We start from the raw sequence: 72,089 nt of genomic DNA, 5'->3' as shown, positions 1-72,089 counted from the left end.
ATCAACAAGGAATAAGGGAGTATGAGCAATCAAGTGAAATGAACTATTTTCCAGAGCCACAAAATGACTCATACTGTGATGGCATGTACACAAATGATGGCTGGGAAGGGAAATGCAATGATTCACATTCTAATTATTTAAGGACTTATCACTTGATTGTGCTGCCAGAGCATACTTGGAAGATTGTTCCCCGTGGCCACAAAATGATCCACACTCTGAGGAATTCTACAATTCTTCAAGTTATGATTGGGAAGATCAAAACCAGAGAGCATTCAATGTGTCATACTCCACTTATCAAGAGCCATCATCACTTGAGCAAACCTTCAATTCACTCATACAAAATTTCCCAACCTCACCTCCCAGTTCCTCATTTGAAGATTGTTCATCACTTGATTATGCCTCAACACAAAGTCTCCTCCAAGATTGGTGGACGAAATTGTGATCACATCAATGTAGTATTCTTTGTTGTTGTATGGAATCATTATTATGGAACTTATGTGTGGACACAACTCCGTTCAACTAACCAGCAAGTGTACTGGGTCGTCCAAGTAATACCTTACGTGAGTAAGGGTCGATCCCACAGAGATTGTTGGTATGAAGCAAGCTATGGTCATCTTGTAAATCCCAGTCAGGAGGATAAAATTATGGAATTTAGAAAATCAAATATGATTAATAAAAAATAAACAGAAAATAAAATAGGATAGAGATACTTATGTAAATTAATAGTGGGAATTTCAGATAAGTGTATGGAGATGCTGTGCTCCTCTTGAATCTCTACTTTCCTATTACATTCATCCAATCCTTCTTACTCCTTTCCATGGCAAGCTGTATGTAGGGCATCACCGTTGTCAGTGGCTACATCCCATCCTCTCAGTGAAAACGTTCCTATGCTCTGTCACAGCACGGCTAATCAGTTGTTGGTTCTCGATCATGTTGGAATAGGATCCATTGATCCTTTTGCGCTTGTCATCACGCCCAGCAATCGCGAGTTTGAAGCTCGTCACAGTCATTCAATCCCAGAATCCTACTCGGAATACCACAGACAAGGTTTAGACTTTCCGGATCCTCATGAATGCCGCCATCTATCTAGCTTATACCACGAAGATTCTGTTGGGGAATCTAAGAGATATGCGCCCGGCCTAAGGTAGAACGGAAGTGGTTGTCAATCACGCGCGTTCATAGGTGAGAATGATGATAAGTGTCACGGATCATCACATTCATCAAGTTGAAGTGCAACGTATATCTTGGAATAAGAATAAAAGAGAATTGAATAGAAAGAAATAGTAATTGTATTGAAACTTGAGGTACAGCAGAGCTCCACACCCTTAATCTATGGTGTGCAGAAACTCCACCGTTGAAAATACATAAGTGAAAGGTTCAGGCATGGCCGAATGGCCAGTCCCCATGATCTGAGAACTAATCGTCCCCAAGATGTCTAATACACTAGTAAAAAGTTCTATTTATAATAAACTAGCTCCTAGGGTTTACATGAGTAAGTAATTGATGCATAAATCCACTTTCGGGGCCCACTTGGTGTATGTTTGGGCTGAGCTTGATCTATCCACGAGCTGAGGCTTTTCTTGGAGTTGAACTCCAAGTTATGACGTGTTTTGGGCGTTCAACTCCGGATCATGACGTTTTTCTGGCGTTTAACTCCAGACAGCAGCATGTACTTGGCGTTCAACGCCAAGTTACGTCGTCAATTTCCGAATAAAGTATGGACTATTATATATTGCTGGAAAGCTCTGGATGTCTACTTTCCAAAGCCGTTGAGAGCGCGCCATTTGGAGTTCTGTAGCTCCAGAAAATCCATTTCGAGTGCAGGGAGGTCAGATTCCAACAGCATCAGCAGTCCTTTTGTCAGCCTTTTTCAGAGTTTTGCTCAAGTCCCTCAATTTCAGCCAGAAATTACCTGAAATCACAGAAAAATACACAAACTCATAGTAAAGTCCAGAAATGTGAATTTAACATAAAAACTAATGAAAACATCCCTAAAAGTAGCTTGAACTTACTAAAAACTACCTAAAAACAATACCAAAAAGCGTATAAATTATCCGCTCATCACAACACCAAACTTAAATTGTTGCTTGTCCCCAAGCAACTGAAAATCAAATAGAATAAAAAGAAGAGAATATACTATAAATTCCAGAATATCAATGAATATTAATTATAATTAGATGAGCGGGACTTGTAGCTTTTTGCTTCTGAACAGTTTTGGCATCTCACTTTTTCCTTTGAAGTTCTGAATGATTGGCTTCTCTAGGAACTTAGAATTTTGGATAGTGTTATTGACTTTCCTAGTTAAGCATGTTGATTCTTGAACACAGCTACTTATGAGTCTTGGCCGTGGCCCTAAGCACTTTGTTTTCCAGTATTACCACCGGATACATAAATGCCACAGACACATAACTGGGTGAACCTTTTCAGATTGTGACTCAGCTTTGCTAGAGTCCCCAGTTAGTGGTGTCCAGAGCTCTTGAGCACACTCTTTTTGCTTTGGATCACGACTTTAACCATTCAGTCTCAAGCTTTTCACTTGGACCTTCATGACACAAGCACATGGTTAGGGACAGCTTAATTTAGCCGCTTAGGCCTGGATTTTATTTCCTTGGGCCCTCCTATCCATTGATGCTCAAAGCTTTGGATCCTTTTTACCCTTGCCTTTTGGTTTTAAGGGCTATTGGCTTTTTCTGCTTGCTTTTTCTTTTTCTTTCTATTTTTTTCGCCATTATTATTATTTATTTATTTATTTATTTATTGCAAGCTTTTGTTTTTCACTGCTTTTTCTTGCTTCAAGAATCAATTTTATGATTTTTCAGATCATCAATAACATTTCTCCTTGTTCATCATTCTTTCAAGAGCCAACAATTTTAACATTCATAAACAACAAGATCAAAAGACATATGCACTGTTCAAGCATTCATTCAGAAAACAAAAGTATTGTCACCACATCAATATAATTAAACTAAATTCAAGGATAAATTCGAAATTCATGTACTTCTTGTTCTTTTGAATTAAAACATTTTTTTTTATTTAAGAGAGGTGAAGGATTTATAGATTTTATTCATAGCTTTAAGACATAGTTACTACATACTAATGATCATGAAGTAGAGACACAAAACATAAATAGACATATAACATAAAAAACCGAAAAACAAAGAAATAAGAACAAGGAATGAGTCCACCTTAGTGGCGTCTTCTTCTTGAAGGACCAATGATGTTCTTAAGCTCTTCTATGTCCCTTCCTTGCCTTTGTTGCTCCTCCCTCATTGCTTTTTGATCTTCTCTTATTTCATGGAGAATGATGGAGTGCTTTTGTCCTTATTCCTGCTCATATGAAAGAGAAGAAAACAAGAAAAGAAAGAGGAATCCTCTATGTCATAGTATAGAGATTCCTTTATGTTAGTAGAAGAAGAAAGGGGAGGAGAGTGAAGAAGAATGGGTTCGGATATTTAGATGAAAAGAGGTGAAGAGAAGTGTTAGTAAATAATTAAATAAATAGAAGAGGGGAAGGGATAGTGAATTTCGAAAATAATTTTTTTTTTTTTAAAAAAAAGGAGTTAGTAATTTCGAAAATTGGATAAGAAATAAGATTAAATTTAAATTAAAAATAATTAAATTAATAAAAAAAGAATTTTGAAAAAGGATGAGATATTTTCGAAATTGGAGAGGGAGAAGTAGTTAGTTGGTTTTGAAAAAGATAAGAAGCAAACAAAAAGTTAGTTAGTTGATTGAAAAAGATTTGAAATTTTAATTTTAAAAAGATAAGAAGATAAGAAGATAGATAAGATATTTTTTGAAATCAAATTTTTGAAAAAGATAAAATTTTGAAAAAGATAAGATAAAAAGATAAGATTTTTAAGAAAAAGATATTTTGAAAAAGATTTAATTTTTAAAATGACTTAACTAACAAGAAACTACAAGATAAGATTCTAGAATTTAAAGATTGAACCTTTCTTCTCAAGAAAGTAACAAACTTCAAAATTTTGAACCAATCACATTAATTGTTAGCTAATTTTCGAAAATTAGATATAAAATATAAGAAAAAGATTTTTGAAAAATAATTTTTAAAATTTTCGAAAAATAGAAAAAAAATGAAAAAGATATGATTTTTGAAAAAGATTTTGAAAAGATAAGATTTTTAAAATTAAAATTTTGACTTGACTTGTAAGAAACAACTAATTTTTAAAATTTTTTGACCAAGTCAACCCAAAATTTCGAAAATTTGGAGAAAATTAAGGAAAAGATATTTTTTTGAATTTTTTTGAATTTTTAATGATGAGAGAGAAAAACATAAAAATGACCCAAAACATGAAAATTTTGGATCAAAACACATGATGCATGCAAGAATAATATGAATGTCAAGATGAACACCAAGAACACTTTGAAGATCATGATGAACATCAAGAATTCAAGAATATATTTTTGAAAAATTTTTTATGCAAAGAAAACATGCAAGACACCAAACTTAGAAATCTTTAATGCATGGACTCTAACAAACGAAAAATGCATATGAAAAACAACAAACAACACAAAATAAGAAAACATCAAGATCAAACAAGAAGACTTATCAAGAACAACTTGAAGATCATGAAGAACACTATGAATGCATGGAATTTTCGAAAAATGCAAGAAAAATTTTTAAAGCATGCAATTGACACCAAACTTAAAAATTGACTAAAGACTCAAACAAGAAACACAAAATATTTTTGGTTTTTTATGATTTTATGATTTTTTAGTATTTTTATTATTTTTTTTCGAAAATTATATTAAAAAAACGAAAATAATAAAAAAATATTTTTTGAAAGATTTTAGAAAACTTTTTGAAAAGAAAATTACCTAATCTGAGCAACAAGATGAACCGTCAGTTGTCCATACTCGAACAATCCCCGGCAACGGCGCCAAAAACTTGGTGGACGAAATTGTGATCACATCAATGTAGTATTCTTTGTTGTTGTATGGAATCATTATTATGGCACTTATGTGTGGACACAACTCCGTTCAACTAACCAGCAAGTGTACTGGGTCGTCCAAGTAATACCTTACGTGAGTAAGGGTCGATCCCACAGAGATTGTTGGTATGAAGCAAGCTATGGTCATCTTGTAAATCCCAGTCAGGAGGATAAAATTATGGAATTTAGAAAATCAAATATGATTAATAAAAAATAAACAGAAAATAAAATAGGATAGAGATACTTATGTAAATTAATAGTGGGAATTTCAGATAAGTGTATGGAGATGCTGTGCTCCTCTTGAATCTCTACTTTCCTATTACATTCATCCAATCCTTCTTACTCCTTTCCATGGCAAGCTGTATGTAGGGCATCACCGTTGTCAGTGGCTACATCCCATCCTCTCAGTGAAAACGTTCCTATGCTCTGTCACAGCACGGCTAATCAGCTGTTGGTTCTCGATCATGTTGGAATAGGATCCATTGATCCTTTTGCGCTTGTCATCACGCCCAGCAATCGCGAGTTTGAAGCTCGTCACAGTCATTCAATCCCAGAATCCTACTCGGAATACCACAGGCAAGGTTTAGACTTTCCGGATCCTCATAAATGCCGCCATCTATCTAGCTTATACCACGAAGATTCTGTTGGGGAATCTAAGAGATATGCGCCCGGCCTAAGGTAGAATGGAAGTGGTTGTCAATCACGCGCGTTCATAGGTGAGAATGATGATGAGTGTCACGGATCATCACATTCATCAAGTTGAAGTGCAACGTATATCTTGGAATAAGAATAAAAGAGAATTGAATAGAAAGAAATAGTAATTGTATTGAAACTTGAGGTACAGCAGAGCTCCACATCCTTAATCTATAGTGTGCAGAAACTCCACTGTTGAAAATACATAAGTGAAAGGTTCAGGCATGGCCGAATGGCCAGCCCCCATGATCTGAGAACTAATCGTCCCCAAGATGTCTAATACACTAGTAAAAAGTTCTATTTATAATAAACTAGCTCCTAGGGTTTACATGAGTAAGTAATTGATGCATAAATCCACTTTCGAGGCCCACTTGGTGTATGTTTGGGCTGAGCTTGATCTATCCACGAGCTGAGGCTTTTCTTGGAGTTGAACTCCAAGTTATGACGTGTTTTGGGCGTTCAACTCCGGATCATGACGTTTTTCTGGCGTTTAACTCCAGACAGCAGCATGTACTTGGCGTTCAACGCCAAGTTACATCGTCAATTTCCGAATAAAGTATGGACTATTATATATTGCTGGAAAGCTCTGGATGTCTACTTTCCAACGCCGTTAAGTGCGCGCCATTTGGAGTTCTGTAGCTCCAGAAAATCCATTTCGAGTGTAGGGAGGTCAGATTCCAACAGCATCAGCAGTCCTTTTGTCAGCCTTTTTCAGAGTTTTGCTCAAGTCCCTCAATTTCAGCCAGAAATTACCTGAAATCACAGAAAAATACACAAACTCATAGTAAAGTCCAGAAATGTGAATTTAACATAAAAACTAATGAAAACATCCCTAAAAGTAGCTTGAACTTACTAAAAACTACCTAAAAACAATGCCAAAAAGCGTATAAATTATCCGCTCATCAAAGATCCATACAATTCATTCTACCAACCACAAAACTTATTTCATAATCCACAAGATTCATCCCATACCACTCAAAACAACTTCACCACAGCACCCACATATCCAGAAACTCATTCTCAACCTTCATCTTTTGAGCTAATAGCTGAGGATCCCCTTCAAAAATCCAGAGAATTGTTGAAAAGACAAGAACAACTCATGGAGGAACAACAACAATCCTGGAGAGAAAAAGAAATCCTTCTTCAGAAGATGGATGAGCATTTGGAGAACATAGGAAAACACTCAGAACCACTAAGCAAGACGAATGAAGATCACTTAGTGGATGTGAAGGAGAAAGTAGAAGAGCAAGACGAGGAGGCTACTGTATCAAGTGAAACTCCAATAGAGAATGAGGTGGTGAAGGTATTTGAAAATGAAACTGCACTTGAGGAGACGAAGGAACATGAACATTCACAACCCTCACAAACTTCCCTTGAATCTGTGATCGAAAAATATGAAGAGGAGATGAAGAAATCTTGGGAAGAACAACAAACCTCCTCCATGAAAGTACTATTAAGTCAAATGTTGAATGTGAAGGAGAAAGTGGAAAAGCAAGAAAGTGAGTAGGACAATCAAGGAAGTCCAAACTCAAGTGAAGCAGAAAATCACATGAAAGAAGGGCTCATGGAACCACCAATTCAAGAGGCTCCTAATGAAGAAATCACTCTAATAATCACACAACCACCCATTTTTGAATTCAAGGAAGTGAAGGCAATTAACAAAAGCACCGAGAAGAGGATTGTGACCAAGATACCAAGGACAACATTCAAGAGGAGGTCATCCACAAGCAATCCAACCCCTGGACCACTAGCAAGCAAGCTCAATCAAGCCATGTACAAAAGGAGGCTTGTTGAGAGGAAACCAAGAAAAGGGACAATAGCTGAAACTTCTCCCCCCTTGAGGTCATTCCTCTTAACAAATTGGAAGAAAAGGAAGAAAGTGAAGAACAGGTAGACAGTAGGTACATGTCTTCTCCTTGCTTTGTTTAAATTCCAATAAATTGGCATATGGTTACATTCTAAGTTTGGTGTTGCCCTGCAACAATTTGTTTTCAATCTCTTGGGATGATTGCATCAATTCTACATGGAAGTGACACACTAAGATTCTAGGTTTGGTGTGCCACTTAATTATCTATGCAATTCATTAAGCAACACCACTTCTGCATAATCATAATGCCTTTGCAATGTTATTTTTCTTTTGGTTTGACACTTTATTATTCTGTTTACTTTAGTTATTTCTTTGTTTAATGCTTTCACTTATTTTGCTTCTTAACTGTTTTTGTTAATACATCACCAAGAGATCCTTATTCATGACAGATGCTTCACTTGGTGATTGTAGTAAACAAATGACAGTTTTATTTAGTTTTAGTTCAAATAAATTGACATATGATTGCATTCTAAGTTTGGTGTTGCTATGCAACAAAATTTGGTTCCAATCTTTATTAGATACTTGCATCAATTTCAAGTGAGAGTGTCACACTAAGTTTGGTGTGCCACTTATATCTTTATGCAATGTATCATGCACACCATCTTATTTTTGCAATCACAATGTCTTTGTTTCTCTGTACCTTGATAGTTACTCTTAATTTCGCTTGCTTAAGCACATGTATTACTAACATTTCATTGTGTAAGACATTCATGTTCCATCTTAGCCCCATAGCCATTGTTCTAATTGTTGCCTGAGAAGGAGTAAGCATTCTGAGCTGGTATGGGAAAGAGAAGAATGGGAGGAAAATGACAACAATAGAGAAGATGGACTACAAGGTTGTAAAGTTCCTTTTCCTCTCATTTGTTTCCAGCACTTTAAATTGCATGATTGTCTTTATCTTCTCTGTATGCATGTGTGGTATGAATAAGCATAGCCTGAGTTTTGATTTGCAACATGTTGCTGTGACATTATGACTACCAACTTGAGTTTTGTAAAGTCCAAAGCAGCAAAGTATCATGATCATAAACAAACAAGAAATTAAAGAAGAAATTAGCATGTGCATACAAGTTTTGGAAAGCTAGTATGATTAATTGTTGCTCAATTGCATTGGATTTTATTTAATTGAAGTTTTCATCTAAGACATTTTGTGAAATCTTTTGAAATCATGAAAACCTTGAAAAAAGCAAAAAAGGGCAGGAAAAGAAAAAGGGAAAGAATGAGAAAGCTGAAGGCTCTGAGTACCAATGGCAATTTATTTGTTAAGTACTTGTGGTATTTATGTATCAAGCCAAATGCTTGAAAACAAAACACTTAGAAGTCAAGGCTAGGCTCAAGTGCAAAAGCACTCCCTCAAAGCTTAAGGTTCTGAGCATCAATGATTAGAGAGTCTAAGAAAAGAAAAAAAATGAGCTTAATGAAGTCCTCTAATTCAAATGCTTGTGGTGCTTATGTATCAAGTGGTAATACTTGAAAACAAAGCATTTAGAAGTCGTAGCTTTGTTATCAACTCATGGGGCAAAGCACCCAAAAGGAGAAGCTAATAAGAAAATCAAAAGCTTGTTTCAAGGAAGAATTATAAGGAAAGGATTTCATAAATTGAGCTAGATAGAAGCATCAATCATTTACATTTCTTTTGTGATTGAAGCATGCATAGAAAACTAGCTAACCATGAACATTGAGTTGCTATTCTTCATACCTTGGATTGTCAATCTATATTGCATGATTCTTTTCTTGCTTGGGGACAAGCAAGGTTTAAGTTTGGTGTTGGGATGACAAGTCATCATATGCTTGTTTTTCAAGCTAATTTCACTTGTTTCATTAGTTTTTATGCACTTTCTTGCATCATAAGTAAGTGATTTGGAGTGGAATTACATGGTTTTTTTTTAATCAATCAACCACCCTTTAATTTAGACAAAATCATGAAGTTTAAGCTAAAATTAATTGATTTTAAATGAATTTTAAGCTTTATGAATTCTGTGATACTTTGATTGGTTATTTTGATTACTTGTAGGAGAAAAAACGGTTGAAAAAGGAATTTTGGGCACGCTTTTTGAAGAAAAAGCACGCTTTAGACCTTAGGCCATGCTTTGGCGCATCATGACCTAAGGAACCAAAAGCGTGGCGCATCATGAGCTAAGGAACCAAAAGCGTGGTGCATGCTCAAGGGAGCAAGAAAGCATAGTGCTCAGTTAACTTAGTTAACTGAATGCCAGTCTGAAGCATGCCCAAGGAAGCAAAGAGTGGTGCATCATCAACCAAGGAAGCACAAGGCACTAGTGCTAAGTTAACTTAGTTAACTGAGCGCCCAAGAGAAGGGAGAAAAGCATTGGCGCTCAGTTAACTTCTCCTACCTTTTTTGTGCCCCTTGGAGAAAGAAATCAAAGGGAATTGGCAAAAATGGGGGAGCCAAGTCTCAAACCTTGCACACAAGGCATGAGGGGCGCTACTCTTCACCAAAGGAAATTGCCAAAATGCAACCTCCAAGGATCGAACCAAGCACCTAATGGAACCAAGGGAAGGAGCACTCCACTTGGCCAAGGAAATCAGGCCCTGAATTGCTTCCAGCTAGGCTCGAACCAAGCACCTTGAGCTCACCAAGCAAGGCGCTACACTAAGGCAAGGGGCGCTCAGTTAAAACATTTCCTGCACGTGTGTTCCTCTGCATTTTACATTTGAGTTACTGTGATATGAATTTAATTTTCCTGCACTTTAATTTTCCTGTCACTTGTCCTCAAGATCTCTTTGATTGCTTGCTTCATTGCTTTCTTTAATTTCCAGCACCCAGCCCCCTATACTTCTCATGCAATTTACTTTTCTTGCAATTTAAGTTTCAGCTATTTTACTTTATTGCTATTTATGTTTCTGTCTTATTTACATTCTGTAATTTTAATTTCCCCGCAATTTTTAATTTCTGTTGCTCAATTTCACCCAATCACTCAATGTTAGCTTGACTAAACTAATCACTCACTAAAGTTGCTTGATCCATCAATCCATGTGGGATCGACCTCACTCTAAGTGAGTTATTACTACTTGATGCGATCCGGTACACTTGCCGGTGAGTTTGTGTGTTTGGAAATTCATTTTTTCCACAAAAAACACCATCAGGTACCTGCAAGAGACTCCGATGCCTAATTTAGCATGGGCTTTTAGCAGGTTTTTAGTAGGATCATAGTATGAGTTATACCTGGGTGTTCCAGTGTATTTATAATATTGTAGAGTGACCTTTTCTGGAGATAAGATAGTTATCTTATCTTTATCTTTGAGTAGAGTTATCTTATCTTTAAGGGAACCACCCTTATCTTTCTAGGCTTGGGCTGCCTTTGGACTTAGGTCGTGTTCCTCTGTTTGGGCCCTTTTTGGGCTCTCCTAGTGATTTGGCCGTTCTCTTTTGAGAAGAGGTTGGGTAACCTTTGACCTGAAGAGGTCGGTCGTCTTGCCTTCAGTTAGCTCGGGTCATACAGCTCGACCCAGGGCATGAACAATACGCATATACATAGTCCATTCTAACAGATAATTCTCCTCATTCCTTCACCAATAACATTCTCATTAACCATTATTAATCATCAACAATACTAACCATTCTCAACAACTATAATAATTCTCAACATTAATCGTAACTCATCATAATATCCCCTTTCTTCCCCCATAAGTTACCCCCTTCCCTAGCTTCCTCTCAATCACTAGGCATTCTACATTGATCTAAGATTTAAAGGATGAAATTAGGGGTTTATAAGAACGAAACAACATCTGTAAGGTTACAAGCTTGTTGGAAAAGTGAAATATTTGAAAACAAAAACTTTATAAAAGAACAGGGTCGTGTGCACGCACAGGGTTGTGCGTGCGCACACCCAGAAGTGTTTTCAGAAAGTGTGCATACGCACAGAAGGTAAAATTCCCAACATGTGCATACGCACAGAGCTTTGCGCACACACAGCTTGCAAAAACCTTAATGTTGTGTGCGTGCACAGGGCGTACTAGCGCTCCCAGCTGCGGCCACTTCCCTGTGTGTGCATACGCACAAATGTGTGCGTGCGCACAGGTCCAAAGATCCACAGGGTGTCCGTGCGCATAGGCCTGTGCATGCGCACATAAACCAGAAATGATCATATCTCCTTCCATAAAATTTCGATTTCAACCAAATTTAAACCATTTTAAAGCTTATAAAATTATCTTTCATTTGATATAAAATTCATCAAATTCCAAAAAAAATAGCTTGAGATATGATCCGTTGAAGTTCACTAAACTTTCATTTTTACCAATTTCATAAACCTCCAAGTTTCCAAAACATACACTTCCCAATTTCATTCAAATCAACTAAAACTCAACCATTCCAACATTACTCATTTTCGAACCTCATTCAAACCTAAGCCCATCAATTCTTCCATATTTAACCAAATTTCAATTCAATGATTCAATTCATAACCAACATTCCATATCACAATTTAAAATCAAGCATTCAAGTTCATCAATCACCATATATATACACATATCAAAATCACACTTCAAATCATGCTCACCCACAAGAGCCTCAATCTTACCTACATTTGAGCATATCAACCCATACTACTTATAACCTTACGTGCTCAGTAACAAATAGCAACATTCACAACCAATCCATTTTCCATAACTCATCATCATAAATGATTTACTTCAACAATAACACATTATTCATCAACCTATCCATATATATATTCATCATAACACATTATCAACATCGAATACCAACACAATCATCGTTTAACATAATCATAATTCATCAACCTATCCATATCAAGCCCAATCTCAACTTCAAATCAACCTTTCCATATACCAAGTATCATTATCATATAAAACTCACATACGTCATCAATCAAGAACTTCAATCATACCCTCCACAAACCAATAATCACATAATCATACAACAATTTCAACAACCAATCAACCATCATCACAAATTCAATTCCTATCCTATGGGTCACTAGCCTAAGTTTTCACACCACATTACATTTTAGATACAGGAAATCGAAATCATACCTTGGCCGATTCCCCGCTCAATCTGGAACACTTTTAATTTCACTTTTCTTCAAGTCCTGGGGCTCCGACACCACCAAGCTCAGATTTCCAGCCTCACAACTCCACTTCCAAGCTTCCAAAATCACCAACAAGCTTCAACAAGCATCAACATTCACATACACACTACCTAAACCACAATTACCACATCCAAACACAACAACTCAATACCCAAATGCCTAAATTCAGAAATTTCATTAGGGTTTGAGATCTCTTACTTTTACCCACTGATCCTTGAACAATACTTACAAGGAATCAAGTCTAATGGACCCCTAAAACATGAAAATCACCAAGGAATTGAGTTCCTCAAACCTTAAACCCGAAATTAATACACCAGCAGAAATGGAGCTAGGCAAACGCGATTTACTTACTGTTTTGTTTATATAAAATTGAAGAGCTCGACGCATGGCCGGAAACGGCTCGTCAGTCAGAGCTCCGGATAAAAAGTTATCAAGGTTTGAAGATGGAATGAGGGTTTGCTTCTTCTTCTCTTCCATGGCTGCCCAACAGTGTGTTTTACTTTTGTGGGGAGAAGGAGAGGGCTGAGCCCTCTTGTTTAATGAGGCTTAGCTAGGCTTTGGGCTCAACATGGGTCCGGTTGGTCCGATTTGGCCCGTTTGACCCAATCTTAAGCCGATTTTCTTAAAATTGATGCCAAAATTCTCGTTTTAAATTTCTCTATCACATTAAACCATATAAAACCTCATTTCTCATTTTCTAAAACATATTTTAATTTACGAGTTAATTAGTCATTAATTAACCGGATTTTACATGAGATGCAGCAGATACTGCCATTATCAATTCATATGAGACTTACTCATAGAAAATTTAATAAAGATTAACCTCAAAATCCTAGCAGAGCACTTTTTGAAAAACCCTAGCAACAGAGCACTTTTAGCATGACTACTGTCACATGAAAATGTTGTTTCCAAAACAACGGACCAATGCCTAGAGGTAGTATTATAAATGCTATATTCAAGGAGGTCTTCAATAATATTTTATGAGGTGATGTTTTATGATTTTATTTTTTCTCATGACATCGATACACTATGTAATCATTTATATGATGTGATGTAGATTATTCGTTTAATGTTAGGTAATTCATATTTGGGTATGATCGTGCCATCAGGTTACTATAAGTGATTATTTGATTCATTTATGTATAGCGCATAGATCTTTTCACTAGTATATTGTATGAGAAAATAATTAAAATATCCTATCTGAACTATGTTAATTACAGAGATTAGGAATATAGAGATTTTCTTTCTACAATAAAGCCAACACGCACTCAAAACTTTACATAGGATTTATATCTTCCGTAACCTTTATATTTATATTAAATTTATCGAGTAAGACATTTTACTCATCAAGATCTCATATAACTCGTCATGTATTTGTTTCTTATATTATTTTCTTTTTTATCTTTTGGAGTTTTGTTTATTTCCTTAATTCCTTTATAATTCTAGAAAATATTTCTTGGATAAACTATAAAAAATACACCTAATTTTTAAGATACTGATAAAAATAACTTTTACTTTTGATAATGACCAAATTATTCTCAAAATATTATAAAATACGACAAAAATAATAAAAAAAAATTAAAAACGACAAAAGTCTATACTAGACAAATTGTTTATCCATTTGATTCAAAATTTTATAAAAATATTTGGATAAATATTTCGAAAGTATATAAAAAAAATTGGATAAAAATTTGACCTTTAGAATTTTTTATTTTTTAAAAATATTCTTGTTCATTGAAGTCTTGAAATTTACCTGTTTATTCAGTTCCTTAGGTAGATAAACAAACCCATTCTGTTATTAACTGAATTAAACCGGATGGTGCTTGTTGCATATTTCTGATGCCACATTCAAATAGTTGTTGCTTGTTCTACAAGTTCTCTTTGGAATATTCTTGCAGGGATGTTTCTTTACCTAAGAAAAGAGTCCTATGTTACTCTTTTGCTCTTTCAAGAATGTCACAAGTTTCACTTTTATGTTCTATTTAGTTAAGCTAGTGCCATTACTACCATGCAGTACTAGTCTCAGGAATTATGTTAGCTCTCCCCATTTATCAATTTGGTGGAAGTATAGGCCATCATGTTGCAGACAATTGTGGATATGTTGTTGCTATTACAGTCATCGATAATTCTGTATCAGTTTGATTAGTCCAAATTGGAAGGTATTCAGCAAAGATAGAAAGAACCATGTGCTTGTGGAGCTATTTTCAAAAAGAAGCTTTTCCAATTGCATATAGTCCAAAGTAAGTTAGCTATGAATGATGATCCCTTATTTGCTTATAGTTCCTTTCCTTTAACTCGCATGAGCAATAGCAGAGGAGCTAAACAACACCGGCTTTGTCCAATGGCAGAGGAGCAATGCATTTTCAACTTTCTTGAGACATAATAAGTTACAAATTGGGCATACAGGTGAGTCTTAATTTCTTTTAATCCGAAATTCATGCATATATTGAATGGTTCTGGAAGATTGTGTGAACTACAATACATGCTATTTTGAATTAGGAGGATTATTTGACATTCACTTACAAGTTTATATGCTCCAAAACAATATATTCATGGGGACTAAAAACATGTTTAATCCGAAAATGACCCAAATTTGTTTCATCAAGTGCCGGGAGCCAGTGATCTCTCCCAAGCTACAAGTCCTTTTTTTCTGTCTTTACAATTCTCAGCCCTTTAGCTTGTTCAACAAAAATGCTATATATGCATACCAAAAATCAGCCATCAAATTAGTTACCATGTGTTTGTATGTAAATACATATGTAGTTTAACTTATTTTTAATGTATATTTGGTATTTCAATATATATTCTACATTGGTGGCTAAGTTTGGTATATACCTAATATAGTTGATTGTCCTACACCAAGTAGATCTGCTTATGGATTCTTTGAGATTGTTTATGCAAGCAGAGCAGAGTTCATATGATGAAACTAAACTCCTTGACATCCATTCCCCATCTTGCTCTTCTATTTGCTATCAGGGTAGTTTAGCGCAAATGTCCTTAACAAAAACACATTCAGGGAATCTCAAAATAGACATGGCATAGGAAACAGTGGATTGCAAGATCACTTTAATCAGCATCTATTTGCCTATGGAGTTAACAAATTTTTCTTTCAAATCCATGGCTAGAGTGACAACTTTGACTTTCCACTTACCATGTAATCCAAAATACTTCCCCAAGGAATCACATGGCTGAATGTTTTGCATTAAATTTGTGTTTGTAACCTTCCTTCCAAAGATGAGCCCAAAATTTGAAGTACATATTATGTGCCCGGTGGCTGCTAAGAATCTGTTTAAACCTACGTAACTTTCATATGCCTCTTTGCATGAAGTATAAGTGTGTTGAGCTCGGTAAGAGCTCGTTGAACAATTTGGACCCTTTTTTAATCCTTCTGACAGAGATAACAAAACATCATTGGACAGTTTGGGAGGATAGAGAGTCCATACTCGATAGTAAGGACAAAAGAGAAAAAAATATATATAGGGAATTAGGGATCATGTTACCGTCACATACGCAGTTTTAAAGTTGTTCTTTTCCCCGCACCAAAACTTCAATTTATTCGTATTCCATTCTGCGAAAAACATTTCTCGTATCATATCCCTTGACATTATACACTTAATAGTACACGTTTCATTTTATAGCACAGTATCTTCATATTATTGGGTATGGTTCAAGGCGTGTTATTTAACATGTGGATCTTATTGAAAATTTGGATAACATATGTACTTTTTTACTTTTGGTGGCATTTAACATGTGAACTTAATTTTCCCTAACCGAAAATGTCGAATATAACGCAGTCCACATATATTAATTTATCAGGTTCTTCGCTGTCTCACTCTCAGATCCATGAAAGGAAAAATGCTGACTCAATTCCAGATTAAAAATTCAGTTAGAATTATCACTCATTTTGTATTTTCCATAACTAGTACCTAGGCAAAAATTATTTATATTTTCTGTTCTAATAATTTAAATTTTCAAAAATAATTTATAAGAAATTAATAGTTAACTTATCCGCGTACTGTCAATAAATTATTGTTTGTTTAAAATAATTAGTACATGAAATTTAATTGTACAAATAATCTAAAATCTAAGAGAGATTGTCATGCCTCATGACTCACGGTGCCAAATGCAGAATGAGATTGGTAGCGTGTTTGCAATGCATGGCAGCTAACAGCTGCTTCCTTGGAATTTTTCATTTAAATAAATAACGAAAAAATAATTTATTCTAAAAAATCGCAAGACTGAGTTTTTTTTTTTAAATTTACCCAACTCTAAAAATTAGATGTATATTGCATTCTTTTTAATAAGAGAGTTCAATACAATAGGTAGAACAAGAACAACCACAAGCTAATAAAGAAAAAAAAAATCGTAAAAAAATTCATCAACTATTTTTAGCGTTATTCTTTTCTACAGTGTATTCTTAACTTTGTACTGCTAATTATGTACTCGTAAAAACATTTCCAACTACTCCAATCTTTTATTATTATTCTCCAACAACAACAACAACAGTGCTCTTTAGTTTTTTTTTGAAAATAATACGTTTTTTATTACTAAAAAAAATCCTATCATATATGTTTTTATATTATTTATATTTTAAGTGCATCCACATGACCACATCTAACATATGTATTTGGGTAGTTGATCCAAATGTCATCAAATATATTTTTTTTGGTGACTTAAAGGAAATAAACAAAAACTAAGAACGAGAAAAAAAAAAAACAAGAAACAGTTTAAGAAATGCAGTTCCGCTGAATACTACTCTCAAATTCTTTCCAAGGCAACGGAAGCTCCACTTGGGGAGAAAGGGTCCTCATTGCGGTCTTTGCCATGATGTCTGCTACTGTATTTGCATCTCTCAAGATCAACCGAAGATCAGCACGCCATTTCCAAGACATGATATCTCGAATTTTTAACACCAAAGGATCAATAAACCCAGAGCAATCTTGTAAATTATTGACAATAGTAAAAGCCTCCACACAATCTGTCTCACATATAATGTCTCTTTGTCCCGAGTCCCATGCTAAAAGAAAGCCTCTCCAAATAGCAAACAACTCTCCTTGCAAAATGCTATGACTCTCAATTGTTCCCAGACAGCCTCGTTGCCACCTTCCCTTCCAATATCTGCTAACACAAGCAAAACCAACTCGAGCACCACTGCCAGGATAGCTAGCATCACAATTAATCTTAAAGGTACCCACTGAGGGGGGAATCCAAGAGCCACTAATGGTTGAGGGGATAGACAGTCGTTGCAACTCAAAAATATTTCGGAGCTTCTTTTCCAAGGACAAAGCCATACCAATCACCTTGTCTGTGGTCCAATGGTCGTGAGGATGAAAGATCTCGTTATTCCTCAAACGCCAAATCCACCAGAGACCAGAAAAGAATCTAAAGGGGCGCTGTTTGCTATTATGTAAGAACCAACTCATCAAATCCACTGGTTGATCGGAGATCCCTAAAGCTTGCCAAACAAGTTGGGCTTTTGGACAATCCCGAATACAATGTAATACCGATTCCTGACCTGAGAAACATCGTTGACAGCTATCCGTGTGCGAAATGCCCCTCCTAAAACGAAATGCAGCAGTAGGAAGAGCCTCCTGAAGACATAGCCAGGCCAAAAATTTGTGCTTTTCCGGAACATGTTGACGCCAAAGCCAAAGCCAATTACCCCTATCCTCCCAACTAAACATCTTCTTACTGAGCCACAAATAACCACTATGAGCATCATAAACCTTTGAAACCGCACCAGTCCAACACCAACCGACCTCTGAATCAGCTTGAACATCTGGGTTGTAAGAGTTAATGTTGCTCTGCAGAGACTGATTCAGAGGAGAATAGATATTCTCAAGGTTCCACTGTCCAGATGACCAAAGGTCCAAGATCCTGAGATCCGAATCAGAAATGTGAACATAATCCATCTCCTGACACAGTCGCCCCTCTCTTCTCCATTTAGAAAACCAAAAGTTCTGTTCCAAATCCCCAATGCACCAAATAAAACTTTCCTTCAGGATATCCCAAGCTCGACATATACTCTTCCAAACATAAGATCCCCTTTCTCGAGACCGACTAAGACAATCATCCTTAGAAGAATGGTATTTCACCGTTAATAGTTGAACCCATAGCTTATCGGGATGGTGAAAAAGTTGCCAAACTAGTTTTCCAAAAAGAGCAATATTGGCAAAAAAAGGATCTCTAATTCCCAGACCTCCAAATTTCTTAGGGGTGACTAACACTTTCCAGTTAACTAGATTCAGGCCTCTACCATCAGCTTGACCCTTCCATAGAAAGGTTCGCATCATGGATTCTATCTTATTAGTTACCCCTTTAGGGAAGAGAGATACTTGTATACGATAAGTAGGAATCGCAGTCACTACCGAGTTGAGCAAACAGAGTCTACCTGCCTTATTAAGCAATCTCCCTTTCCAGCTGGCTAGCCTTCCCCGAATCTTGTCCAGAACATCATTGAAAGTTGCGCGTGTCACCCGAGAGAGATTAAGGTTCACCCCTAAATACTTGCCCAAGTTCTGGACAAATCTGATGGAGGAGACTCCAGTGAAAATCTCTTTTCTTGTTGCTGAAACATTCCTAGAGCATAGCGCTTTAGATTTCTCCACATTACCCTTCATCCCAGAGGCTCTGCAGAAATTTTCCAAAGCTACCATTACAGTTTGAACTTGCTGTTTTCTTGAATACTAAAATAAATAAAAAATTGATCTTAATATATTTTCATCATGAGAAGATTTGGGGTTGATAATGTGTTTGTTTGGGCGTTATTAAGTTGATAAAAATAATTTTTTTAACATATTTAAATTTTTAGTAGTAAAATAAAAATACTAAAAAAATAAAAAATATATTTTTTGACAAGTTATAATTAACATCATTTTTTAAAAATTTTTTTCTTTAAAAAAATATATTTTTCACCTAATAAATAAACAAAAAAATACTTTTATATGATTATACTCAAACATAATTAATAAATAAAAAAAATTTTTATATAAAATATCTAAATATAAAATTACTTTTATTTTTTATAAAAATTTAAAAAAAAAGAGAAATTAAAAAAAAATTAACTCACCAAAAAAAATCTTTTTACATGGTTATAAATGCTCATAACTCTAAGTTTTATGATATGATATTTAATGAAACAAGACTTGGTACTTAAAAACGGGCGGAAAGGTCAACAGATGAGTCTGTTGTGAGTAGATGCTTCGTCAGACCAAACAATGCAACTTTCTCAACTTGAAGATATGATTTGCACGTAAGGCTGACTCATGCACTTCAGTTTAAGATTATTTATTTAGGATAGGCAACTCCTCCAGCAATCACAAATTTCCTTTACAACCCTTTTTTGGGATTAAACCGAAATTCCATAAAATCATTCCTTTTCTTTGCCAGCACAGTAACAGCTCTAAGCCTCTAACCATAAATGGATAAATCTTGAAAATATGATAAGTATTTACTTGATACAATTAGACAAATAGACAAAAATTAAAAAAGAAAAAAGTGATTGTTTGATCTTTTATTAAATTTAGAATATAATTTTTTTTTTGGGGTTTGACAAAAGGCCAAGCTGGGATATTTATGTTAACATATAGAATAACGGATATAAATCATTAGGAATTTAAGAATTTAACTCCTCTTAGCACTGATTAATAAGTACTAGTGTGTAGTATCATTTTTTTTCTTGTACACTAATAATCATGTGAGAATTTTCAACAATATCGCTGCACATACATTTTTTATAATAGATATTATTTTGACATCAATTATTTTTAATAATTAATATATATTTTTATTTTTTAATTAAAAATATTTAAATATATAATTAACTGCTAATAATAATATTTTTATACGAGTGTTAAATATTTTGGTGCATGAATAGTGTTATTAAATTTTTTATTATTATTATTATTATTAGTGTAGAGGATATTCTAAGGAGAGTGGTGTAGGCGCGTAGGGATTATAGGATTACTTTATAATGCGAAAAATATTCAGGTCAACGTCAGCAGTTTAAGATTGTATTTGATTTGATTTGATTACAAGTTGCTAAAGATAGAAGTACGGTTTTAAATTTTTCAGTTGAGGACTCCGAGCTTCCAAATTCTCCGTCAAGGACATTTTGTTATTCTATATAAGCCCCCTTCTTCTCAACTTGTTGCCACACCCACATTTTATTTCGATTTTTTCTCGTTCCTTTCTTGTTTGCTTTATTTCTGTTATCTCTTGTGTGTTACGCTGCTTCTTTGCAATCCAAGATGACTATTCTCATTGAGCAACCTATCTTCGGTATGATATGATTGCGTTTCTCACTTATTTATTTATTTGATTTTGACTTTCCGGATTCATAGTATAGCACAAATGCTCCATATCAAAATCATGATTAGTATCACATTGTGGCATATTCTTCAGATTCACAATTTGACGTGAAGAATGTGGACTCTAACGAAACCAACGAGCTTGTGTTGGATGGTGGATTTTCAATGCCAAAGGAGGTGTCTCAGAATGGATTCGCAACCCCAGAAGTGAATTCATTTGGCCATTCCTTCAGGTTTCGGCTCTATTTTCTATTCTCAGGGCTACGTTTGTTTATAAAGACTTTGTTTATAAAGACAGGACACTAATAAGAATACAATTTATTTTTTTTTATTATTTTTGTTAATTTTTTATAATTATATTTTTTATTATTATATTTTCTATCTCAAATTTTTTGAATGAAAATAAATTAAATTTTTATAATTTATTTTAGTTTATCACCAAACAAAATATAAGAACACATAATTTTATATATCTGTCCTTTATATCTTGTTCTCAATGTCTTATCTTATCTTATTCTCATAAATAACTGCAACCCAGTCTTTTCTTGTGTCTTATGTTTATAATAATAACGCTAATGCGGCGAGCCAATGCGGATGATTTGGCAGGGATTATGATGCTGAAAGTGAAAGGCAAAAGGGTGTGGAGGAATTCTATAGATTGCAGCACATCAACCAGACATATGACTTTGTAAGCAAACTTCATATTTTCCCAAAAAAATGTGTTTATTCTGTCACATGAATGATCAATAATGACCAAGATTTCATTTGTTAAACGCTTTTGCAGGTGAAGAAAATGAGGGAGCACTACGGAAAATTGGACAAGGCTGAAATGGGTATATGGGAATGTTGTGAGTTGCTTAATGAAGTGGTAGACGAAAGCGATCCTGATTTAGATGAACCTCAAATTCAACATTTACTTCAATCTGCTGAAGCTATTAAAAAAGATTATCCTAATGAGGATTGGTTACATTTGACTGCTCTCATTCATGGTACATACACTTGGATATTCCTTTTGTGTAAGCTTGGTTAACAGGGCAATTAAAAATTTTGGCCGACTCATGCATATCCTTCTTTCCTCTATTATGGTCAAACCTACCTTGGATATCTTGGTCCCCATTATACATGAAAAACAAGACTGCTACTTTTGTTTAATGAGTGAAACTGCAGATTTTAGACAAATTTGGAATTAACAAATGGTTCTTTTGATTTATTTCAGATCTTGGAAAGATTCTTCTACTTCCTCAATTTGGTGAGCTTCCTCAATGGGCAGTTGTTGGTGAGAACTCTTCCTTAATTAGCTTAAACCTTGTATGAATATTTTTTCTTTTCTTCAATATTTCAACTGAATGATTATAAATACATTGTAGGAGATACATTTCCGGTTGGTTGTGCCTTCGATGAAGCAAACATTCACCACAAGGTAAACAATTTCTTTTCTTATAATATAAATTTCAACTGAACTCTTCCTTTACTTTTATTTTTTCCTCTTAAATTAATCGTTGATATAAATTTCTTTCTTCTTGCAGTATTTCAAGGAAAACCCTGATATCAAAAATCCTGCATATGGCACAAAGGATGGAATCTACACTAAAGAATGTGGACTCAATAACGTAATGATGTCATGGGGACACGATGATTATATGTATTTGGTGAGTCTTCATAGAATTCATGATTTATAATGTTTATGTATTAATTTGTTCTTTTCTTTATTAGGATTTTACTAAACAGTACATTTTTGAATATATAGGTTGCTAAGGAAAATGGCACTACTCTGCCTTCAGCAGGATTGTTCATTATTAGATATCACTCTTTCTATCGTAAGCAATTTTATTATGTGCTATATAAATATATATTATTGTTCTATCTAAATCTTGTGTTATAATAACTAGGTGTTCTTTGTTATGCAAATACAATAACCCTATATGATGTATATTATTGCAGCTTTACACAGAGAAGGTGCATATACACATCTCATGAATGATGACGATCGTGAGAACTTAAAATGGCTACATGTATTCAAGTAAGCTCTTGTCTAACTTAAATCTATATTTTCATAGTCACATCTTTGACCGCTACTTACATTACTCATAATTTTGTGCAGCAAATATGATCTGTATAGTAAGAGCAAAGTCTTAGTTGATGTAGAAAAAGTTAAGCCATACTATCAATCTCTTATTGCGAAGGTGAAAACAAATTTGAGTAATCTTTGTTGATTTATATCTATTTCTATTGTTTTAATATCTCTCCTTTTTTTTTTTGTTTAACAATTTTTGGATTCTTCTTTTGTTTTTAAAATGGCTTGCAGTATTTCCCAGCAAAGCTTAGATGGTGAAACTTCAATATGATGGATGGAAGCCAAGAGGGAATTGAGTTGTTTTTTGTTTTCTTGAAACCATGTTACAAAATTTGTTGAAAGCTGAAATTGATCAATCCGTCACGTTTATCCAGTCTTTAAACATTGAACTACTGTACTCTATAACGCATAAATTTATGTACATGCATTGTGTATTAGCATATTGCGAAGAGCACATAATAAATTATATACTATTCATATAGTTCTTTCAAGGTTCAAATGAGTCAAGCTTTAGTTGAGATAATAGGAGTCATGACCCTTTTAATTCTTTTATAAAAAAATAGTTCAATTGGCTCACATATTTTATTATGATTTAAAATATTCAGATTTAATTCGTATCTTTTGTTTTAATTGTACAATTATTTTTAATTTTAAACATTAAAAACATATTAGATTTGGACTGAATTGAGTGAGTTTAATTAAAAGGTAAAATCAAATCAAATAAAAAAATTATCTCACAAAAAAAGATAATAAAAAAAATTATCTAACAATCAAATCAAATAAAAAAAATTATCTAACAAAAAAAGATAAGAATAAAAAAAGATCATCTAACAAAATAAAAAATTAAGAATAGAATAAATAAGCAGCACTTTTTCTACCTTTGAGTTCAAATATAAAAAATTAGATATTTTTTATTTATTTAATTTAATATTATTTTATATTTTTACTATTTATTTAATTTAATTTTGTATATGATTAAAAATGTTAGAATATTCATAAGTATTTATATTATTGTATTTGTATAAATTGATAAAAAATTTCAATAAATATTATAAATAGCTGAAAAGTTTAGTTCTGATTCAATTATTAAAGATTTCAACTCATCAAAGACTCAAAAAGTATCATTATAAACTATTTTCTATTTTTCATCTGTAGAATTATTTATTTATTATCTTATTAGTAACAAACTTAAAGAATAATTATATTTATAAATTTTATTTTAATATAAATATTATTATTAAATTTTTAGTCTCCTCAAAATTTGTTTCAAATGATTCCAAGTAAAAAAAAATCATTCAAATAAAAAATTAACTTGGGTTGGTCAAGTGGTCAGTTCACTTGTCGTTTAAACAAGTGTCGGGAGTTCGAATCCTGTGCATGCAGTAACTCATTGGCTATCGGCAGACCCTTAAATGGCTAAAAAATCGATAAACTAACCAAATTTTGAACCGATTAAAAGGGTTAGTGTTTAAAATTCTTAATATATAAATATTTTAGTCATATTTTATAAAAAATATTAATTTAAGCTGATTTAAAGTTTGGTTTATCGATTTGTTTACTAAACCGATTTGTTCGATTTAATTTTAACAAAAATACTATGATTTAATTGATTACATGTGTTAAATTTTGATTACTAACAAATATCTTTAAAAAAATTATTTTAGATATTTCTATGAGTGACTCCCAAAAAAATAAAAAATAAAAAGTCTGGGCGGTTTTTAGCTATTCTTATTTTTTAATAATTCGATCATAATTTAAAGATGGATATTTGCTTTAAGTTTTTACTCGCAAAAAAAATATCCTTATATAAAAATATTAAAGATATTAAATAATTTAACAATTTTTATTTATTATCTTTACATTAATACAATTTTATGAGAATAATCATTTTTATTTTCTTATATTCGACTATTTTATTAAAGTGCCAATATTTATATATTACTAAAATTAAGTATAACTAAAAGTAAAATAACAAATTAATAACTATCTTAATAAAATAATAATATTTAAATAACAAAAATATTAGATGTATATTAGCTTTTAAATCCAGATGTAAGAAAGAAGCCAATCAATTCAAAAAATGAATAATTTGTTCCCCTTTCATCACCAATGTTTTATTGATCATTCTTGGGTTTTGTCTTATTCTTCCTGTTAACTTTTTCCGGTTTTTTTATACCCCTTTAACAGACCTATAATGATGCACTTATATCACATAAATATAATAATATTTATAAAATATTTTAATTTTATAAAAAAGCAGATATCATTATTTTTCTCCTAGGAAGGATATAAGAAGAATAAATAAACTATTCTTTCTCAAACCAAGAAACAAAGTTTTTGTACTTAATTAATTAAGAATCGCAACACGTGGTCAACTCAAACCAATTCTTTTTATTTTTAATTTTAAAATTTAAAAAATTAAAATAATAAAAAAAATTATAATAGATTTATTTTTTAATTAACAGACCTGTTATATATACAAATTTTTTTGTCTTATAAGTTCAAGTTAGCTCAAATCCAACAAAAACAACATTCACATTAACGTGCATATAAACACGCACTTACTCAACCATTTCATAGTGCGCTCAAATTATGAAAGATATTTTTTCTTCTTTTTCTTCTTCGATCAAAACCTCAACCTTGAGGATTCAAATAACGCTCGAAATCTCTCAAAAAACTGTCAAAATCATCGCAAAAATTCAAGGAAATCTACAAGAGAAGTTCAAAATCTCCATAAAAAAACACAGAAATAAAATACGAAAGATTACTTAAGGTACTGTTTCGCTAATTGTCAAATTTTTTCACTTTTTTCTTCTCATTTCGATCGTAAAACACTAGATAGTCATCTTTCTATTTATTAAGTAGATTCATTATGTATTCTTGGTTTAAAATACATATTAGTGTTTTCATCATACTGTTCAATCAGTGATAACTGTTTTACGTAATATTTTCACGTATACTTTAACATATATTTTCATGTGTTTTTGAACATGTTACTTGTTTGAACTGAGTTTGTTTCTATGAAATGAGTTTTTATACATAAAAACTTTCGCTGTATTTCAAGTAAATTCGCGTGTAACTGGTGCTATTGTTCTTGAATATTGTTCTTGTGCTTCTAGTGCCATTTTATGCATGTTTGGTTGATTTGAATATCATTTTAAACTCATATTATGTCATATAATCAACAAAATAATAGAGATGTATATGGCTGGTATTTCGGTGTATATCAAGCGAAATCAAGTGTAACTGGTGCTGTAGTCGTTTTCCTGGTGTAACTAGAAACAGAATATTGTCCTTGTTCTTCTAGTGTCATTTTATTCATATTTGGTTGACTTGAATATCATTTTGAACTCATATTAGGTCATGTAATCTAAAAAATAATATAGGTGTATATGGCTGGTATTTCGGTGAATTTTAAGTGAATTCGAGTATAACTGGTGCAACAGAATATTGTCCTTGTGCTTCTGGTGTGTCATTTGATGCATATTTGATTGACTTGAATATCATTTTGAACTCATATTATGTCATGTAATTAACAAAATAATAGAGGTGTATATGGCTGGTATTTCGGTGTATATGAAGTGATTTCGACTGTAACTGGTGATGTTGCGATCTATTAACCTTATTCCTTACAATAAAAATGGCAAGCAAGAATCCTGCTGCACCAAAATATAATGTAAGCATATATATTTTAGACTAATTCAATTTTTTCTTGTATAAATATAGTTTATTTACATGATTCTCCTTTGTTTACAGAAAACTCATAATTATTTGAGATGGTCGACAAGACTCCTTCATGATAAGTTCCAAAACATGAGCAATAAAAAGAAGGCCATCGTCTGGAAATTGGGATTTGATGGTTTGATGCACATCCCTCTCATAAATGTACCGCATAAGCTCTTGAAGAAGTTGGCATATTCCTTTGATTTGATAAGAAACACACTGGACACCCGGTATGGTGTATTGAGCATCAACAAGGAAAATATAGGAGCTATCCTTGACTTGCATGCATTTGGTAACCAATTACACAAACTGTTATACTTGCATTGTTTGTAATTTATTCTTTATAATATATTCTTTTGAACTAATATTATGTCATGTAATAAAAAAATAATAGAAGTGTATTTCAAGTGAATTCAAGTGTAATTGATGATCTTGTTTTGCTGTTTTGTAGGGATGCTCTTTCCAAGAAAAGTTAATTTTAAAGAGTTTACTGAGGAGGACAAGAAAGTTTATAGAAGCTTCCAAGGAAAAACGTTGAAGCAATTGACATACTTGATGATGGAGATCGGTGTTGACGGTGACGAAGATCGGCTTAAGTTCAAGAGGACGTTCATCCTCTACATCTAAATGCCATTCTTGTTGTTGACAACAATAAATAAGGTTTCTCCCATCCACATGTCGCCGATTTTTCGTGTGGACACCCAACGTGAGCGGAATTGGGGTGGTCATATCCTCAACTTCCTCATCAAGGGCATAATTAAGCACATCTTGAAAAAGAAAAAATCCGTTGATGGCTGTCTCTATACTCTGATGATTGTATACTTTTACGAATCCAAACACAAAAACAAGCCGGTGGATACAATTCCTAGATCACCCTGGATGCTGCACTGGACTAAGGAGTAAGATACATTGTAAACCTATCTTTTCTTTTTCATCAAAATTTTAATTGTTAACATAATCTTTTGCATGTACTATCAGAAATGAACAAAACACGGAAATTTTTAAGAGAAGTAAAAAAAGAAGAAAATAAATGACAAGCCTGTAGAAAGGTATGTTGCTTTCTGGTGTATTTTGGCAATTTTATTGTGCTTTTGTTGGCTGATGATTATTTGCTTTCTTAGGATGCGAAAAAAAGTACAGATATACCAGAAAGTGGGTTTCGCTCCACAGAAGCTCAGTATGATTCTTCGCAAATGTAAAATCCTTTATTTGATAAAATTTTCTAAATCTTAATATAATTAATTACTCTGGTTTTACTGAATAATATTTATTTTGTCCTTATAATGTCGGATGTGAACTTGGCAAGTGAAAATGATCCTGTCTTTCAAACATAGACAGATCAGAGCAGTGTAAATAAGCCAAGTGATAACATGTAATTTCTATTTTTATTACCATTTTATTAATTCTTGTGTTACCATGTTCTGCTTCTAATTCTGTATATATATTTATTTAGAAAAAAAAATCATTTAATAATTTATTCAAGAAAAAAAGGCATGAAAAAAAAAAGAAAAAACTGCAACTATGTAAATTCTCATAAACAGAGGTTTGTTTCTATTCAATGCTTGAGGTGTGTTCTGACATGATTTGGTGTATTTCAAGTTGGGGGAATAAAAAGAATCGTACAATGACCCAACTCAAGAAAATATAATTGTTCTTCAGAAAGAGACCCATTCACAATCCGAACCGCTTGACATGTGAGTTTTCCAACTTACTTACAACCTTCTAATATTCTATTTTAAAAATGTTTATTAAGTTTTTATTTTTTTATTCGTTAGACTTTCACTTCAAATATGTACACCTCTATAAGAGACAACAGCATTAAGCCCTCTGCTAAATCAACCAATCCCTGCAAAGTCTCCCAGCGAGAAATTTAAAGAAGAAACAATTAATGCTCTAAGGAATAATACTTTTGATGTATCTGGTTTGTATTTGAATTTATTTGTGCATGGTTTAATGGGTTACATATCTTTTATATAGAAGTCTATTTGGTTCTTATTTCGGTGTATTTCTTGTGAATTGAGGTGCAATTATTTTTTTTAATTTAATTCCTTTTTTTGTAATGCTGCAGCGCTCCAGAAACCCATAAACCTACTGAAAACACACCAACAAAGCTAGCAACTCCTTCTAAAATATAAGTTCTACACAATATAACTCTCTTTCAATATCTTCTGTCTATTCTTATACTATTTTATATGTCAGCATGCAGTCATCTATCCCTCAAGCCACTGCTGCATTAATGATGGTTGCCAAGAAAGCATCATTTGTAGAGCATGACTTTCCTTTGCCATCATCCAGCTTTGGCTTTCCTGAATGGAGTTAGGAAGATACATTGACTTAGGAGGGTCAACCGACAGCTGAGAAGGGAAAAACTCAAGAGACCCTGATATTGATTGAAGAATTAGAAGAGTTGGTGGAGCAGGTATGTAATAACTTTGTATTTTTTTTGTTTTTTGATTGTCTTTGAAATGTGTCTTCTTCTGAACAAAAAAAGAATTAAAAGATTTGAAGAACAAATATACTGTCATTTTCCTGATATTGTGATAAAGAGTAGTAAATTCAAATTTTAGTGTATTTTTATAATGTATTGTTTGTTATAACTGTCTCAAGTGTTATACAAATTCTACAAAATATGGCTTTGGAGAATCATAAGGGCGAGTTTAAACAGCCAAAAACAAACAAGCCCTTTGATATTCAATACTACAAGATGTTCATCCCATATCTGGACATGAAAAAGTTGTCATCCCATCCATTTGAAAAATTTCGTTTATAAAGCTTCTTAATACAATTCTTTCATTAAGTGCCAATTAAACTAAAAAATTGTTCTCTCTGGCCAAACTTCATATATTTGTCCCAATTTGCTATACGGAACATTGGTGGATATGAATGGCGGATGTTCAAAACAAGAAATTTCATATCCTTGACCCATATCACAAAAAGTCTCCTTCGAAAGAAAGAATGCAACTTAATAAATTTGTTGTAAGTTGCTTCTGTTTTCTCTATAAATTCTTTGGTTTCTATCTGCTGTTAGAAACATAAAAATTTGGTATAGTTCTGTTTGATATAAGGTGTAATATTGGTTCATTTTGGTGTAATTTGGTTTTAAATGTAGTCTTTCTTATATTTTGCTCTTTTTGGTTTATAGGGCTACGTGATTTCACGGATGAGAGTATTTGTCGGAGGACAACCTCTGAGGAAAAAGGATGATGAAATTGAACCACCATATGTTAACATTGCTGGCCAACATACCCAGTATAAAATTTTCTATCTGAGAAATTTTGTATTTTCTGTTATTGTCCTATTTTATTTTACTAATTTCTTTTTGTTTTTAGCTACTTTGTGCCATTTATGTGATGAAATGGCTCGAGATAATTGAACTACAAAATACCAGAAAGGGCAAATATGAATGGGACAATTGGACACAGGTAACTAACTTTAAAAATAAATAACTCTATATTACTTTACTAAATTAACAGAGTTTAATAAAAGAATTTTCTTTAAACTGTAGATGGAAGTGGATCATTTCAGAGTTGAATATGCTTCGCTGATTCTATTTGATGAAATGAATCGACTCAGAGATAAAGCCATTCAAGAAAGTGACGCTATCAAATTGTCCAAGCCATCTGTAACATTATTGAGTCCTTATTGTCAATTGGATTCATAAGATATCGACAGTGAATAGTTTGAATGTCATAGACTATTAAACATTGTGTACTAAATTGTATAGTTTGAACACATACTTTCTATAATTGTATAGTTTGTGAATATTTAATCCAAATTTTTTATAAATTTTTGCAAAAATAAACTTCTATGAAGCTATTTGTACTGTATTCAAATGTTATTAATTACAGGTTCAAAAAAATCCAGGGAAATAAGATTAAATAGACTAATACGCCAAATTCCTTTTATAATACAACGAAAAATAACCGAAATACACCAGAAACGTGCATACACACAGAAATAACATCGTTAATCTACCGAAATAGTATCTCTTTATACCAAAAATGGTATCAAATACACTTAAACCAGAACCGCATATTACCTGTTTGTATTGTAAGTGGTATCGAATGAAATAGCATCTCCAAAATACTCGTAGGCAGCCCTGCTTCTTGCGTCTGCCCAAAAAATAATCTTAATTGACTGATCAACCTCAAGCTCAAGCTCGAAAAAGAAATTCTGATTCTTCTCTTTCATTCTTAATAAGTATTTCCCAAAGTCTTTTGTATTCTCTAGATCCGAAATATTTCGCACTTCTCTCCTAATGTAATTTCTCACATCTTTTTCAATAAAACTTAACTCACGATGACCCCTTGCAGCTGCGACAAATGATTGGTATGTTTTGCTTGGTCTGATTCTGGCTTTCTCGTTATTCTCTATTGTACGTCGTACTGACATGCTTAGTTCTCTATTCTGTTTAAGCATCTCTACTTGATTTGCACAGCAAGGATGTGAATGATGTAACACAACCTTCGAAATAATCCAAACACTAATGTCCTTCAATATGTGTATATAAATTCTTATAGGATAATTTAATCCAGCTGAGGGATTTATCTTCTCAGTTGGAGATATTTTCGATTTCCATTTTCCCTCTCTGCTACATGTAATCAATTGGTTCTTAATTTCATTTTCCTTCTTATTTGTGCTCCGAATTTTTGTAGAAAAATATGTAACTTTCGAATAATCTTTATAGAATTTTGCAGCATCTTCAAGCATCTTAAAAGTCATCCAAACCTTTGGAACAAGCTACTCATCAACATCGAACAGAAACTACAAATACACCAAAAATAGTCCACAATCACTACATGAAATAGTGTAATTATCGACGCCAAAAATTGACAGCAAGATTTTCGTCGATATTTGTCGACGGCTTGTCGTCGATAAAATAAAAAAAATTATTAAAAATTAAAGTATTAAAATCAATGGCAATGTCGTCTATTATATTAGTAACTTTTAACCCTCTACCATTACTGTCACATGGCCGACGAGATAGTGGGAGATAATTCTTTTTTTTTTAAATTGACAGACTGGTTGTCTATTTTAATAATTATAATATCGACGGTTTTCATCGTCGATAAATTTAAACGATAGAGATCTTCTCTTAAAATTAGATAAACGGTGTAGATTTATTATATAAAATTGACGGTTAAGGTGTCGATTTTTATTTTAATTAAAATCGACAAAAAATACCGTCGATTTTAATCAACAAAATATTACTCACACGTTTACTTCCCGATTCCCTCAGTTAAGTCAATTCTCCAAATATAAAATAGACGGTTAACGTGTCGATTTTTTTTAGTAACCGTCAATTTTTTTAACTAAAATCGACCAAGCTTTTGTCGACTTTTGTTTTAACTAAAATCGACAAAGTAACCGTCAATTTTTTTAACTAAAATCGACAAAGCTTTTGTCGATTTTTGTTTTAACTAAAATCGACAAAGTTACTGTCGATTTTTATCAACATAATATTATACCGACATTTACTACCCAACTTCCTCATTTCAATCAATTCCCCAAATATTAACTCATTATATAAAATAGATGGATAAGATATCGATTTTTATTTTAACCGAAATCGACAATTTTACCGTCGATTTTTATCAACAAAATACTATACCTGCGTTTACTACCCGCCTCGCTCATTTCAATCAATTTCTCAAACTTTCACAGAATGAGAGTTCATAGTGAGGCTGCTTCTTCTTCTCCAACGCCTGAGAGTAGAGACAAGAGACGGAGTCACTAGAGAGAGGCAAAGAGCAGATCAGCAGATCTTCTTCTTCTCCGATGTCTGAGAAAACCCGCCGTCCTCCGCCGAAGAGCAGAGCTCTTCTTCTTCTTCTTTGCCTCCGCCGCCGTGCCATCCTCGTAAGTTCCTCTCTCTCGCTCTCTCTTGCGTGCTCTCTCTCTTTCTCTCTATCACTCTATCACATTGTGATTTGTGAATCTGCATGTAAGTTCTTCTTCTTCCACAGACTTGTCGTTGCAACGTCTTTGTCGGTCCCCGTCGCTGTGAGTCCGTCGCCAGATCCCGTCGCTGTCACAACTTCTTGTACGTTCCTCTCCGTGTCTCTGATTATTAGATTTATTTTTGCAATTTTTGTATCTACTATTTTCGTAATGTAATTCTAAATTTGCGTTTGTTAATAACAATCGCATCAATATTACTAAAACCTAGTTAGCATAATCAATTCATCACATTACTTCAACTCAATTAGTTTGACACATTAGTTTTACAATGTGATTACACTAGTTTGTGGTTTAGTGTTTGGTTGTAGGAGAAAGCTCAATTTCTTGATATGCTCTTGTTACTATAAAACGGTGTTCTGATCATAGATTTTTGTGCCTGGCTTGTGATTTGGGGTTGTGGATTGATCTCTCTCTTTCTCTGCTTAAGTCAGGTACATTCTCTCTTTCCCTCTCTCTTTCTCTCTTCCAATGATTGTTACTTAAGTGTCCGTCACTTTCTCCTGGTCCATTTGCTTGGTTTCAATTTGATTTGGTTCATGAAGTTTTGATGTTTTCAACTAATTAATGTGTGCAAAGGCTCATAGTAAGTGTTGACCGTTTGGAAATTGGTTCAGGATTTGAACTTGAGAGATTTTGACAATGGCAGCCAATGCTTCTAATGGAACAGCAAAGCAACCTCTTCAGCCATCTCCCTTGCACTTCTTCAAGTTCTTTCAGGTCATCTCTCACATGGCATTCTGTTATTTATGATTATTCTAAGGTTGTTTTGATTCATGCAAGCTTCAGAATTTGATAATTCTAATTCCTTTTCTTTAACTAATGATCTTATTTCATTTTCCACATGGTTGCTATTCTTCCAATTTTGACTTTTAAATTATTTTAAGGATTATAATTGGCAGTGTTTGTTTCTGATAAAGTTCCAGACATTGTTATGGGAGATTCAGACAAATAATAAAAAATCTTGTTGGCAACTCGGTTAAAGGAAGTGTATTTGTGGATGTGTGCTTTGTTCTAGGTGTTGGAGGATATGATCTTGAGAGGTAATAAGTATCATGTTGATTTGTATCTTTCAAATATTGGTACTTAAATCTATCCTTTTATGATCCTGTTTTAGTACTTAATACATTTCTTCTTGCGATGTTCCCCTTTTCCTACAAAATAATGTGGCTATTAGTATGGTTATAATGAATATTTATAGATGCATATTAGCTGCAATCTTATCTATTTTTCAATCAAAATGCCTTGATATTTTAGAATTGATTCTGAGGTGCATGGAGAATGTTCTTCTTCCGCATGCCATCAAAATGATTTTGGACATGGTACTCTTTCTAAACCTTTTATTATCATTTTTAAACAAGGTTATCAGAGTCTGCTGCAATACAAGGTCAATTATTTTCTAATGGTAAACAGAGGCATTACTTTTTTTTTATGTTGTAGACAAATGTTGCAATTGCATTATTCCATAACGTTACATTCTTAAAATATTTACTTTTCTTTTTTGTCTGAAAAACTCTTACCATTTTAAAGTAATAACAAAGCCTCTCTAACTTTATTGTTGAAAGTATTTCCAAAGTCCCCCCTCCCCCCTTATTACTCTTGTGGTTCTGCATTGTCAAATAGTGTAGAATGTTGTTGTGGATTGCTTTAGTGCTTTATTCCACATAACATATTAGTTCATAGAAGATTTTGATAGTTCCAAGCAAATAAGAACTCCATTTCATTTACCATATGCTTTACCATAATTTCAATTGAGGGAATGATAGTTGATATCTTTTCTGAATAAAATTTCTGAGTGAGATGGGATTTAATAATTCATTTGAAACTCTGGTGTTGCGATATAGTAATCAAATTTTGACGTGTCTTTTCTCATTCATCCTTAATTGTAGTTTCCTTGAGATATTATTGTGTGCCCATCTATCAGCATGTCAATGTTGTTTTAGAAATATATTATTCTCAAGGCATGTTGGGACAAGGAGTGGCTATTGATCAAGAGGAATGCTTTTGTCTATATCTTCAAAACCGGTCAAATAGTCATTCTTTCAATCATATCTGCAACTGTCTTCTTAAGAACACATATGCACCAGAGGCTACCAATGGATTTGCTGAGCTGTCACTCACCATTGCAAGGCTACCAACCTTCTACAAGCACATATACCACCTTTTTCATCCTACTTGGGCTTATACACTCCCTAATTTCCTCCTAAGATTCCCCATTTATATTGTTGAGATTGTTATTTGGGTTGGTATTATATATACACCATAAGATTCACACCTGAAGCTAGCAGGTATTGTTCATTTACCTAAAAATGAAGTAATGTTATTTTTTATATAACTGATTGATATATATAATATTTGATGCTAACTGCTAAGTATGCTTTTTCAGGTTCTTCAAGCACTTGTTGTTAACCTTTGTTGTTCAACAAATGGCAGCTGGGTTGTTCAGGCTTATCTCAGGAGTGTGTAGAACAATGATTATTGCATATACTGGTGGACCTATGATATTGCTTATTCTATTTTTACTTGGTGGTTTTATCCTTCCCAAACGTGAGTAACTAATCTAACTAGTTCAACTAACTAGTTAAGTTGAAAGGATTTTGCTTCCCAAATTAAGTAACTCTTGATTTTAACAGGTGACATTCCCAATTGGTGGGTATGGGGATACTGGATTTCACCTCTGGCATATGCTTTCAATGCATATTCTGCAAATGAAATGCTTGCTCTAAGGTGGGATCATCCAGTAAGTAGTGTAAATCTTTCTTAATTATAGCTTATATTTTCCTTTTAACTCATTGATCTTGTTTCAGATTCGATTTCATTGATTTGCATCCTTTTGTTGACAGGCAGAAGTCAATTATCTCTGGCAACTTCACCATGAAAATCTGGTGAAACTTATTGGTTATTGCTTGGAGGGTAAAAATAGACTTCTTGTTTATACATTGATAGAATAACTATTAGGGATATTAATACGTAGTCTAGTTAAAGTAAATTGTTAAAAATTAGTTATATGTTATTTGTCTTTCACACCTTATATTAAGGCTTTTAAAAATAGGTAGGGAATCATCTTGAAGGGGTTCCATACTATGGTCTACGAAGTGATTTTTCTGGCACCGAGATAAGCAACAGATTATTGTTGTTGTTATTTTTTTTTTGCAGTGGGAATATTGTTACCTGAAAGGAAGAGGCACAGAAGAGTGTCTAAGGCAGTTCTTTCAAGTGTGATAGTTGGTGGAATTTTTTGAGTTGTAGCTGTTTTTTCATTGATTTTGTTTATTGTTAGAAGAGAAAATTTCAAAAGCAGAGTGAAGAAGAATCCTCCAACGAAATTGATATCATAAAATGCAGCTTCTGGATACACTACTAAGCTACAAGCTGATGCAAGTAACTTTCTTTCTTTCTCCCCTTGAAAATGCTCAAATGATATAAACTAAGACTTGATGATAACCATTTTGCATTGTAATCAAAGGGTATGTATCTCAAACAATGAAGTTCGGATCTGTTGGTCAGCCACCTTATCGAGCTCATTGGAAGAGATTGAGGTAGCTACAAACAATTTTGACTCAGCTCATTTCATGGGTGAAGGTTCTCAAAGACAAGTATATATACCAATTCTATTTCACTCCATCTTGTTTTCTTAGTTGTATGAAAGCTTCTATTTCATGAATATTCTGATACATTGCTTAAGTGTTAATCAATCCAAATTGGTTGATGCATGTGTACTTTGATTCAAAGAAAAATTGAAATCGTAATCCTTCCCTTTTTTTTCTTTTTCTTTCGTTTCATTTGTTATTGTTGTTGTTGTTTTCTAAAGTGATTTTGAATCTTTGATATATTTGCTGCTTTGGTTCCGAAGAAAACCGTGGCTATTTTGAGGAGTATTTTTTACTTTGAATATTTAATTAAGTAGATGACAATTTTATTCTATTCTTCAACCTTGTTATCATAGGATGACAATTTTGAGTTGTTGGCTACTCAATCTCGATTAAGTAGATGCTTTTGGAAAATTTTAGTGTTTAAGATCTCATTTTGAATTGGTGCAGATTCTACAAACGATGGACTATTTGAAGTCTGAAGATGAATTTGTGATCCGAACAAGGTGCCCAATGGTGATGAGACATTTCAAATTTCAGGGATGATCCAAGACTGGTTTAGCACCATTAGAGAGAATAATGAGAGAAGGATTTGGTGAATAAGAGCTAGCAATGACCTTGTCCGAATATTTAGCACTAAAACATGTCTTGAAAGGGAAGTTAGTCTCATCAAATTACGTTACTTTGAATTATATGAATTATATGGTCTAATATAAGGGAAGCAAACGCAACCGAAAGTCTTATTTAATTACTTTACTTTGAATATTTTGTATTATTAGTGGATTGCAATTTAAATGAATATGAGTCTAAGTTTAGTTATTCATCTTATCTTGAGTCTTTATGTTAGAGGATTATTAATTATTTTGATAAATTTGTAAACACATTATCTAATATTTAGTATAAATTTTATTTTTATATTTAAAAGTTTATTTATCTTGTTATCTAATATTTTGTATAAATTTTATTTATATATTTAAAAGTTTATTTGTATTAATTGTTTACTATTTTTTAAATAAAAAAATAATTAAAATATATAACTATTAAAATCGACAAAAAAGTTGTCGCTTTTTAAAGTATCTAAATTAATAAATCGACTGCAACCATGTCGATTTTATTGAATCAAATATCGACGGCAATGCTGTTGATTTTATTAAGCATATTATAGACAAAATTATTGTCGATTTTAATTGAATCAAATATCGACAGAAGTGACGTCGATTTTATATAATAATATCGACGACAACATTGTCGATTTTAGTAAGAATGTAGAATTTTCAAACTCATATTATAGACAAAAACGCTGTCGATTTTATTACATTATTATCGACGGCAAGGCAAGCCGTCGATTTTATTCGAATTTTAAAAAATCGACAAGGTTAATAGCGACCACCCCCGCCGTCTATTTTGTTGTCGAAATTTAATATTATCGACAGCTTAGCCGTCGATTTGGCTATCGATTTTAATGATGTTTCTTGTAGTGAATACACAATTAACAACTAGCATACCCGAAGCTCATCATCAAAAATAATAAAAATCAGATTCAGAATTCCTCATCAAATAGAACCTAAATGATTCAACTATAGAATCATAAACTACTAACAAACTACATTATCTAGATTCAAACCACACCTCACTACTTGATTCGATTCAAAACAATAATACAATTCACCCTCGTTCAATTGAAAAGTTTGAACTTGTAAATAGTTCTGATATACAACGAAAAATTTCTACAATACACCAAAATAGTATTGATATACACCGAAACGAGAAATGCAACAGATTCATCAGAACTCCTACATTACATTCAACTCAAACTATCAATAATGAACAGCAATTTTCACAAACAAAAATATTATTAACCTACAGAATCATAAATTACTAACGGAAATATTAACTAGAATCGATCCACACCTCAGCCACTTTATTGGATTCAAAATAATAATCCACTTCACTCTGGTTGAATTGACAATCTGAACTCAAAGCATTCATTATCTTCGACAACGAGAAATTGTGATTTCAAAAACCGATTTCAGAGCTTGATTTCAAAAACGTTGAGAGCGAGCAAAATTGTAAAAAAAAGGAAGAAAGAGAACCCAGAGAATGAAGGAAGAAAAATATAGAGATGGAGGATCGAAAACACTGAAAAAAATTTGAAAAAGGAAACGAAAGCCATTCGAAAAAGATAATTATATATTTGCACGTTGATTGAAAAATTGATTAGATTAGTTGGCACATAAAATGAATTAGATTAAAGAGACTTGTATGGACTTGTATAAAAAAAATCTTGTATGTGAAGAATAATTTTAATACTTTTTAATGATTTAATATATAATTAATAATAATATTTTTCAAAATATTAATAACACTTGAGTTCTCCATTCTCATTATAACCCACATAAAGCATTACATTTTGATATTTATAAAATGGTCCGTCATAGTGTGTATGTTTATTATGGTTACGATGATAATTATGTAAGTACTATTAAAATTAAAGTCACATTTTTTTATATTTTGATAATATCTTTTTATTAACAAGATTTTTTGAAAAGTATTATTAAATAATAAAAAATATTATTTTAATTTAAACAATATTTTTTGAAATACCTATAATTATTATAACTACCATAATATAAACATATTAAAATGTTCCTTATCAAATTTATAATAACACCGAACAAAATTTGTTTCAAAATTAATTTTAATGTCTCCATATAAATTTAACATATCTTTTTGCGTAAATATTGCATTATATATGTGTATCATAAAATATGATAAATTCTACTTAATTCTCTTTAAAATAAAAGATAAATTATGTTTTACAAAATATTTAATAATTTATAAATAAAATGGGTTGGCTTATCATAATTAACATTTGATAATCTAAATAATTAATCAAGGTATAACTTCATTTAAAAAACACTACAGAAATTTTATTTTGTAATTTTGACCACAACAAAAAAATTCAAAAAATAAGAAAAAACAAATAAAATTTTTAATGCCTATTCGAGGTTGAAAGTCAATGAAGATACTATTTTGTGATGTTTTATCTTAAAACAGAGAGGAAATTACTGCACTCTCTCCCCACACAACTTATAGTTCAATAGTGTTAACCAAGGGCAAATCTTCCCAAATATTTTATTAAAAGAAGGACTACTACTACTTGTTTCAAATGTATAAATGTTGTTGATCGAGTTGGGTTCATTTTTTTTGTAAGTCTTGCACAATGTTCTGTGATCATGAGTTCAATTTTTACTACAACCACTCGTTTTTTCCTTTTCAATGTCATCAATTTTTTTCTATTTTTATTTATTTATAAATTTATTTCATATTATAAATATAGCAATATTTCTTAAGTTAATAATTAGAAGGACAAGCTAATGATTTTAAATTATAAAAATTTTATTAAATAAAATCTAAGTATAAAATAATAAATAATATAAACAAATAATTTCATACTATTTTGGCAATTTTAATATTTTATAATACAAAAATATTTTTCAACTAAACTATGAAATAGTAAACTAATTTCACATTATATATTAGATAAACAATATATATATATATATATATATATATATATATATATATATATATTATTAAATAAGTCTAATTTTTTAATATTCTATATCTCATTGTTAAAATACATTGTATAATAGAATAAGTGGTATCATAGAATCAAATAAAAAAATATTGTTAAATTTAAGCCATTTTATAATTATCAATTTATAATGATTGAAAAATAAAAAAATTGACATATTTAGTTTAAATATAAACATTTTTACATAATTTATATATTTAGTTATATATTTGACGCCTAATTTTTTTTTTTAAGATTCTCCACTGGTGTTAACTAATAATTCTTTTCATATGTTCATATAATCATGTTTATCAATCACAACCTCTCCACCAAACTCCTATTATTATATATAATATATATATATATATATATATATATAATATTATATATATGTTTCTTTTTTTTTAACTCCTTTAATTTTCATATAGTATTATATATGTATATGCAATCTCCCTTCCTTTCTCTTTCTCTCATTTATCAAGAGAAATTTAAAATACTTTAATATTTTTTGAATTTTTTATTTTTTGAGATTTTTGTAGTTAAAACTGATCAATGATATGCTATTTGAAAAAAATAAAAAATTATAAAATAAAAGGTTTTTGGTAATAAAAAATTATATTATAATTAATTAACCAATTTTATTTAATAATTTTTAGTGTTGATCGAAAAAATATTTTCGATAAAGGTAAATAGTTCGAAGTGGTAAAGCGGTTGAAGACATAAGCAGTTTTTTCGTTATGTTTCTTTTAATTTCAACGCAAACCTTTTCATTTTCGTTATGTTTCTTTTTCGAAAATTTAACTTTTCTGTCTTTTTCATTAGTTTATAAATTTTAACTTCTCTTTATTCCCAAATCCTATCTAATCGAAGACACTTTGATGCACTTTTAGAAAACTGGTACCTGCAAAGAGGAGTAGGTTTCGCTCACAAACCACTAGATATCGAACCACCATCGATTGGCTAAAAATCGACAAAACAAATTGGCACGCCCGGTGGGACAGTTTTGAAATTTCAAAGTGTGTCAAATAAGTATTTGGTGGTGTTATCCGGTGTATGTGATTACGAAGTGGAAAGATCATTCACATGGCTGATGAAATGTCAAATGTGAATGGTAGTTTGTCCACCAATGATAGCATACCAGTATCTATGCAACAAGCGGACATGATTTCATGTTCGGATGGTGCAATTGGAATTGAAAGCATATCAGTTACGACTATTCAAACTAGAAATGTTGGACGTAGTACACGTCCACGTGGCACTTTGCGACCGTTTCAACCTCCACTAACCGCTGGTTGGCCTCCATATGGTCTTCCTCCTGGTTATACCCCACCAGTGGGTGGTTTTGTTCCGCCTATTTGTTTTGGGAATACAAGTGGAGTGAATAACACTCAAAACCCACAACAGCATTCCGAGTATTCTCGTGATTATAATGTGGGCTCTACTTCGAATGCTGCTAATTCAATGGCAATATGTCGACAACAAGTAGAGGAAAGGCATTATGATTTAGTTAATTTATTGACTCAACAAATGACCACAATTCTGAACCCTATGATGGCTGATCATGAATCAAAATTCGAACGCCTTGCTAGACAGGTCAAACGAATTGCTCGAATCGTTGATTATGATAAGGGTGAAGGGCATAATGCCAGAGGAAATAACGAAGGATTTGGGAATGAATTTCAAAATGAAAACAATGTTTTTAACGAAGGAAATCCTTATGTTGCTCCTCATGGGAAAAATGCGGATGAAGTTCTAGCCAGATTACGTGCTAATCGTGGCGGTGAATGTTATCAAGTTACCAGAATTGTGGAGGAAGTATTGAATCGAGTTGGTCTGAATGTTGGTTTTATGAACCGACTACACTTTGTGTTTGCTTTCTCCCAAGTTGTTCAAATGGATGAAGTGCCAAAAGGGGTAAAAAATCCAAAGATAGTCACAAAATTTGCTGGTGAAGTTGGAGAATCGACTACTGAACATGTTGCTCGATATTTGGTTGAGATTGGGAACTTAGCTAATGATGAAAATTTGAAAATGAAGTTTTTTCCTTCTTCGTTAACGAAGAATGCATATACTTGGTTTTCGAATCTCAGACCGAATTCGATAACAACATGGAATCAGTTAGAAACTGCTTTTCATGCTCAGTTCTTTCGAGGGAAAATGAATGTGGTAGTTACTGATCTAGTGGCTGGTGCGCGAAATTGTGATCACTACACAACTTTACACAGATAAGCGTATGAAGATGATGGCAAGCTCATGTAGGGTTTCACCGTTGTCAGTGGCTACCTCCCATCCTCTCAGTGAAACGTCGCCTATGCTCTGTCACAGCATGGGTAATCAGCTGTCGGTTCTCGGTCAGGCCGGAATAAATCCATCGATTCTTTTGCGTCTGTCACTAACGCCCCGCCTGCTAGGAGTTTGAAGCACGTCACAGTCATTCAATCATTGAATCCTACTCAGAATACCACAGACAAGGTTAGACCTTCCGGATTCTCTTGAATGCCGCCATCAGTTCTCGCCTATACCACGAAGATTCCGGTTAAAGAATCCAAGAGATAAACACTAGAGCCTTGTTGCTTGTAGAACAGAAGTGGTTGTCAGTCACTTTGTTCATAAGTGAGAATGATGATGAGTGTCACGGATCATCACATTCATCAAGTTGAAGAACAAGTGATATCTTGGAGAAAGAACAAGCGGAATTGAATAGAAGAACAATAGTAATTGCATTAATACTCGAGGTACAGCAGAGCTCCACACCTTAATCTATGGTGTGTAGAAACTCCACCGTTGAAAATACATAAGAACAAGGTCTAGGCATGGCCGAATGGCCAGCCTCCCAATGATCTAAGAACTAGATGTCCAAAGATGAAAATACAATAGTAAGAGGTCCTATTTATAAGAAACTAGTAGCCTAGGGTGTACAGAGATGAGTAAATGACATAAAAATCCACTTCCAGGCCCACTTGGTGTGTGTTTGGGCTGAGCAATTAAGCAATTTCGTGTAGAGACTCTTCTTGGAGTTAAACGCCAGCTTTTATGCCAGTTTGGGCGTTTAACTCCCATTTAGGTGCCAGTTCCGGCGTTTAACGCTGGAATTCTTGAGGGTGACTTTGAACGCCGGTTTGGGCCATCAAATCTTGGGCAAAGTATGGACTATCATATATTGCTGGAAAGCCCAGGATGTCTACTTTCCATCTCTGTTGAGAGCGCGCCAATTGGGCTTCTGTAGCTCCAAAAAATCCACTTCGAGTGCAGGGAGGTCAGAATCCAACAGCATCTGCAGTCCTTTTCAGTCTCTGAATCAGATTTTTGCTCAGATCCCTCAATTTCAGCCAGAAAATACCTGAAATCACAGAAAAACACACAAACTCATAGTAAAGTCCAGAAAGTGAATTTTAACTAAAAACTAATAAAAATACTAAGAACTTAACTAAAACTACTAAAAACACTAAAAACAATGCCAAAAAGGGTACAAATTATCCGCTCATCACAACACCAAACTTAAATTGTTGCTTGTCCCCAAGCAACTGAAATCAAATAAGATAAAAATAAGAGAATATACTATAGACTCCAATTATCAATGAAACTTAGCTCCAAATTAGATGAGCGGGACTAGTAGCTTTTTGCCTCCAAACAGTTTTGGCATCTCACTTTATCCTCTGAGGTTCAGAATGATTGGCTTCTTTAGGAACTCAGAATCCAGATAGTGTTATTGATTCTCTTAGTTAAGTATGATGATTCTTGAACACAGCTACTTATTGAGTCTTGGCCGTGGCCCAAAGCACTCTGTCTTCCAACTTTATTTCTTTCTTTTTCTTTCTTTTTCTCTTTCTCTTTTTTTTTTTTCGTTTTTCTCCTTCTTTTTTTTGTATTCACTGCTTTTTCTTGCTTCAAGAATCATTTTTATGATTTTCAGATCCTCAGTAACATGTCTCCTTTTTCATCATTCTTCAAGAGCCAACAATTTTAACATTCATGAACAACAAATTCAAAAGACATATGCACTGTTCAAGCATACATTCAGAAAACAAAAAGTATTGTCACCACATCAAACTAATTAAGCTAGTTTTTAAAGATGAATTCGAAAATCCTGTACTTCTTGTTCTTTTGTAATAAAACAGTTTTCTTTTAAGAAAGGTGATGGATTTCATAGGACATTCATAACTTCAAGGCATAGACACTAAGACACTAATGATCATAAGACACAAACATGGATAAACATAAAGCATAATTTCGAAAAACAGAAAAATAAAGAACAAGGAGATTAAAGAACGGTCCACCTCAGTGATGGCGGCTTGTTCTTCCTCTTGAAGGTCTTATGGAGTGCTTGATCTCCTCAATGTCTCTTCCTTGTCTTTGTTGCTCCTCTCTTAGTTGTCCCATGTTGGAACTCAATTCTCCTAGGGAGGTGTTAATTTGCTCCCAATAGTCTTGTGGAGGAAAGTGCATCCCTTGAGGCATCTCAGGGATCTCATGATGAGAGGGGTCTCTTGTTTGCTCCATCCTTTTCTTAGTGATGGGCTTGAGTCATGCCTTCTCAGTTGAACCGGCTTCCCTCTTGAGTTCTCTTCCATTGAGCGCCCTCTTCACAAATGTCTGTGAGGACTTGGTCCAACCTTTGATCAAAGTTGACCCTTCTTCATGGCCACAACTTCATAGAAGTGGTCTTGATGCACCCTTGAGATGAATCTCTCCATCTCCCATGACTCGGAGGTGGAAGCTTTTGCCTTCCCTTTCCTCTTTCTAGAGGTTTCTCCGGCCTTAGATGCCATAAATGGTTATGGAAAATCAAAAAGCAATGCTTTTACCACACCAAACTTAAAAGGTTTGCTCGTCCTCGAGCAAAAGAAGAAAGAAGAGAGTAGAAGAAGAAGAAATGGAGGAGAGGGAGATGGCTTTGTGGTTCGGCCAAAAGGGGAAGAAGTAGTGTTTAGGGTGTGTGAAAATGAAGGAGTGAAGATGATAGTGGGATTTGATAGGTGGGGGTTTTTGGTAAAGAGGTATTGGGGTGATTGGTGAATGGGTGAAGAAGAGAGAGGGTGGTGGGGTTGGTGGGGATCCTGTGGGGTCCACAGATCCTTAGGTGTCAAGGAAAAGTCATCCCTGCACCAAATGGCATTCAAAAACACGTTTTGAGCCAATTCTGGCGTTAAACGCCGGGCTGGTGCCCATTCCTGGCGTTTAACGCCAGGTTCTTGCCCTTTTCTGGCGTTTAACGCCAGTCTGGTGCCCCTTTCTGGCGTTAAACGCCCAGAATGGTGCCAGACTGGGCGTTAAACGCCCACCTGCTAGCCTTACTGGCGTTTAAACGCCAGTAAGTTCTTCCTCCAGGGTGTGCTGTTTTTCTTCCTGTTTTTCATTCTGTTTTTGCTTTTTCAATTGATTTTGTGACTTCTCATGATCATCAACCTACAAAAAACGTAAAATAACAAAAGAAAATAGATAAAATATAACATTGGGTTGCCTCCCAACAAGCGCTCCTTTAATGTCAGTAGCTTGACAGATGGCTCTCATGGAGCCTCACATTTTCTCAGAGCAATGTTGGAACCTCCCAACACCAAACTTAGAGTTTGAATGTGGGGGTTCAACACCAAACTTAGAGTTTGGTTGTGGCCTCCCAACACCAACTTAGAGTTGACTGTGGGGCTCTGTTTGACTCTGATTTGAGAGAAGCTCTTCATGCTTCCTCTCCATGATGACAGAGGGATATCCTTGAGCCTTAAACACCAAGGATTCTTCATTCACTTGAATGATCAACTCTCCTCTATCAACATCAATCACAGCCTTTGCTGTGGCCAGGAAGGGTCTGCCAAGGATGATGGTTTCATCCATGCACTTCCCAGTCTAGGATTATGAAATCCGCAGGGATGTAATGGTTTTCAATCTTCACCAAAACATCCTCTACAAGTCCATGAGCTTGTTTTCTTGAGTTGTCTGCCATCTCTAATGAGATTCTTGCAGCTTGCACCTCAAAGATCCCTAGCTTCTCCATTACAGAGAGAGGCATGAGGTTTACACTTGACCCTAAGTCACACAGAGCCTTCTTGAAGGTCATGTTGCCTATGGTACAAGGTATTGAAAACTTCCCAGGATCTTGTCTCTTTTGAGGTAATTTCTGCCTAGACAAGTCATCCAGTTCTTTGGTGAGCAAAGGAGGTTCATTCTCCCAAGTCTCATTTCCAAATAACTTGTCATTTAGCTTCATGATTGCTCCAAGGTATTTAGCAACTTGCTCTTCAGTGACATACTCATCATTTTCAGAGGAAGAATACTCATCAGAGCTCATGAAAGGCAGAAGTAAGTCCAATGGAATCTCTATGGTCTCATTTTGAGCCTCAGATTCCCATGGTTCCTCATTGGGAAACTCAATGGAGGTCAGTGCACGCCCACTAAGGTCTTCCTCAGTGGCGTTCACTTCCTCTCCTTCCTCTCCAAATTCGGCCATGTTGATGGCCTTGCACTCTCCTTTTGGATTTTCTTCTGTGTTGCTTGGGAGAGTACTAGGAGGGAGTTCAGTAACTTTCTTGCTCAGCTGTCCCACTTGTGCCTCCAAATTCCTAATGGAGGACCTTGTTTCAGTCATGAAACTTTGAGTGGTTTTGATTAGATCAGAGACCATAGTTGCTAAGTCAGAGGGGTTCTGCTTAGAATTCTCTGTCTGTTGCTGAGAAGATGATGAAAAAGGCTTGCCATTGCTAAACCTGTTTCTTCCACCATTATTGTTGTTAAAACCTTGTTGAGGTCTTTCTTGATTCTTCCATGAGAAATTTGGGTGATTTCTCCATGAAGAATTATAGTTGTTTCCATAGGGTTCTCCTAGGTAATTCACCTCTTCCATTGAAGGGTTCTCAGGATCATAGGCTTCTTCTTTAGATGAAGCATCCTTAGTACTACTTGGTGCACTTTGCATTCCAGACAGATTTTGAGAAATCAAATTGACTTGTTGAGTCAATATCTTGTTCTGAGCCAAAATGGCATTCAGAGTATCAATCTCAAGAACTCCTTTCTTCTGATTGGTCCCATTGTTCACAGGATTCCTTTCAGAAGTGTACATGAATTGGTTATTTGCAACCATTTCAATTAGCTCTTGAGCTTCTGTAGGCGTCTTCTTCAAATGAAGAGATCCTCCAGCAGAGCTATCCAAAGACATCTTGGATAGTTCAGAGAGACCATCATAGAAAATACCTATGATGCTCCATTCAGAAAGCATGTCAGAAGGACATTTTCTGATCAATTGTTTGTATCTTTCCCAAGCTTCATAGAGGGATTCTCCATCCTTCTGTCTGAAGGTTTGGACTTCCACTCTAAGCTTACTCAATTTTTGAGGTGGAAAGAACTTTGCCAAAAAGACATTGACTAGCTTTTCCCATGAGTCCAGGCTTTCTTTAGGTTGTGAGTCCAACCATGTCCTAGCTCTGTCTTTTACAGCAAAAGGGAATAGCATAAGTCTGTAGACCTCAGGGTCTACCCCATTAGTCTTGACAGTGTCACAGATTTGCAAGAATTCAGCTAAAAACTGATGAGGATCTTCCAATGGAAGTCCATGAAACTTGCAATTCTGTTGCATTAGAGAAACTAATTGAGGCTTAAGCTCAAAGTTGTTTGCTCCAATGGCAGGGATAGAGATGCTTCTCCCATAGAAGTCGGGAGTAGGTGCAGTAAAGTCACCCAGCACCTTCCTTGGATTGTTTGCATTGTTGTTGTTTTCGGCTGCCATGGGTTCTTCTTCTTTGAAGATTTCTGTTAGGTCCTCTATAGAGAATTGTGCCTTAGCTTCTCTTAGCTTTCGCTTCAAGGTCCTTTCAGGTTCAGGGTCAGCTTCAACAAGAATGCCTTTGTCTCTGCTCCTGCTCATGTGAAAGAGAAGAAAACAAGAAAATGTGGAATCCTCTATGTCACAGTATAGAGATTCCTTGAGGTGTCAGAGGAAAAGAAAAATAGAAGACAGAGGTAGAAAATTCGAACTTATCAAAGAAGATGGAGTTCGAATTTTGCATTAAGGAATAGTGTTAGTCCATAAATAGAAGGATGTGAGAAGAAGGGAAGTAATATTCGAAAATCAAGTGAAATATTTTGAAAAACACTAATTAGTTTTCGAAAATAAGAGTGGGAAAGAAATCAAGTGATTTTTGAAAAAGATTTTGAAATTAGAAGTCAAAAAGATTTGATTAAAAACTATTTTGAAAAGATGAGGTTAAGAAGATATGATTGGTTTTAAAAAGATGTGATTGAGAAAATATGATTTGAAAACAATTTGAAAAAAAATTTGAAAAAAAATTAATGACTTGCCTAACAAGAAAAGATATGATTCAAACATTAAACCTTTCTCAACAGAAAAGGCAACATACTTGAAATGTTCAATCAAATCATTAATTGTTAGCAAGTATCTTTGAAAAAGGAAAGAAATTGATTTTGAAAACATTTGATTGAAAAGATATGATTTGAAAAAGATTTGATTTTGAAAAACTTTGAAAACTTGAAAAAAAATTGATTTGAAAACAAAATCCTCCCCCTTGTGCCATCCTGGCGTTAAACGCCCAGAATGGTGCACATTCTGGCGTTTAACGCCCAAAACTATACCCTTTTGGGCGTTAAACACCCAACCAGGTACCCTGGCTGGCGTTTAAACGCCAGTCTGTCCTTCTTCACTGGGCGTTTTGAACGCCCAGCGCAATTTGTATACTACTGACACTAATGAGAATGCATATGAGACACATAAAACACTCAAGTCCAGAGAATTCAAAGATCAGAGTAAGAAATAATCAAGAATTACTTGAAGATCCTTAAGACACATGAATGAATGCATGCAATTGACACCAAACTTAAGATGAGACACTAGACTCAAACAAGAAACATAAAATATTTTTGGTTTTTATGATTTTGTAATTTTTTTGTGCTTTTTTTTTTCGAAAATTATATGGAAAAGAAAATAAAGGTATCAAAATTCTTAATGAGAATTCCAGGAATCATGCAATGTTAGTCTAAAGCTTTAGTCTAAAGGAATTAGACATGGCTAGCCAAGCTTCAGCAGGACATTGCATTCAAGAGCTAAATTGATGAAGATCAATCAGCTTTGGTGATGATAAGAACATCACCTTGAAACACTAGAATTTATTCTTAAGAACTCTGAAGAAAAATACCTAATCTAAGCAACAAGATGAACCGTCAGTTGTCCATACACAAAACAATCCCCGGCAACGGCGCCAAAAACTTGGTGCGCGAAATTGTGATCACTACACAACTTTGCACAACTAACCAGCAAGTGCACTGGGTCGTCCAAGAAATAAACCTTACGCGAGTAAGGGTCGATCCCACGGAGATTGTCGGTATGAAGCAAGCTATGGTCACCTTGTAAATCTTAGTCAGGCAGACTCAAATGGGTATAGTGATATACGAATAAAGCATAAAGATAAAGATAGATGTACTTATGTAATTCATTGGTAGGAACTTCAGATAAGCGTATGAAGATGCCTTCCCTTCTGTCTCTCTGCTTTCTTACTGTCTTCATCCAATCCTTCTTACTCCTTTCCATGGCAAGCTCATGTAGGGTTTCACCGTTGTCAGTGGCTACCTCCCATCCTCTCAGTGAAAACGTCGCCTATGCTCTGTCACAGCATGGGTAATCAGCTGTCGGTTCTCGGTCAGGCCGGAATAAAATCCATCGTTTCTTTTGCGTCTGTCACTAACGCTCCGCCTGCTAGGAGTTTGAAGCACGTCACAGTCATTCAATCATTGAATCCTACTCAGAATACCACAGACAAGGTTAGACCTTCCGGATTCTCTTGAATGCCGCCATCAGTTCTCGCCTATACCACGAAGATTCCGGTTAAAGAATCCAAGAGATAAACACTAGAGCCTTGTTGCTTGTAGAACAGAAGTGGTTGTCAGTCACTTTGTTCATAAGTGAGAATGATGATGAGTGTCACGGATCATCACATTCATCAAGTTGAAGAACAAGTGATATCTTGGAGAAAGAACAAGCGGAATTGAATAGAAGAACAATAGTAATTGCATTAATACTCGAGGTACAGCAGAGCTCCACACCTTAATCTATGGTGTGTAGAAACTCCACCGTTGAAAATACATAAGAACAAGGTCTAGGCATGGCCGAATGGCCAGCCTCCCAATGATCTAAGAACTAGATGTCCAAAGATGAAAATACAATAGTAAGAGGTCCTATTTATAAGAAACTAGTAGCCTAGGGTGTACAGAGATGAGTAAATGACATAAAAATCCACTTCCGGGCCCACTTGGTGTGTGCTTGGGCTGAGCAATGAAGCAATTTCGTGTAGAGACTCTTCTTGGAGTTAAACGCCAGCTTTTATGCCAGTTTGGGCGTTTAACTCCCATTTAGGTGCCAGTTCCGGCGTTTAACGCTGGAATTCTTGAGGGTGACTTTGAACGCCGGTTTGGGCCATCAAATCTTGGGAAAAGTATGGACTATCATATATTGCTAGAAATCCCAGGATGTCTACTTTCCAACGCTGTTGAGAGCGCGCCAATTGGGCTTCTGTAGCTCCAAAAAATCCACTTCGAGTGCAGGGAGGTCAGAATCCAACAGCATCTGCAGTCCTTTTCAGTCTCTGAATCAGATTTTTGCTCAGATCCCTCAATTTCAGCCAGAAAATACCTGAAATCACAGAAAAACACACAAACTCATAGTAAAGTCCAGAAAAGTGAATTTTAACTAAAAACTAATAAAAATATACTAAGAACTTAACTAAAACTACTAAAAACATACTAAAAACAATGCCAAAAAGGGTACAAATTATCCGCTCATCAGTGGCATTGAAACGTGAAGCTGGTGAAACCATTGATGATTATCTAATACGTTTCAAAAATGCTATAAGTAGATGCTATGTGTCATTACCTGAGAGTGAAATAGTGAAAATAGCGATTATGGGATTAAGGTTCTATATGCGCAGAAAGCTGCTTAATGTGCATATCCCTGATTTAGCCCATTTGGCTAAAAAGGTTCGTCAGAATTAACTCATGAAAAAAGAGAAAGAAAAGTATAGGAGTGAACAATGATGGAAGAGTAAAACTTTTACTCGAAAAGAAAAAGTTGCTTATGTAACCATGGAGTCCTCAGAAGAAGAAATCGATTTTGAAACAGAAATCGATTTGGCTGAACTTAAGAAAGGCCCTCCTTATGTTTGTTCTTTACACAAAAAGTTTTCTAGTAATGAAAAGTCGAATGATTCAAAACTAAAAAGTAGAAAGAAATATAGTTTTGATATCTCGAAATCTGATCAGATTTTCAATGTGTTGCTTAAAGATAAATAGTTAATTCTGCCTGAGGGTAGAACTTTACTTTCGGTGAAAGATTTAAAAAGGAAACCTTATTGCAAGTTTCACCAAGCAACAAGTCATTCGACTAACAATTGTGTTCGTTTCAGGGACTTAATTCAGGAAGCGATAATGGAAGGACGGTTTAAATTTGATGATGGCAAGAAGGAAATGAAGGTTGATGCTGATCCCTTCGAAGTTGATGCTAGCTTTATTGAGCCATGTTTTGGAGTGAACATGGTTGGTATGTCCTATGATTTCGATGTGGCTCTTGATGATTTTGAGTCACAAGTGAGGTCGGTGTATCCCCGGGAAGGGGATGGTTTGTTGGACTTCTTGGTTCAACAAAAGATTAAAGACCGGGACATATCTCTGTGTCCACGGTGCAATGCTGTTTTTGATGCTGAAGGAGCGGCAGTCTTTGAGAAGGAGAGAATGAAGAAAGAATTGGCTCATAGAGACGAGCAAGCACGCCAGAGGCAACCGATTCGGCATTTTGAGGGTCAGAGTTCTAAGACCCCTCAACAAAGTACTGCTGCACCTCTAAGTTGATCTTAGGCCATAGGTGTTCAGTGGATTTGAAACTGCCAGGAGTTTCAGAAAAGGGACCATCTGTATCGTCGCAACCCACAATGGGACATCGAGGACCTCCTCGAAATCCGTATCCTTATTATCGTGGTCAAGCCAGAGGTTATCCGAGAGGCAGAAGAGGCAGGAAAAATTCCATTCAAAATAAAAAGCCTCAGGTGGAAGTAAGCAAGGGGGCAACAGCCTCTGTGCATTCTTGAATTGTCTTTCTTTCTGATGGGGAGACTTATCCAAAGGGAATTCCGTCGCCTGCAAAGGTGGACAAGGGCAAGGTGATAGCCTAACCCTCAGGAGTCGATAAAAACAAAGATGTTGATGTTGATGAAGAGTATTTTGATGAAGGAGATGATGACATGATCGGAACAATTTTGATCATTCCTATAGAGTATCTGGGTGAATATGAATGTGATCTAGAGGAAGATTATGATATGGAGGATGAGGAAGCTTTTTCCCTTATTCAAAGTGAGGATGAGCTGGGGTATTTCCTTCGGCCTACTGAAAAGCAGATGTCTGATCTCCACCAACTTCATATAATTACCACCTTGAGCGGGATCAAGGTAAACAAGGTTTTAATTGATGGTGGGGCAGGAATCACTCTTTTTCCTGAGAGGATGCTAATGAAAGTGGGAAAGCATTCTGATAATTTGGTCCCCACAAATATTGCTGTGATGGATTTTAGTGGGACTTCGACTCCCACAAAAAGATTGGTTACTCTGAGTGTGAAGGTTGGTTCATCCGAACGGAATACTGTGTTCGTGGTGGTTGCATCGAAGGCAAGTTATAACGCTTGTTGGGGCCAGACTGGATCCATGGTGTAGGGGATGTACCTTTTACTGTGCATCGAAGTGTGCTTCTTTGGTCAAAGGGTGGCAAACCTGAAGTCATCAAGGCAGATTTGAGTCTTTATGTCGAACAACTGTATGTTGATTTCAGGATGTACAATCATAAATTGAAACCTCTGAATGTCGACCGAACACTGAATTCTTATAATTATGAAGGTTGCTACTTGTCTTCGGAAGGCCTCTCAGTGAAGTTACGCTACCTAGATTTGGGGTTTGCTCCAACTGGTTGGGATTGTCCGACTTGAAGATCTCTCTGAGGTTGCCTGATAAACCCCAATTTTGTGGTTTATCTTGTGCTTATTTTGGAGAATTTTATCACCTTTTCTCACATTTATTTAATGAAATAGCATGGTTTTGTAATTCTCCCGTGATTTGTGCTTAAGTGTAAAAACATGCTTTTTAGGCCTTTAAATTGGTAATTTTAAGTAACCTTTGATTCCACTAGATACCTTGATGTGTTTGTTAGTGAATTCAGGTTGAAAAGGGCTAGGAATGGATAAAAGGATTGAGGAGAAAAGCATGCAAAGTGGAGAACACATTGGAAATCAAGGATTTGGAGTGCTGACACCGATGCGCACGCGCAACATACGCGCACGCGTGGATGATGAAGTCGCATGGCGACGCGTACGCGTGCACTACGCGTATGCGTGGATGAAAAATTGTCAAGCAACCACGCGTACGCGTTGATGCTCGCACGTGACTTCATTAAAGTGAAAACGCTGGGGGCAATTTCTGAGTTTCCCAGGCCCAAATCCAATTGATTCCAGAGGCTATTTCATGCAGAATTGAAGATTGGATATGGGAGGAGCACTTAGTTATAGAATTGGCATCATGTAGTTTAGTTTCTAGAGATAGAAGCTTCCTCTTCTCTCTAGGATTAGGGTTCTTAGGCTATTTTTGCATCTTAGATTTAGGCTAAATTTCTTGTTCTCATCTTGTTTCCTTTACAATTTCTTGTTTCTACTCTTTAATTCTCATAGTTCTCTTGTTGACTTTTCCTTTTATGCCTCTTTTATGTCCATGAATGTCTCTCTTTATTAATTGTCTTCTTTAGTTGCTTACTTGATTTATTTTTCTTGTCCGTTTAAATTCTTGTCCCCTTTATAAATCAAACCCCTTGCATCTTCATAGCCAATAATTGACCACTTCATTGCAATTCCTTGTGAGATGACCCGAGATTTAAATACTTCAGTTAAATTTTTATTGGGGTTTATACTTGTGACAAAACCAAATTAAATTTTATGTGAGAGTTGTTTGTTGGTTTGGAGCTATGCTTACAACGAAGTTCTTATTCCTATGGGAGAAATTCTAGACCGGTACCAATTCTTGCTATCAAATTTATGGCACCGTTGCTGGGAAATTACAATGGTGCTATGTTATTGGCTATTGTGAATATGTGAATATGTTTGCCTTTTGCTTGTTTGTTAGTTTTTGTTAGGGTTAGGACTTTGTTGCTTATTTTGTTAGCTTCTGTTTTTATTTGCTACTATGAATTCTCATCACTTTGGTTACGAGTTTGGTTACAATTATGTTATAGGGAATGGAAACTTCAATGAGAATGTGCATCAAGGATGGAAAAATCAAGGGTGGAGGAAGCCTCAAAGGATTGGTCACCCTTCTTGGCAACAACCCCCTCCGGTTTCTTATTGGTAGAATTCCACTTCTAATGCATATCAATCTAATGGATGTGGTGACCCTTATTGTGGTTGTTAATAATTACCACCATATGCCTATGAACCACCCCCTCAACCTAACTTTGAACCATCATACTTACAAGCCCCAAACCACCAAACACCTCTATATGACCCTATTCCTCATCCACCATACCAACCACCGTATGAACCTTACTCAGAGCCACCACCATTCTAACACCAATACCCCCATGAACCACAATTCTCTCATACACCACCTCAAACCTTTCACCAATATGAATCACCTTCCAACTACAATACCTTTTCCTCGAACAATGAACCCTCTTTTTCCACACCACTTTCACCGGACCCATCGTGCCAAACCTTAATGCGAGAGCAACAAGAGCTTCTAGCTAAATGTATGATACATGAAGAAGGGTTGATGGAGATAGAGGCCAAGATTGCTATCGTGGCGAAAACCATTAGCAAAATGTACTCATCTTACCTAAGCTTGCGCGATCAAGGCACTCCCATTGTTGAATGTGGAGAAGCAATCGAGGAGCATAGTGAGGAAGTGAGTTTAGAGTTTCAAGGTGAAGAAGAGGAATTAAAGCATGCTTTGCATCAAGCGGAGGAAGTTGAAGTTATTGATGTTAAGGAATTGGATAATGAGTTGAGAGAAATTGATCAAGAAGTGGATTCCATCATTAGTGATTTTTTGTCCACATTGATCAATCCCCTTGATGATCTTGGTGAGGCTTCTTCCGTTCGACCGGAAGGAGATGATAAGGAGGATGTGCAGATGACAAGTCTTGTTGTTGAAGATAATTCCGCACTAACCAATGTGTCATTGAAAGAAGAGGTTGGTGAGTAAGGAATTGAAATTGAAAATGCTTGTCTAGAGGTGAAAGAATTTAAAGAAGAGCACAAGGGAGATGACCTTGCGTTGTCTAAGTGTGGGGAGGTCGCCCTTCCTAAGTCACCATCCTACACAACATCCAAGTGGGTAAAATTCCTATCCCTAAGCTTTGCTTTCTCACTTGAGTATGGGTTGCTTGAAACGGATGGTTAACTTAGAGCTCTTTGTGGAGTTAGGAGTAGAAGAGAATTGTGTAGTGGTTGGCAAAAAGATGTTGGGCTCATTAAGGTCGAACCCTCAAGGCTTGAGCCCCAAGGTTGGAGGAATGATAAATTGAATGGGTCTAGGGAGATGTCTTGGTGCATACTTGAAAATTCGGATCACTTGCTACCCAATTGGAATTGTCTTCATCAACTTGAAGATGGGTGTAGCAACAAGATATGGGATCCGGGAATATGTGGAGATCAATTTTGGGTGCCCTTAGCTTGTGCAAAACTTCATCAAGACTTGATACTATTGATTATGAATTTTGAAGCCTATTGGAAGTCCAAGCAGTGGTAGAAGTTCAAGGATGAATTCAAGCACAAGCCAGCATGACAAGGAGCTTCCCAAATGTCCAACTTAAGGACTTAAAATAAAAGTGCTAGGTGGGAGACACCCTACCATGGTAACCTCCTTCAATTCTCTTGTAGATATAATCCATGAATGAGTTGCCATTGTAAGTAGTTGCTTTAATTTCCATACTCTTTACATTATTTTGATTGGTAGGTCATTTGTTGGTTTCATGCTATGGATAGGGATGATTCTTTGAATTTGAGTTTTTGCTTGAACTGTAAGTTCCCTCAAATTTTGAGAAAAATCCTCAAAATTTAAAAAATGGTGTTTTGGTTGGTTTTAGTTGTAGATGGTATTAGGATTTTTGTAAGCTCTGTTTTGATGTTTTTGAAAAAAATAGAGAAGGGCAGGCACGTGGTGTGGTAATTTACAACCACAAACTTATCGGCAAGTGCACCGGGTCGTACCAAGTAATACCTTAGGTGAGTGAGGGTCGATCCCACGAGGATTGATGGATCAAGCAATAATGGTTGATTGATGAGCTTAGTCAGGCAAACAGAAAAGAGTGTTGGATGTTCAAAGAGCATTAAACAATCGTGCAGAAACTAAAATAGTCAAGTAAATGGTTTGGAAATAAAATATGGGGAAAACAGTTAAGGTTTCAAAATTATCTATTTTTCCGGATTAACTTTTCTTACTAACTATTTTAATCATATAGGATTTAATTTATGGCAAACTATATGTGACTAGACCCTAATTCCTTAGACCTTTCTAGTCTCCTCTAAAATTCATCAACAGCTAATTCCTTGGTCAATTAATTCCAATTAGAGGGTGATGATCAAATTCCAGTTTATATGCCACAAAAAATCTAATTACCTAAAAATAAAAGGATTATATGTCACGTATCCTATTAAATCCAGATAATTAAAATTTAGGAGAAAATGTTTTCAAGCTGTTGTTCAAGTAAAGAGCTTTTCCAAGTTATATAAGAACTCAAATAAAAAGAGGGTCATACTTCCGTTCCACCCAAATTCATAAAATGAAGAGTGAAAACAATTCTTAAATTATAAATCCATACATGAATTAAAATAGAAAAAGCAATAAAATCAATCCATACAAATAGACAGAGCTCCTAACCTTAACAGTGGAGGTTTAGTTGCTCATGGTTCAGAGAGAAAATAAGGATTCAGGTAAAATGTACTGAGTTCCAATCTGATGGCATCAAAAGTTAACTAATGGAATCCCTTTTTATAACTAATCCTAATTAATTTTAGAAAAATCTATTTTCTAAAATTAAGTAATATCTTTTCCTAATTTAAAAATCAAATTTGAATTTAAATCAGAATTAATTATAATAATCATCAAGTCTTCAATTGATGGATGGGGACCACTTGATTCCTTAACTCTGCAGTCTCTGATCTGTGCTTTCTGGGTTGAAAACTGGGTCAAAAGCAGCCCAGAAATCGCCCCCAGCATTTTCTGCACATGGCGCATGTCATGCGTACGCGTCAGTCACGCATACGCGTTGATAGTCTTTTCCGCGTCATGCGTACGCGTCAAGTACGCGCACGCGTTGCTGTGCAAATCTTCAAATCACGCGTACGCGTCATCCACGCGCACGCGTCGCCATGGAAAGCTCCAAATCACGCGCACGCGTCAGGTACGCGTACGCGTCGCTCCTCGCTGGTTTTCTCCTTTAATTCTTGTGCTGCAAAAACTCCATCAAATCCAGCTGAATGATACCTAAAATAAACAGAAATGCACAAGACTCAAAGTAGTATCCATAGTGGCTAAAAGATAATTAATTCTTGATTAAACTGATCAATTTAAGTGCAAATTCACTAGAAAAAGATAAGAAAGATGCTCACGCATCAGCACGCGTACGCGTCGATACGTCAATGCAGGCTCGATGCATTTTTCCCGAGAGTTGTACGAGTGACGCGCGAGATTTGTGCTTTTAGCACAAGTTTTATTCCACGCGTATGCGTGCATTGCGCGCACGCGTCGATGCGCACTCTCCCCATCAACGCATATTCATGCATCGCGTTTACGCATCCATCATCTTTCTATCCACCCACGCGCACGCGTGCACTACGCGTACGCGTGGATTTGAAATCGTTAACACAATTTACTCGTAAAGCTCTAGACATCGCGTCCTTTCACTCTTTTCTCGCTCAATGTTTCATTTTGCTCCCCTCTCCCTAAAAAAAAAAACCCATAACCACCATTATCACCCTCAAGCTTCTGAGATCACTGCCGACCCTGCACTCTGGCGACCTGACCACCACCGACTGACATGGCGGAAATTAGCCGATTAATAATTTATAATGAAAGTAGAGTTGTAAGTATTGTTCTTAACCGACGAAAATCTGCTTATCAATTTAAAAGGGTTTTCACAAAACAAGAATAAAAATACTGGGAGTATGAATCCCAGGTCGTCTCCCAACGAATTGCAGAGAGAGTGCTATTTATTGATTAGGAAGTTTTTGAGATGTTTGGAGTTGGAGAATAGAATTAAAGCTAGATAATTAACAAAAGATTTAATTAATTATGATAAAAAGACCTTGACTGGGAGAAGATTAATCGGAAGTTCTATCCTTGTTGGATGTTCCCAAGTGTAATAGTGATAGGTTGTTGTTCTACTTAGTTATCCCTTACTGAATAAAGGAAAGTCAAGTAACTAGCTAATCAACTCTATTCAATAGTCCTAATCCTCTCCGAAGAAAGATTTAGAGTTAGAGATTAGAGAATCAGCCAACAACTTCCAATTAGAATTAACACTTGAGTATTCCTAACTCAAGGGTCTCCTCTCAATCAACTCCCAAGTCAAGTTGGGAGTCTACTCCCTTGACATGAGTGCTACGTTCATAAGCATAAAAAGAGAATAAAGAGAAGACATGATAAATTGAATAATAACTGAGAATTAATTAAAAAGTAAAAATAGATATTGCATTAATAAATTCTAAAAACAATCCAATTGTTACTCTGAATAAGGATTAAGGATATGGAAGAGTAAGTAACAAGTAAGGAAACAAACTAGAATGATGAGGTCTTCCATGGAGGTAGTTAATCTTCTCAATATCCAAATCAAAAGCATAGAACTAAGAACTATGAATGTAAAGAACCCTAGAGGAGGAAGTGATTTCTCTCTCCCAGATTCGAAAACTAAAAACTAAAACTAATGAATGAGATGATTTGTGTCAATGTGTCAATCTCCTGAGTCTCTGCTGTCCCCTGGCTCTAATCTGTGTTTCTGGGTTGAAAACTGGATCTAAAACTGAACCAAAATTGCCCCCAGTAATTTTCTACAACTGCTGTACGTCGCGCATGTCACGTGTACGCGTAGGTCACGCGTGCGCATCGTTTGTGAAAATTCTTTGTCACGCGTACGCGTCAGTCACGCGTACGCGTCGCTCGTCCTATGCGCTAATCACACGTGCGCGTTACATGTGCGTGCGCGTCGCTGTGGAATGCTCCAAATCACGCGTACGCGTCGGCCATGCGTGCGCGTCACGTGTCGCTAGTCAGCTTCATTGTTTCTTTGTGTTCCTTCCATTTTTGCAAGCTTCCTTTTCGTTCTCCAAGCCATTCTTGCCATATAAGGCCTGAAACACTGAACACACAGATCACAGCATCGAATGGTATAGAGAGGGATTATAATCTAACAATTTAAAAGCCTAGGAAGCAGGTTTTCAATCATTGTATTAGACTAGAAAGGTAAATGTATAACATGCTAATTACATGGATAAATGTGGGAAGAATCTGATGAAAACCACTCAATTGAGCACAAGATAAACCGTAAAATAGCAATTTATTAACCTCCCTACACTTACACATTAGCATGTCCTCATGCTAAGCTCAAGGAAACTAAAAGAATGAATAGGGACAATAGGACTCATGCAATGCAATGCAACGCAATCTATACATATGAATGCAACTATATGATGAAATGTCTATGCCTACTTAGTTAAGAAAATAAACAAGTCTTCTAAGACAAACAGAAATTAAATTCCACTAATCCAAATCACACAATAGGAGTAAGTAAACTTGTGAGAAGATAGCTTATGAAAGCCGGGAACATAGAGTCAAACTTGAACCCTCACTAAGAGCGTGTATGCGCTCTAGTCACTCAGGTGTATAGGGTAATCCACTCTAGTCTCCTCCATTCATGCTTTCTAAAATTTGTTCTTCATCTAACCAATCAACAAATATTTAATGCACACATGTAAATATCATGAGGTCTTTCTTAAGGTTGTAATGGGGCTTAGGTAAGGGTGAGGGTACATATATGGCTAAGTGAGCTGAAAATTGAATCCTTGATTATCCTAAGTTCTCACCTAACACACACATACGTTCCCTATGCTTCTAAAATCATTCCTAAATGCCCATAACCTCACTTTGTATGTTGTACCTACTCATGTACTTAAATGTTCTTTTATTCCACATCAAATGCATTGATTTTTTTTATTAACTTAGCATTGGGGTGCTTCCTTTCCCCTAAAATTAAACTGAGACATACAATATATATTTTTTATTTTTTTATTTTTTGTTTATTTTTTATTTTTTTGAAAGCATTATAGCATCAATGCAATTGGTTTTCATAATTTCACATGAGTGTTATTCAAGCTTTTAAAATTTATCGATTAGCATACATTCATATTAACCCAAGTTCCCATAGTTTTTCCCACACTTGATTGACACACAATCTCTATCTTAAGCTAACCAAGATTCAATTGGGATAATTACTTGTTTTTCTGCTTAAGGCTAGTGATGTGGTAATGTAAAGAACAAAAGGGAATTAAAGGGCTCAAAGGGGTGAACAAAGGTAATTAGAATGGTAGGCTATTTGGGATAGTGAGCTAATAACAATTGATGGCCTTAATCATACATATGCATGAATACATTAAACAATGGACATATAGAATGGAACAAAGCATAGATTGCAATTATAGAGGAGAAAAAACACACAAGAATAAAGATAATGGTTAAATAGTGTAACCATGCGATTAGGCTCAAAATCTCACTGGGTTGTGTGTTCTAGCTCTAACCATGTTCCAAATTACAATCTTCAGACAAGTCTAACATAGAGTTTTGTTTTGAATTAGTGAAATTTTTCTAAAATAGGGTCTTTAAAAAGAACTTATTATTTTTCAACCAAGTGGAACATGCATGCAACTAATTATTACTATGTAATTTATTCTATCTAACAGAAGAAGAGAAATAACTATTGGTGTTAAGAAAGAAAGATTACCTTTGGAAGTTAGGTACTGATCGATCTCCCCACACTTAAAGCTTGGCACAGTCCTTGGTGCCATCAGTCAGGAACAAAAGGGGGCTGGTAACATCATCTCCACAATCGGGTGCGTCAGGGCTCCCGGTGCTGGTAGGTGAAGTGAAGTCCAGAGTGTCTGGTTCTTCTTCAGGTGGGTCGTTGCCAATAATCAGTTCCTTCAGGTATGTGAATTGGCGCTTGTTACGGCGCTCCATGCGATCAAACCTCTGCAGTATTTGAAGGAGTAGCGGATTTGTTGAGGGTGCTTGTGATGTGGAGGGAAAATGGATATCTCTGGCCGGATCTTCAGTCCGACTAGTAGTGGCTGCTGTGGGTTTGATGTATTTCCCACTTAGAACATATTGATCATTCTGAGGACGCATGGCCTTGGTGTCTCCAGCTCTATAGGAGACTCCGGCTGCCGAGATCAAATATGAAACCAAGGCGGGAAAAGGTATGTTGCCCGCAATCTATACGTGTCCCATGGCTTGCCGGATGTGTCTTGGTAAATTGATGGGCTGGTCCGTAAGGATACAACAAATGAGAACAGCCATGTCTGCAGTGAAGGAGGACTCGTGAATGCTCGGGAAGAAAGAAAGAAGAAAAAGAAAGAAATTAGGATTGGAAAAGATAAGAAAAGATAACAGGGTTGCGCAGGGTTCATGTGATGTTGCGCCAATGACGCGTACGCGTGGTCCATGCGTACGCGTGGGATACACAGAAAGGGAGGTGACGCGTGAGTGTCGGTCACACGTACGCGTGACCATGTTTCGTGCTACAAGCGCGAGGGCAACGTGGCTCTCGCACAACCCTCTGTTCGAATTGGGATGTGTGCCAAAGTGCCATATGAGGCGTGCGCATCAGGCACGCGCACGCGTGGAAGCATATAGTTTGAAAACGATGCGCACGCGTCAGGAACGCATACGTGTGATGCAATTTGTGCCTTGGGCACAGTGCCAGCACCAAACCAGCCCAACTTTCGGCCAATACACCTTTTACGTCGAATTTGCAAGGTCACGCGTGCGCGTCATTGGCGCATATGCATGAGGGGCCAAATTTTCAGATGACGCGTACACGTGGGCTATGCATACGCGTGGTGAAGCTTGTGCAATTGGCACATTTTTTGCACTATTCACACGTAACTTTCTGTTTAGTTTTTTTATGCAATTTATGCATGTGTAAATACATAATGCTGATGTAAGAAGTAAAGGTGAGAAGAGTCAGATTGACAGAAAAGAGAGAAGGGAATGATCATACCATGGTGGGTTGTCTCCCACCCAGCACTTTGCTTTAACGTCCTTAAGCTGGACGGTCTACTAGCTTAGTCGTCTGCTGAAGATGGATCTTTCAGAAGGAAGATCTCCAGTTACTTGTTATCCTTCATCTTTTCACCATGGTAAAGCTTCAGGTAGTGACCATTAACCTTGAAGATCTTGTTGCTTGAGGGAGGGCGTAGATGGAAAACGCCATAAGGTTCAGCCTTTTCCACCCTATAGGGGCCTTCCCTTCTAGATATTAGCTTGCCTGGCATGAGTCTCAACCTGGAGTTGTAGAGTAGAACTAACTCACCATGTCTGAACTCCCTGTGCTTTATATTCTTGTCATGTACAACCCTCACAATTTCCTTGTATAGCCTTGAATTCTCATAAGCTTCTAGACGAAAGCATTCTAGCTCCTGTAATTGCAACTTTCTCTCAACTCTGGCTTTCTCAAATCCCATGTTGCATTCTTGTACTGCCCATAAATCCTTGTGTTCTATCTCCACTAGGAGGTGGCACGCCTTTTTTCGTAGACTAAACGGAAGAGACTCATTCCGATTGATGTCTTGTATGCTGTCCGGTAGGCCCAGAGCGCATCAACAAGTTTGGTGCTCTAGTCCTTCTGGTGAGGTTTGACTATCTTCTGCAATATGCACTTTATCTCTCTGTTAGACACCTCGGTTTGCCCATTGGTCTGGGGATGGTAGGCTGTTGCTATCTTGTCAATGATGCCATGTTTCTTCAGTAGGCCTGTCAATCTCCTGTTGTAAAAGTGAGTGCCTTGATCACTCACGATTGCTCGTGGTGATCCAAAGCGACAAATAATATGATTTCTAACAAAAGAGACAACAGTGTTAGCATCATCAGTACGGGTAGGAATTGCTTCCACCCATTTAGAAACGCAATCAACAGCTAACAGTACATATAAGAATCCATTAGAGTTTGGAAATGGACCCATGAAGTCAATACCCCAGACATAAAAAATTTCACAGAATAACATAGATTGTTGGGGCATTTCATCCCTCTTGGATATATTACCAAACCTCTGACATGGTGAACAAGATTTACAAAAAACAACTGCATCCTTAAATAGTATGGGCCACCAGAATCCACAGTCTAAAATCTTTCTAGCTGTTCTTTGAGGACCAAAATGACCACCACTCTCTGAAGAGTGGCAGGCTTCTAAAATGGGCTGAAATTTTGATTGTGGCATACATCTCCTAATTATTTGGTCAGCACCACACCTCCATATATGCGGGTCATCCCATATATAATATTTAGACTCACTTTTAAGCTTGTCCCTCTGATGTTTAGTAAAATTAGGAGGGAAGGTATGACTAACCAAATAATTAGCTATAGGTGCGTACTAAGGAACTACTTTAGATATTGCATGCAAGTTATCAAATAGAAAAGCATCATTGATAGGAGTGGTGTCATTTTTAATGTGCTCTAGGCGACTCAAATAGTCAACCACTAAATTCTATAAACCACTTCTATCCTTAATTTCTAAATCAAATTCTTGTAGCAACAATATCCAACGTATCAGCCTTGGCTTAGACTCTTTCTTAGACAGTAAATACCGTAGAGCTACATGATCTGAATAAACTACTACTGTAGTACCAAGTAAATAGGCTCAGAATTTATTCAGAGCAAAAACAATAGTCAAAAGCTCTTTTTCAGTAGTAGTATAGTTAGATTGAGCAGCGTCTAAGGTCTTAGATGCATAGGCAATAACGAAAGGGTCCTTACCGTCGCGCTGAGCTAGCGCCGCTCCTACTGCATAGTTGGAGGCGTCGCACATTATCTCAAATGGTTGACTCCAGTCAGACCCTCTCACAATGGGGGCTTGGGTCAAGGTGGTCTTCAGTTTATCGAATGCTTCCTTGCAGTCAGCACTCAGCTCGAACTCAACATTTTTTTGTAGCAATCTGGATAGGGGTAGTGCTACCTTACTGAAATCCTTGATGAAATGCCGGTAGAAACCTGCGTGACCAAGAAACGAACGAACCTTCCTCACAGAAGAGGGGTAAGGTAGACTAGAAATAACATCTATCTTTACTGGGTCAATTGAAATACCAGCATTAGAAACAACATGTCCTAGAACGATACCTTGTTTTACCATAAAATGACATTTCTCAAAGTTTAATACAAGGTTTAAACTATCACATCTTTCTAATACCTTAGCTAAACCATCCAAGCAAAGATCAAATGAATCACCATAAACACTAAAATCGTCCATAAAAACTTCCATACAGCTCTCTAGAAAGTCTGAGAAAATACTCATCATGCACCTTTGAAACGTAGACGGTGCATAACATAGGCCAAAAGGCATTCTCTTATATGCATACGTTCCAAAGGGACATGTAAAAGTAGTCTTCTCCTGATCTTCAGGAGCTATATGAATTTGAAAATATCTAGTATATCCATCTAGAAAATAGTAGTGTGATTTAACTGACAGGCGATCAAGCATCTGATCGATGAAAGTCAACGGGTAGTGATCCTTGTGAGTAGCTGGTGCACGAAATTGCAATCACACTTTTGCAATCCCGCACAACTATCCAGCAAGTGCACTGGGTCGTCCAAGTAATACCTTACGTGAGTAAGGGTCGATCCCACGGAGATTGTCGGCTTGAAGCAAGCTATGGTTATCTTGTAATTCTTAGTCAGGATATCGATAATTCTCAGGTTTAATTGTGAAAAGCAAAAGAACATGAAATCAATACTTGTTTTGCAGTAATGGAGAACAGGTTGAGGTTTTGGAGATGCTCTATCTTCTGAATCTCTGCTTTCCTACTGTCTTCTTCTTCAAGCACGCAAGGCTCCTTCCATGGCAAGCTGTATGTAGGGTTTCACCGTTGTCAATGGCTACCTCCCATCCTCTTAGTGAAAATGTTCAACGCGCTCTGTCACAGCACGGCTAATCATCTGTCGGTTCTCAATCAGGTTGGAATAGAATCTAGTGATTCTTTTGCGTCTGTCACTAACGCCCAACCCTCAGGAGTTTGAAGCTCGTCACAGTCATTCAATCCTTGAATCCTACTCAGAATACCACAGACAAGGTTTAGACCTTCCGGATTCTCTTGAATGCCGCCATCAATTCTAGCTTATACCACGAAGATTCTGATTAAAGAATCCAAGAGATATCTACTCAATCTAAAGTAGAACGGAGGTGGTTGTCAGGCACACGTTCATAGGTGAGAATGATGATGAGTGTCACGAATCATCACATTCATCAAGTTTAGGTTCAAGTGATATCTTAGAATAGAAACAAGCGTGATTGAATGAAAAACAGTAGTAATTGCATTAATCCATCAAGATACAGCAGAGCTCCTCACCCCAACCATGGGGTTTAGAGACTCATGCCGTAGAAGATACAATAAGAAACGTGTAAAGTGTCATGAGGTAGAGATACAATATCAAAAGGTCCTATTAATACTGAACTAGTAACCTAGGGTATATAGAAATGAGTAAATGATGTAAAAATCCACTTCCGGGGTCCACTTGGTGTGTGCTTAGGCTGAGCATTGAAGCTTTCATGTGTAGAGACTTTTTCTGGAGTTAAACGCCAGCTTTTATGCCACTTTGGGCGTTTAACTCCAATATATGTGCCAGTTTCGGCGTTAAACGCCAGGAACTCTAAAGCTGATTTGCAACGCCGATTTGGGCCATCAAATCTCGGGCAAAGTATGGACAATTATATATTGCTGGAAAGCCCAAGATGTCTACTTTCCAACGCAATTAAGGGCGCGCCAATTGGGTTTCTGTAGCTCCAGAAAATCCATTTTGAGTGCAGGGAGGTCAGAATCCAACAGCATCTGCAGTCCTTTTCAGCCTCTGAATCAGATTTTTGCTCAGGTCCCTCAATTTCAGCCAGAAAATACCTGAAATCACAGAAAAACACACAAACTCATAGTAAAGCCCAGAAAAGTGAATTTTAACTAAAAACTAATAAAAATGTAATAAAAACTAACTAAAATATACTAAAAACATACTAAAAACAATGCCAAAAAGCGTATAAATTATCCGCTCATCACAACACCAAACTTAAATTGTTGCTTGTCCCCAAGCAACTGAAAATCAAATAGGATAAAAAGAAGAGAACATACTATAGACTCCAAAATATCAATGAAACTTAGCTCCAATTAGATGAGCGGGACTAGTAACTTTTTGCTTTTGAACAGTTTTGGCATCTCACTTTATCATTTGAAGTTTAGAATGATTGGCCTCTATAGGAACTCAGAATTCAGATAGTCTTATTGATTCTCCTAGTTAAGTATGATGATTCTTGAACATAGCTACTTTATGAGTCTTGGCTATGGCCCAAAGCACTCTGTCTTCCAGTATTACCACCGGATACATACATGCCACAGACACATAACTAGGTGAACCTTTTTAGATTGTGACTCAGCTTTGCTAGAGTCCCCAATTAGAGGTGTCCAGGATTCTTAAGCACACTCTTTTTGCCTTGGATCACTTTTTATTTCTATCCTTGCCTTTTGGTTTAAAGGGCTATTGGCTTTTTCTGCTTGCTTTTTCTTCTTCTCTTTTTTTTTTTGCTTTTTCTTGCTTTAAGAATCAATTTGATGAATTTTTAGATCCTCAATAACATTTCTCCTTTTCCATCATTCTTTCAAGAGCCAACAAATTTAACATTCTTTAAACAACAAATTCAAAAGACATATGCATTGTTCAAGGATTCATTTAGAAAACAAAAAGTATTGTCACCACATCAAACTAATTCAACTAGTTTCAGAGATAAATTCGAAATCCTGTACTTCATGTTCTTTTGTAATAAAAACATTTTTCATTTAAGAAAGGTGATGGATTCATAGGACATTTATAGCTTTAAGGCATAGACACTAAGATACTAATGATCATGTAATAAGACACAAACATAGATAAACATAAGCATAAAAATTCGAAAAACAGAAAATAAAGAACAAGGAGATTAAAGAACGGGTCCACCTTAGTGATGGCGGCTTGTTCTTTCTCTTGAAGATCTTATGTAGTGCTTGAGCTCCTCAATGTCTCTTCCTTGCCTTTGTTGCTCATCTCTTATGATTCTTTGATCTTCTTTAATTTCATGGAGGAGGATGGAATGTTCTTGGTGCTCCACCCTTAGTTGTCCCATGTTGGAACTCAATTCTCCTAGGGAGGTGTTGATTTGCTCTCAATAGTTTTGTGGAGGAAAGTGCATCCCTTGAGATGAATCTCTCCATCTCCTATGGCTCGAAGGTGGAAGCTTTTGCCTTCCCTTTCCTCTTTCTAGAGGTTTCTCCGGCCTTAGGTGCCATAAATGGTTATGGAGAAACAAAAAGCAACGCTTTTACCACACCAAACTTAGAAGCTTTGCTCGTCCTCGAGCAAAAGAAGAAAGAAGAGAGAGAGTGGTGGGGTAGGTGGGGATCCTGTGGGGTCCACAGATCCTAAGGTGTCAAGGATAATTCATCCCTGCACCAAGTGGCGAGCAAAAATGCTCCTTCTGCCAATCCTGGCGTTAAACGCCGGGCTGGTGCCCATTTCTGGCGTTTAACGCCAGCTTGGTGCCCATTCTTGGCGTTTAACGCCAGTCTGGTGCCCCTTTCTGGCGTTAAACGCCCAGAATGGTGCCAGACTGGGCGTTAAACGCCCATTTGCTGCCTTTACTAGCGTTTAAACACCAGCAAGTTTTCCTCCAGGGTGTGCTATTTTTCTTTCTGTTTTTCATTCTGTTTCTGCTTTTTCAATTGATTTTGTGACTTTCCATGATCATCAACCTATAGAAAACATAAAATAACAAAGGAAAATAATAAATATAACATTGGGTTGCCTCCCAACAAGCACTTCTTTAATGTCAATAGCTTGACAGTGGGCTCTCATGGAGCCTCACAGATGTTTGAATGTGGGGGTTCAACACCAAACTTAGAAGTTGGTTGTGGCCTCCCAACACCAAACTTAGAGTTTGACTGTGGGGGCTCTGTTTGACTCTGTTTTGAGAGAAGCTTTTCATGCTTCCTCTCCATGGTTACAGAAGGAGAACCTTGAGTCTTATAGTTTGCACTGTCTGCAGGCCACAGAACTTCCTGAATAGCAAACAGTTGCTCATCCGGAAAGGTTTCAGAGATCTCAGTAGGAGGGAGGGATGCTCCTGCTACTGGTTCTATCCGGACAGGTGATCAGCTACTTGATTCTCTGTCCCTTTTCTGTCTCTTATTTCTATATCAAACTCTTGCAGAAGCAACACCCATCTTATGAGCCTGGGTTTTGAATCCTACTTTGTGAGTAGATATTTAAGAGCAGCATGGTCAGTGTACACAATCACTTTTGATCCTACTAAATAAGATCTGAACTTGTCAATGGCATAAACCACTGCAAGTAACTCCTTTTCTGTGGTTGTGTAGTTCTTATGTGCATCATTTAGAATACAGCTTCCATAATAAATGACGTGCAGAAGCTTGCCATACCTTTGTCCCAATACTGCACCAATGGCATGGTCACTGGCATCACACATTAGTTCAAATGGTAATGACCAGCTTAGCTTTCAGAGTCTCAAATACCTGCAGACACTCATTATAAAAAATAAATGGAGTGTCAGCAGCTAGCAGATTACTCAGAGGTTTGGCAATTTTTGAAAAATCCTTTATAAACCTTCTGTAGAATCCTGCATGCCCCAGAAAGCTTCTGATTGCCTTAACATTTGTAGGTGGTGGTAATTTTTCAATTACTTCAGCTTTATCTTGATCCACCTCTATTCCCTTGTTTGAAATTTTATGCCCAAGGACAATCCCTTCAGTCACCATAAAGTGACATTTTTCCCAGTTTAAAACTAGGTTGGTCTCTTGGCATCTTTTCAGAACAAGTGCTAGATGGTTAAGGCAGGAGCTGAATGAGTCTCCAAATACTGAAAAGTCATCCATGAAGACTTCCAGAAATTTTTCTACCATATCTGAGAAGATAGAGAGCATGCACCTCTGAAAGGTTGCAGGTGCATTGCATAGACCAAAAGGCATCCTTCTGTAGGCAAATACTCCAGAAGGACATGTAAATGCTGTTTTCTCTTGGTCCTGAGGATCTACTGTAATTTGGTTGTAACCTGAGTAGCCGTCCAAAAAGCAGTAGTATTCATGACCTGCGAGTCTCTCTAGCATCTGGTCTATGAATGGTAAAGGAAAATGATCCTTTCTGGTGACTGTATTGAGCCTTCTGTAGTCAATACACATGCGCCACCCTGTAACTGTTCTTGAAGGAACTAGTTCATTTTTTTCATTATGAACCACTGTCATGCCTCCCTTCTTGGGGACAACGTGGACAAGGCTCACCCAGGGGCTATCTGAAATAGGATAAATAATCCCAGCCTCTAGTAACTTAGTGACCTCTTTCTACACCACCTCCTTCATGGTTGGATTTAGCCGCCTCTGTGGTTGAACCACTGGCTTAGCATCATCTTCCAATAGGATCTTGTGCATGCATCTTGCTGGGCTAATGCCCTTAAGATCACTTATGGACCACCCAAGAGCTGTCTTGTGTGTCCTTAGCACTTGAATTAGTGCTTCCTCTCTCCTGTGGATTTAAAGCAGAGCTTATGATCACTAGAAAAGTATCACTTCTCTCAGAAATGCATATTTAGGGATGGTGGTAGTGGTTTGAGCTCGGGTTTAGGAGGTTTATCCTCTTCCTAAGGAAATTTTCAGAGGTTCTTTTATTTCCTTGGTTCCTCCAAATTAGGCTGAACATCTTAAAGATGTCCTCTAGTTCTGATTCGAGACTCTCAGTCATATTGATCTCTTCCACTAAGGAGTCAATAATCAACGCTGCAGTCATTGATGTGTCTGGATGCTGCATAGCTTTGACAACATTTAACTTGAACTCATCATTGACTCTCAGGGTTACTTCCCCTTTTTGGACATCAATGAGAGTTCGTCCAATTGCTAGGAAGGGTCTTCCTAGAATGAGGGTTGCACTCTTGTGCTCCTCCATTTCCAGCACTACAAAGTCAGTGGGAAAGGCGAATGGCCCAACCTTGACAATCATGTCCTCAATTATGCCTGATGGGTATTTAATGGAGCCATCAGCAAGTTGAAGACATATCCGGATTGGTTTGACCTCTTCAGTCAAGCCGAGCTTTCTGATAGTGGATGCAGGGATTAGGTTGATACTTGCCCCAAAGTCACATAGAGCTGTCTTGGTACAAGCACCTTCTAATGTGCATGGTATCAGAAAGCTTCCTGGATCTTTAAGCTTCTCTGGTAAGCTTTTCAGAATGACTGCACTGCATTCTTCAGTGAGAAAAACTTTTTCAGTTTCTCTCCAATCCTTCTTATGACTTAAGATCTCTTTCATGAACTTATCATAAGTGGGTATTTGCTCAAGTGCCTCTGCAAATGGGATTTTTATCTCAAGAGTCCTGAGATAATCTGCAAAGCGGGCAAATTGTTTATCCTGTTCCGCTTGGCAGAGTTTCTGAGGATAAGGCATCTTGGCTTTATATTCTTCACCTTAGTTGCTGCAGGTTATTTCCTACAGAAGTTGGAGAAGCCTGCTTAAGGGGGTTGTTATCAGCACTTGCAAGTGTCTGACCCCTTTGTGGCGTTTGAACGCCAGACTTGGCTACCCATTGGGCGTTTAACGCCACTTTCTTACCCTTTTCTGGCGTTTGAACGCTAGAATAATTCCTCTCTGGGCTCTTACTGTCCTCAGAGGGATTTTGGGTAGTGGTTTGGTTATCCTCTGTCAGTTGTTCCTTTCTTGGCTTTTTGCCACTTTGAGCTGAATTATTCAATGTCTTCCCACTCCTTAGTTGAACTGCTTGACATTCTTCTATTATCTGTTTAGATAGCTGCTGTTTTGTCTGATTCAATTGTGATTCTATATTCTTGTTAGCAATTTTGGTTTCTTGGAGCATCTCTTTAAATTCTGCCAACTGTTTTGTCATCAGGAGTAATTGCTGATTAAGCTCAACAATCTGTTCTTGAGGATTAGGATCAGTAGTTACTGCCATAGCTTCTTCTTTTGTAGAGGACTCATTGCTTGAGTATAGATGTTGATTTCTAGCAACAGTATCTATGAGCTCTTGAGCCTCTTCAATCGTCTTTCTCATATGTATAGATCCACCAGCTGAGTGGTCTAGAGACATCTGAGCTTTTTCTGTAAGCCCATAATAGAAGATGTCTAACTGTACCCACTCTGAAAACATTTCAGAGGGGCATTTTCTTAGCATACCTCTGTACCTCTCCTAGGCATTATAAAGGGATTCATTATCCTCTTGTTTAAAGCCTTGGATGTCCAGCCTTAGCTGTGTCATCCTTTTTGGAGGGTAAAATTGATTCAGGAATTTGTCTGATAACTGTCTCCATATTTTTATGCTTGCTGTGGGTTGGTTATTCAACCACCTCTTAGCTTGATCTTTTACAGCAAATGGAAACAGTAATAATCTATAGACATCCTGATCCACCTCTTTATCACGTACTGTGTCAGTAATTTGTAAGAACTGTGCTATAAACTCAGTAGGTTCTTCCTGTGGAAGACCGAAATACTGACAATTTTGCTGCACCATGATAATGAGTTGAGGATTTAGCTCAAAGCTGCTTGCTTTAATGGGAGGTATACAGATGCTACTCCCATATGCAGCTGTAATGGGGTTAGCATATGACCCCAGAGTCCTTCTGGATTGCTCAATTCTACTTAGGTCCATGATGGAGAAAGGGAGATGATGCTGATATTATTTTACTTTTATTTTTTTATTTTATTTTTTAATTAAATGTAACCGAAAATAATAAAATAAAATAAAATTTCGAAAACTAAAAGAAAATAAAATCAAAGCAAATTGAAAACTAAATTAATTAATTAATTAAAAAGATTTTGGAATTAGCAATTAAAAAGATTGATTGAAAATTTTGAAAAAGATTGATTGAAGAAATTAAAAAGATTTGATTTTTGAAAAAAAGATATGAAAAGATCAATTTTTGAAATTAGAATTTTGACTTGGTTAAAAAAAAGATATGATTTT

At 35.7% G+C, this 72,089-nt stretch overlaps 2 protein-coding genes and 1 non-coding gene across 3 annotated transcripts; 2 read left to right on the top strand and 1 right to left on the bottom strand.

Annotated features, from left to right (window-relative positions):
• Positions 1–20,637: 20,637 nt before the first annotated feature.
• LOC130969629 (inositol oxygenase 2-like) lies at positions 20,638–23,455 on the top strand. Its single transcript, XM_057895449.1, has 11 exons — positions 20,638–20,861; positions 20,985–21,123; positions 21,497–21,578; positions 21,675–21,879; positions 22,107–22,166; positions 22,258–22,310; positions 22,417–22,539; positions 22,638–22,707; positions 22,832–22,910; positions 22,992–23,073; positions 23,196–23,455. Exons 1-11 carry the CDS (start codon positions 20,831–20,833, stop codon positions 23,220–23,222), a joined length of 951 nt encoding a protein of 316 aa, XP_057751432.1. The 5' UTR covers positions 20,638–20,830; the 3' UTR covers positions 23,223–23,455.
• Positions 23,456–47,013: 23,558 nt separating this feature from the next.
• LOC130972664 (small nucleolar RNA R71) lies at positions 47,014–47,121 on the top strand. The gene has a single exon (XR_009083828.1). It is a non-coding gene; the product is annotated as a small nucleolar RNA R71 (small nucleolar RNA).
• A 15,090-nt stretch (positions 47,122–62,211) lies between these two features.
• Positions 62,212–62,565, bottom strand: LOC130966435 (uncharacterized). The gene has a single exon (XM_057891239.1). It carries the CDS (start codon positions 62,563–62,565, stop codon positions 62,212–62,214), a length of 354 nt encoding a protein of 117 aa, XP_057747222.1.
• Between the last annotated feature and the right edge of the window lie 9,524 nt (positions 62,566–72,089).

Source organism: Arachis stenosperma, chromosome 3, assembly GCF_014773155.1.
Source record: "Arachis stenosperma cultivar V10309 chromosome 3, arast.V10309.gnm1.PFL2, whole genome shotgun sequence".
Classification (NCBI taxonomy): Eukaryota; Viridiplantae; Streptophyta; class Magnoliopsida; order Fabales; family Fabaceae; genus Arachis; species Arachis stenosperma.
This window is presented reverse-complemented; position numbering and strand designations above follow the sequence as displayed.

Excerpts from the sequence above, each read along its gene's own strand:
- LOC130966435 (XM_057891239.1), bottom strand. The coding sequence starts at position 62,565 with ATGGGATTTGAGAAAGCCAGAGTTGAGAGAAAGTTGCAATTACAGGAG.
- LOC130969629 (XM_057895449.1), top strand. The coding sequence starts at position 20,831 with ATGACTATTCTCATTGAGCAACCTATCTTCG. Across the intron at positions 21,579-21,674 it reads TCAACCAGACATATGACTTT|GTGAAGAAAATGAGGGAGCA; the intron begins GTAAGCAAACTT and ends ACGCTTTTGCAG. Across the intron at positions 22,911-22,991 it reads AAATGGCTACATGTATTCAA|CAAATATGATCTGTATAGTA; the intron begins GTAAGCTCTTGT and ends AATTTTGTGCAG.